Source organism: Phaseolus vulgaris, chromosome 3, assembly GCF_051622355.1.
Source record: "Phaseolus vulgaris cultivar YP4 chromosome 3, ASM5162235v1, whole genome shotgun sequence".
Classification (NCBI taxonomy): Eukaryota; Viridiplantae; Streptophyta; class Magnoliopsida; order Fabales; family Fabaceae; genus Phaseolus; species Phaseolus vulgaris.
This window is the reverse complement of record NC_143500.1, coordinates 38,810,048-38,881,501: the sequence shown is the minus strand read 5'-3', so window position 1 is coordinate 38,881,501 and position 71,454 is coordinate 38,810,048. Positions and strand designations below refer to the sequence as shown.

At 32.4% G+C, this 71,454-nt stretch overlaps 8 protein-coding genes and 1 long non-coding RNA gene across 15 annotated transcripts; 5 read left to right on the top strand and 4 right to left on the bottom strand.

Moving 5' to 3' along the window:
* The first annotated feature begins 146 nt into the window (after positions 1-146).
* Positions 147-1,455, top strand: LOC137807462 (temperature-induced lipocalin-1). 2 transcript variants are annotated; one of them, XM_090300842.1, is made up of 2 exons: positions 147-533; positions 1,103-1,455. In XM_090300842.1, the coding sequence occupies exons 1-2, from the start codon at positions 285-287 to the stop codon at positions 1,283-1,285; spliced, it is 432 nt and encodes a 143-aa protein (XP_090156968.1). In that variant the 5' UTR covers positions 147-284; the 3' UTR covers positions 1,286-1,455. The 2 variants fall into 2 exon arrangements, with proteins under 2 accessions (XP_090156968.1, XP_068464224.2); XM_068608123.2 differs by having other exon boundaries at positions 149-656.
* Positions 1,456-5,715: 4,260 nt separating this feature from the next.
* Positions 5,716-9,511, top strand: LOC137807461 (glycerophosphodiester phosphodiesterase GDPDL7). The gene is made up of 10 exons (XM_068608122.2): positions 5,716-5,857; positions 6,196-6,331; positions 6,411-6,692; positions 6,860-6,972; positions 7,094-7,589; positions 7,680-7,715; positions 7,813-8,094; positions 8,187-8,317; positions 8,461-8,935; positions 9,082-9,511. Exons 2-10 carry the CDS (start codon positions 6,208-6,210, stop codon positions 9,375-9,377), a joined length of 2,235 nt encoding a protein of 744 aa, XP_068464223.1. The 5' UTR covers positions 5,716-5,857; positions 6,196-6,207; the 3' UTR covers positions 9,378-9,511.
* LOC150028835 (uncharacterized) lies at positions 8,157-9,205 on the bottom strand. The gene is made up of 3 exons (XR_016519813.1): positions 9,066-9,205; positions 8,872-8,968; positions 8,157-8,580 (listed from the first exon to the last, which is right to left on the bottom strand). It is a non-coding gene; the product is annotated as an uncharacterized LOC150028835 (long non-coding RNA).
* Positions 9,512-19,557: 10,046 nt separating the features above from the next.
* ABCI1 (non-intrinsic ABC protein 10) lies at positions 19,558-20,646 on the top strand. The gene has a single exon (XM_068608118.2). The coding sequence runs from the start codon at positions 19,693-19,695 to the stop codon at positions 20,377-20,379; it is 687 nt and encodes a 228-aa protein (XP_068464219.1). The 5' UTR covers positions 19,558-19,692; the 3' UTR covers positions 20,380-20,646.
* Positions 20,647-20,864: 218 nt separating this feature from the next.
* Positions 20,865-21,550, bottom strand: LOC137807459 (uncharacterized). Its single transcript, XM_068608119.1, has 2 exons — positions 21,237-21,550; positions 20,865-21,160 (listed from the first exon to the last, which is right to left on the bottom strand). The coding sequence occupies exons 1-2, from the start codon at positions 21,421-21,423 to the stop codon at positions 21,039-21,041; spliced, it is 309 nt and encodes a 102-aa protein (XP_068464220.1). The 5' UTR covers positions 21,424-21,550; the 3' UTR covers positions 20,865-21,038.
* Positions 21,551-25,614: 4,064 nt separating this feature from the next.
* Positions 25,615-35,774, bottom strand: FIP1[V] (FIP1[V]-like protein). Of its 3 annotated transcripts, none has more exons than XR_016519814.1 (11): positions 35,020-35,774; positions 31,739-31,995; positions 31,137-31,263; positions 30,995-31,063; positions 30,746-30,883; positions 30,465-30,566; positions 30,088-30,362; positions 27,446-29,063; positions 26,862-27,000; positions 26,702-26,782; positions 25,615-26,527 (listed from the first exon to the last, which is right to left on the bottom strand). XR_016519814.1 is itself a non-coding variant. In XM_068608117.2 (9 exons), exons 1-9 carry the CDS (start codon positions 35,590-35,592, stop codon positions 25,955-25,957), a joined length of 3,732 nt encoding a protein of 1,243 aa, XP_068464218.2. In that variant the 5' UTR covers positions 35,593-35,774; the 3' UTR covers positions 25,615-25,954. The 3 variants fall into 3 exon arrangements, 1 of the variants encoding a protein (XP_068464218.2); XR_016519815.1 differs by having other exon boundaries at positions 26,702-26,779; XM_068608117.2 differs by lacking the exons at positions 26,702-26,782; positions 26,862-27,000.
* Positions 35,775-42,763: 6,989 nt separating this feature from the next.
* Positions 42,764-46,443, top strand: LOC137807456 (Tetratricopeptide repeat (TPR)-like superfamily protein). 2 transcript variants are annotated; one of them, XM_068608113.2, is made up of 3 exons: positions 42,764-44,974; positions 45,280-45,362; positions 45,633-46,443. In XM_068608113.2, the coding sequence occupies exons 1-2, from the start codon at positions 42,826-42,828 to the stop codon at positions 45,327-45,329; spliced, it is 2,199 nt and encodes a 732-aa protein (XP_068464214.1). In that variant the 5' UTR covers positions 42,764-42,825; the 3' UTR covers positions 45,330-45,362; positions 45,633-46,443. The 2 variants fall into 2 exon arrangements, with proteins under 2 accessions (XP_068464214.1, XP_068464216.1); XM_068608115.2 differs by having other exon boundaries at positions 42,790-44,901.
* A 2,396-nt stretch (positions 46,444-48,839) lies between these two features.
* On the top strand, positions 48,840-51,719 carry LOC137807455 (Pseudouridine synthase family protein). Of its 3 annotated transcripts, none has more exons than XM_068608110.1 (3): positions 48,840-49,017; positions 49,509-50,935; positions 51,036-51,719. In XM_068608110.1, exons 2-3 carry the CDS (start codon positions 49,668-49,670, stop codon positions 51,526-51,528), a joined length of 1,761 nt encoding a protein of 586 aa, XP_068464211.1. In that variant the 5' UTR covers positions 48,840-49,017; positions 49,509-49,667; the 3' UTR covers positions 51,529-51,719. The 3 variants fall into 3 exon arrangements, with proteins under 3 accessions (XP_068464211.1, XP_068464212.1, XP_068464213.1); XM_068608111.1 differs by having other exon boundaries at positions 48,885-49,017; positions 49,681-50,935; XM_068608112.1 differs by having other exon boundaries at positions 48,914-49,017; positions 49,726-50,935.
* A 1,855-nt stretch (positions 51,720-53,574) lies between these two features.
* On the bottom strand, positions 53,575-54,858 carry LOC137807464 (RTF2 RING-finger protein). Its single transcript, XM_068608125.2, has one exon. It carries the CDS (start codon positions 54,751-54,753, stop codon positions 53,674-53,676), a length of 1,080 nt encoding a protein of 359 aa, XP_068464226.1. The 5' UTR covers positions 54,754-54,858; the 3' UTR covers positions 53,575-53,673.
* Between the last annotated feature and the right edge of the window lie 16,596 nt (positions 54,859-71,454).

The window sequence follows — 71,454 nt, the reverse complement described above, 5'->3', positions numbered from 1 at the left end:
GATTTAATACTAATAATAAAAAAAATGCGTTTTAAAAAGTGTAGGTTGATTCAATTCTGTGGGTAGCAATACTGAGATGAATGAATCACATTGACTGTACACGTGTACGGCCAAACCTCATCCACATTAAAGGCCACAACGCTCACAAAATAAGAGTCCAACTTTAAAGCGACGCTATCCTTAAACCTTGTACACCAAAACTGAAACAACCGTCATTGGTGTTTTCCTCTCACGTTGTTGTTGTTGTTCTTGTCGAGCGTAACCCAGTAGCATCATTGTTGACGATGGGCACCAAAGTGATGGAGGTGGTGAAAGGTCTGGACTTGAAGCGGTACATGGGTCGCTGGTACGAAATTGCTTGTTTTCCGTCGAGGTTTCAGCCCAGTGACGGCGTCAACACCAGAGCCACCTACACTCTCGGAGATGACGGCGCTATCAGAGTTCTGAATGAGACTTGGAGTGGTGGAAAAAGAAGCTTCATTGAGGGCACTGCTTATAAGGCTGATCCCAATAGTGATGAGGCCAAATTGAAGGTCAGATTTTGGGTTCCTCCTTTCTTACCCCTTTTTCCTGTTACTGGGGATTACTGGGTTTTGTTCATCGATCCTGATTATCAGTATGCTCTCATTGGCCAACCTAGCAGGAATTATCTTTGGGTAAGCCTATTTCCCTTTTAATTTTGTTGGATCATGACCATGTTCCTTAATATTACTACTAGAAATTGCAGATAAATGTGAAACCTTGACATTGCAACCAAAATTGTAGCCACAGGAAAAATTTTGAAACCTTGTATAAGAGTGTATATATATATAGATATGGACACCAGATGAAACCAATAAGGTGCATGGCACTTTTGTATAAATGTGTCTATTAAACATGTGGTTGGGAGCTTTGATTTCCAGAAATGTGCATATGAGAAAACTTTCAGGGCACTCATGGAATCACTTTGTTTCTTACTCCTGTTAGGGGCTTTAATCTCTATTAAACACCTTGTAAAATTGATTTAACTGTGAAGTGTGGAAATGTAAAATTGATCATTTTTGTAGAGTGATTTTGGATTGTGAAGGTCTTATTAATGATTTGGGGTAATTTTGGTCCCTAGATATTGTCAAGGAAGAATGATATGGATGATGAAATCTACAAGGAGCTTGTTGAGAAAGCTAAAGATGAGGGGTATGATGTGAGCAAACTCCAGAAAACTCCACACACCAATCCTGCACCAGAGGGAGAAGGTCCTGAGGACACGAAAGGCGTTTGGTGGTTGAAGTCCCTTCTGGGGAAATAGTTATTTCTGAAGCTGAAAGAGAGTGTTTCATATTGGTAATAAAAGTAAAGGCAAAATATACGAAGGTGATGCGATATGAACTTTTGTAAAGTTTACGTTTCATGCTCTCATTGTGTTTGTTCTTGGTGAGAATGCAATGTCTGAAATTGAATACTTTACAGCTTTTTCCATTTTGCTTTTTGCTTGTTATTTGCTGAATTATCTGGCTATGGTATCGGGCTTTTTGCGATTAATCCTCTACCTTAAGAGGATTCATTCGTATTGTGAGTTTGATCATAAATTCACATCGTTTTTATGGAGTGGCTTGAAAGAAAAGTAGAATTGTGATCAATTTTCACAAGAGGAAAGTTCACTACAAGAAAATAAAAATAATTAAATTTAAAAAGTAAAAAACAAAAATAATTAGTTACTATATTAATTAAATTAAATACTAATTTAAACAGGAAAAAATTATTCATATATAATTTTTTTTTATTAATACAAATTTATAGAATAATTTTTAAATTTGTATTTAAATTAGTTACCTAAGTTTTAACAACTAATATTTTATATTTTAAATTAATTTTTTTAAAAATTAATAAAGATTAAATTAAAATATAAAATAATTAGTAATTAAAATCTTGACAGCTAAAGATTAGATACCAATTTAAAAATTATTTTATAATTTTTTATTAATAATAGAAACTATTTTAACTACTAATAACTTTTTTTAATTTATAAAATATCTCTAATTTAATCAAATAATAACTAATTATTTTAGTCTTTAAAATTAATTTTTATTTAATGTTTAAATTTTTAAAAATATCTACCAAAAAAAATGTTTTTAGAATAAAAAGTAAATCTAACATTTTTATGATTAGAATTAGGTTATGTATAAGATAATAATTTGTAAAAAATATTCAGATTTTACATGAATTTTAAAACTAATAGTGTACTTGAATGTGTTGTGTGTAACTCTCTTAGATTGGTCCATTTAAGAGGAAGGGTTTTGCATATCTACGACACTTTTTAAGTTAACAAGAGAAACATGCTCAATGAAGAACAAATGAGGAAAAGTTACTTCAATAATATCTCTTTTAATATTTTCAATTTAATAATTTTTAGAAGGATTCATATTTGATTTCGAAGAAATAAAATAGGATAAAAGTATATAATTAAAATTGGCTGAACTAAAGAAACAATTGGGGTAGCCATTTTTGCAGAAAATGCCTAAAATTTCTGTGGACATGAATGCATAAAATTCCTAACAATGGAAAATTGAACAAATAATGAAAACCTCCGTCGATGGTGAAAAAATATTAAAAAAGAGAGAGAAAGTAACAAATATAATAATTGACAAGTGATATAAAGAAAAAAAAGGGGGAGAGAAACAGAAAATAAGTAATTTTTTAATTCTAAAAAATAATGAATAATTCGATTATATCATGTCACAAAAAATGGAGATGGAATGTAAGAATGGGATTTAGAGCACCACACGATTGCAATGACAATAACAGAAAAGACTATAGAAAAACAAAATAGTTTGAAAATTTAAAGAGTCTATTATATTATAATAAAATATTATACCAATGAATGATAACTTAGTTGGTTTTTTTTAAGTTGTTTTTTTTTTAAGAAATAGATAAATTTTTGAAATAATCATTCATATGCTTATGTTTATGCTTAAGACATGAATTCATTATAATGAAGTCATTTATATTTTATGAGTTTAGATTTATAAGAGTGAAACGATTGTAGTATGAGAGAGAAAGTTGTATTTTTACTTACACTAATGTTAGTTAAAATTTATTATCTTTTATTTTAAATGAAGTTTTGTCATTCAATTCAAATCAGAATAATGTCTAGCACAATTTCAGTGTAGCAGAATTTGAATTATGTTTACCCAACTTCTACGTGAAATTATATTAATATTAATACATATGATTTTTATAAAAAAAAATTAACATATTAATATTAATGATTTATATAAAAATATTATTTGTGAAATGCAAAAATTATTATCTACAAAATTATTAAAAAAATCAATTGGTAACTTTATGACAAAATAAAATACATTAAATATATAGAAATTATTATAAAAATTGTATATTAATATTTGTTTGATTATTTTTATTATCACATTCATTCTCATATTAAAATATTTGTTTGACTTATTCATAATTGATTATGGATATAATAACTACTTAGTCTGTTGTATATCGCATCAAATTTTCTCATGAATTTAAGGGAAAAAAGGCAAACCTTTAGGAAATTTAGCAGGGGTAAATTATCCACATTGAAAGTAAAACTTTATAACTAAGAATTCATCTTGTACTTCGGGAATTTAAAATATTGTTTTTTGAAAAAATCATACTGTAGCACACGTCTTTAAATTCGAATGATTTTTATAGTATAATATTTATGATATATGAACTTTTATTTTTTTTTTATTCCTGCTATACGGAGATGAGACCTAGAAAATTATTGAAAAGTTTTGTCTTCTCCTTTTCTTCGGACAGGGTGTTAGAGTTGCGTTGTGATCCTTCTTGACTCGATGCTACTCCTTCGAGTCTTGGTCTCAATCTCAGGTGGATGCTGAATGGAGATACCTGCAGAAGACACTCTGACGCTCAAGTCAGCAAAAAGGTATTCGGCACTCGGGGTTGTACAATGATAATGACGTACCTTTCTTATTGGAATATATATTATTTATATTATTTTAATGGACTTACCTTATTGGGTCGGATTAGTGGAGTAGATCACGCTCAGGAGCGTATTACCTAATTCTTAATGGCGGTTTAGCTTTATTGACCTTAGGTTGAGCGTTAATGAACTAAGTGTATCGGTCAGAGAGACCGAGCCATGGTAGTGACCGGTCGATCCATACCAGTATAGTTATGATATAAAAATTTGAATAGTCTTTTTTTTTTAGTTCTTAAAATTTAATTAATTTAAATGTTCTTATTTTTATTTTTATATTTATAATTATATTAAACTATGAAAAAAATGTACTGATTTTTGTTATATTATTAATAACGATAATATATATATATATATAAATTCTGAGTATATTATGTTCACTGTTTCAAAAATTACTAGATATACTATAGCATGCAATTGATTATTATTTGCAAATCACAAGTTAGCAGCAACATGATACCATTGTTTACTAAAAAAAGAAAACAAGTCAATAAACTGCAGTTGGTGTTTAGTGACTTGGATGTTAGAGTGATCTTTCCAACAACCACTCTTACAAAATTTAGAAAAGATTGAATTTTATTCCTTTTTTTCTTTTTGGTTATGGAGGGTTGCTCTAATGTAAATTCTTAAACAAAAAGAGGGTTTAAATCAAAGCAGGAAAGAGAGGGTTTTGAACCAAAAGTGGAAAAGATACACAAATATTTTATTACTAATTCATAAATTTTAGCTCATTTTATAAGCTTTCCAAAATTGTTCCTAATCATAATTTATGATTTTATGAAAATACAGAACCACTTTTCAATATTGTCAAAGTCATTTTTATGTATTTCCTAAATTAATTATCTTCATTCTCTCATAATTTAATACAAATATTAATTTCTACACAAAATAAAATATATTCATTCTGCTAGCTAGTATTTTTTATTTTTTTTTGCTATGTTTCCTTCTATTCACCCAAAAAGTATAGTTCGTTCAAATAAATTTATGTTTTTTTTCTACATATAAAGTTAGTAATTTCTCCTATATGTTACGTGTCATTTTTTTTTATATTTTTCTATAATGAGGAACTAAATTCTATAAAGATTTACTCTTTTTATATAGTTATATTTATTTATACTTATGAGTGGTGTTTTTTTTAAAAAAATTAACACCTTGAATTATATTTTAATCATACTTTAATTATTAAATATTTATCTTCTAAACTTATTCGTAGGTGTACATGCTGATTTTTTGTGTCACGTGATTTTTTTAAAATTTATCATACGTTATTTTTGTTTTTTAAGACAAAATTGGTGGCAAAGTGACAAGTGAAATTTACTTTAAGGTTTTTGTAATATATATAATATTTATTATATAGTTATTATAAGGTTTTGATTTATTTTTAGTCACAATTTAATTGTTTTATTTTGAAATGAAAGAATATAAATGTTTATCTACTCACAGATACTTTATTGACGTAAGGTTTTATAAATAAAAAAACAAGAAGTTATTCATGATTATATAAGTAGAGTGGAAGAATTGATTAAACGGATGGGTGGAGTTATGAATGCTGTGGAAACGAATGGAATAAAAGTGGATTTAAAACAAAAAGAATTAATTAAAGAAAGTTTGTTTGATGTAACAGATAAAAAAGAGACCAAAAACAGCAAATAATGGTTAGATTCAAAAAATGACGATGTAATTGGTTGTCCTTAGGATGGAAATCCTGAGTAACTATTTATGCGCGAGAATGTGTGGAAATAGATGGAAAAAATATTATTTGTGAGTCAATCTCACTCACCAAATTCGCTTCATTGTTTTTCATTACATTCCCTCGAGGCTTTTCTCAGAAAAACTCGCAGGGAATGCCTGTTTCATCCATTCAATAGATCGAGATTCGAGCATCAGTTTTGGGTATGCATGCATCTTTGTTTGCTTCTCTGTTTCCAGTTTCCTTTCCTTTGTCATGTCAACTCTTTGTTTCTCGAACCGTTATGCTCTTCTCATTGACACAAGAGAATTTTTTATGAGGTCCAATGATATGAAAATAAAGTGGGATTATTCCAGAAGCCATGCACCATCCAAACGGAAAATATTAAGACAATTTTGAAACCATTGCTATATGAGCACAGGGAAACGGAACGTAGGAATTTTAATGCAAAATCAACGTTTAAAGGCTTCATCCATGCTTTTGTAACTCTTGATTCATTCTTTTACTTCACATTGACTCGGTTTAGTTTGAACTATGACAGGAAAATAGCAAAATGCTGAGAAGCTTGTTTCTGATTTCCTTGTTGGTTCATGCAATAGTAGCCCAAAAACCTGCACTTCCAAAACCAAAACCGGCTGCACCGCAAGTCCCTGCCAAGAAATGGTCAACATTGAGTGGTTGGTATCCATAGGACTTTCTGTTTCTCTGACTAATGCCTTCCAAGCCTGATTCATGTCATTGTTGTTGATCTTCCAGGCAATGAGCCTATTGTAATCGCCCGTGGTGGTTATTCGGGACTCTTCCCAGAAGGCACTCCTGACGCCATTTCACTATCACGAGATATAAGCATTCTATTGTGCAATCTTCAGTTGTCAAAAGATGGCGGTGCCTTTTGTATCACGGGATCTACACTTGACAATTCAACAACTATAGAATTCTATGATCATAAGCAAAGTACCTACAATATTGATGGGAAGGACTTGAAAGGACACTTTTCGGTGGATTACACGACTGATCAGATTTCCATGAATATATCAGGTGAGTTAGGAAACCTTGTCCTTCAAACATTATCAGCTGAAACATGAGCAAACGAGTATTTATTATAGATTGAGATGGGAGCAATAGAAAATTACTGTTACCATACATATACAAAAGTATGACCCAGTTTGAGCTTTGAGATTGAAGATTTGCTCTGTGCTCTGCAGTGATTCAGGCCATATTTTCACGACCCAGTGCTTACGATGGTCTTGACCCAGTTCTCAATCTTGATGCTCTTCTAGGAGGGAAAAATCCCCCGAGGTTTTGGTTGAACGTCCAGGTTTTTCTCTCTCTGAATTCAGGACCTTCTGTGAAATTGAAACTCCATAAGCACCACGGGGCATTCCTTAATTCTTTCTGTTACCAATTTAATATAATATTAATTGTGTATTTTGTTGCAGAATGCAGCATTCTACAAAGAGAAGGGAGTACAGGTGGAAGATATTGTTTTGGAATTATTGAAAGTCTACCAAATAGATTTTGTTTCATCTTCAGATATGGGTTTCTTGAAGAGTATCAGTGGGAAATCAAGCAAGGCAACCAAGGTCGTCTTTCAACTTCTTAATGCTAAGGACGTTGAACCTTCAACCAAGAAGCCATATGAAATTGTTGTAAAAGATTTTGCTATGATCAAGTCATTTGCATCAGGCATAATGGTCCCAAAAGATTACATATGGCCCATTAAAGCAGACAAATATCTGGGACTTCCCACAACAGTTGTGTCTGATGCCCATAGATCAGGACTAGAAGTCTATGCTTCTGGTTTTGCTAATGATTTTTTTGCTAGCTATTCTTATAACTATGATCCTACCGCTGAGTACCTTCAATTTTTCGACAAGGGAGATTCTGTTGATGGTGTTGTCACTGATTTCCCATCAACAGCATCAAATGCCATAGGTGAGATGTCAAATCTTCCACCTAAATTCACAATCTATTTCTAACTGGAAAATCACCTCTTCAACTTTATAACAAATATTTGGTTTACAGTTTGCTTTGCACACAACAATACCTTGCCCCAAAAAGGTACACTACTGATCTTAAAATGTTCTCAATCATAACCACAGACAAGACATGGAAAACAGGTGGATGACAAATTCACCTTATTAATTTGATTTTGTAGGACCAACTTTGGTCATAAGCAACAATGGTGCAAGCGGAATTTATCCAGGCAGCAGTGATCTTGCATATAAGCAAGCAATAGATGACGGTGCTGACATTATAGATTGTTCAGTTCAAATGACAAGAGATGGAATTGCCTTCTGCTCAAATAGCTCAGACATAGGCCTAGATACCAACGCAATGACTAGATTTATGTCTCGATCTTCTAAAGTCCCAGAAATTCAACCAAGCAGCGGAATTTTCTCCTTTGACCTTTCCTGGAGTGAGATTCAGACATTAAAACGTAAATACTCCTTTAGAACTTAAACGTTTCAAGTTCAGATTCAACCTTTGAGATTTTAACAATGAAATTACAGTACAAATTTCTTGTTTCAGCTCAAACTGTTAAAAACGGCGATTTCCTAAGAAACCCCGCAAACAAAACCAGCGGTAAATTAGTCACCCTACAAGAATTTTTGGAGATAGCCAAGACAAAGGCAGTTCCTGGCGTTTTGGTAAACATTCAGGTAAGAAATATCACTAATTTTAGAGTTCTCGCAAAAATTTAAACCAGAATTATGGTACATTTTAAGAAGGATGTGTTACTGCAATCGTATTCCTTCTTCTATTTGAAAATTTTCTATTATTGCGAACTCCAATTGCCTCGCAGAATGCGGCGTACCTTGCATCAAAAAAGGGTCTTGACATAGTGAATGCTGTGAGCAGTGCCTTGAAAAATGCCACCTTCGACAAGCAACAAGTCCTGGTTCAATCAGATGACAGCTCGGTCCTATCCAAGTTTAAAGATAACCCGTCTTACAAAAGGGTTATGTTTTTGAATGAAAGGATGGGCAATGTACCAAGAAAAACAGCGGAAGAGATAATAAAGTATGCAGAAGCAGTGAATATTCCAAAATCCTCTGTTATAGAAGTATATTCTTCTTTCTTATATCGATTGACAAATGTTGTTAAAGAGTTGAAAGAGGCAAACATCACAGTATTCGTCCGTAATCTTAAAAATGAATACACATCACTTGCATTCGACTACTGGTCAGACCCTAATGTCGAGATTGCTACTTACATCCAAACTGCTAAGGTTGATGGAATATTCACCGATTTTCCAGCCACTTCGAGTAGATTCATCAGTAAGTCATTCCAATCTCAATGCCTTTCTTCATCTAAACAGACAATAATTTCAGTTGCCACGAGTCAAGATTAAGCATTTCTATTATTGTTATTCATAAATAGGAAAATGCTTGAAAGAAATCCATCTACCCTTTTAAACTTGCAGGGAGTCCCTGTAGCGATATCAACAATAAACTTGCTATCCTACCGGCGAGGCCTGGTGAGCTAATGAAAACTCTTCCATCACAGCCACCAGCACAGGCACCACTCCCTCCTCTTGAGGTTGCAAAGGTTGTTGACCCACCTCTTCCTCCAGTCAACGATGGTTCCAAATCGGAACCTGAGTCTGCTGATGATGCTAAACCCAGTCCTCCACCTTCAGGTGCCAGGCCAATGATTGCTAACTCTGGCCTCTCAATGGTCGCCATTTTGGTGCTTGCAATGCTATTGCATAGTAACTAATGTGATTAACCCAGCAAAATCTAGAGATCACTAACTCAACTCTAACGTGCGTTATATTCTATCTTGTATCATAGAAACAAACACGACATTGGTTCTACGATTCTTATTAATTCATCAGGCGACCCATTTGCCACCGCTTGCGACTGCATTATTAGGAATTGTCATTAATTCAAGAAACATGCGATTAGTGCGCTATCAACGCAAAATCCGTGCCAAATTACAAGAAATTATAAGTGTGCACCGCAATACACTGCGTCCAGTATTTAAAAGGCAAAATTTTAAGAATTAATAGAATTATAATTATTTGAACCATTGCACAGCAGTAATTAATCTTCTTCAAATGCAACCGTGACAACTTTAAATCTAAAGTTTGATAAGCTCGGTAATTATACAATTCACACAAAAGTTTAGAATTGGATTCTACTACAATTAACAATAAATTCATATATTACATCCGTAACAAAATATGTACCAAAACTCCAAACCAGACTGACAAACATTACATAGAAAATTAGAAATATAAACTGTAATGTAGACTATTGAATTGAATATTTGCTATCAATGCGGCCAGGTACTTCCGTAACAAAATGACCTGAAAATTCAGAAAATATACACAAGAGGGTAATAAATCAATAAAAGTGTTACTTAGACAACTCACCTGAACATAATGGAATAGCATAAATACACCTCTAAACGTTAGTCCTAAAGCCCATCCTGCAATTAGGTTGCATAACACAAGTTTCAAAATAAAACATCCCAGCATGAAGAAATTTCAGAAACTAAAATAGAGTAAATACATCGATCAATATCACAAACTAATCGAATAGCAACAAATTTAAACAAATTAGGGTTTCCTGGGTGAGAAGCAAGGGGAAACAAAAGCATGCAGAACCGATCAATGCTTCCGACACGATCCGGAACTACCAGGAAAAGCGTTTTTCCCTTCCACACACCCCATACACCTCTGCCAAATACTAAGACATCGCCGGGAATGGGAAAAATTTTGGGGCGAATTAGGGAGGCTCAGATCTATCACAACGATAGTTCGAAAGTCGAAAAACACCACCACCACCGATGGCTGCAATAAGATCACAAAAGCGATGACATTGCCTCGCCACAGGTGAGCGGTGTTTGACGGCGACCGACGCATCGGGTCCACACTCCCAAGTCATCTTCACAGCCTCTTCTTGTTGAGAGATAGAAAAAATCGAGTGATAGCCACATATAGAAGCAGAAGAAAAGAATGCATGAAGTAGTTGGCGTTGTTAATGGAGAGAGAGAGAGAGAGAGAGAGATCGAAACACAATATTATTATTATTATTAATATTGAAGGTACAGGAAGAATGATAATGGAGGTGCAGGAAGAAACAAAAAGCCACGAGATTAGGGTTTTGAGGAGCATCAAACGAGAGACGTCTCGTTCAGAAAGGGAGTGTGGCAGCAACAGAACCCTAACCTGGTTTAGCATTGCAGTGGCTAACATTTATATAGAGAACTCCAGCAAAGGGTTTTTCCCATTCTTCCAATTCTACCCTGCTAGTGCCAGCAGCTGCAGGCTAAGGATGATAGTATTTTAGTCATTCAACAATCTAGATTTATGTTTCCCTGCGACACCAGATAAAACTATTAATTGTGTTAGGTAAAAGTAGATGTATTTATTCTCAGATTATTTATATATTTTATTTTTATCATTAATATGTATTTGTACTTTTTATTTTTATTATTAATGTGTATTTATATTTTTTATTTTTATTGTTATTATATATGTATTTATATTTATTAAAATAAACTATAAATTTATTCGATAATATTTTAATTTATCATAAATTTATGTGGCTCCATAATTTTTTAATGTTATCATAAACTTTTTTGTGTATATGTATTTTTTAATTTGATCCTTTCCGTATCTAATTTTTTAATTTGATCATAAACTTATGTCACACTACTACAAAATGTTAATGGAATTTCAACTTTTATTTGTCAAGTTTATACATTTTCAACTTTTATTTGTTAAGTTTATACATGGTCTAAATATGCTAATAATTTTTCTTTCATTTATCATTTGACGGTTATTTTTACCTCTCTATTGTTATATTTTATTATTTTAATTTTTTTATAAATGGTGACATGGTGAAATAATGAGAGAGTATTTATATTGTCTCATTCATAATTGATTTTTAAAATATTCTTATATCTAAATTTAGGCATAATTCCTAATGATTATAGTTTAGGATAATTTAGAAAAATATAATTTGCATCTTACAAAATCTATAATATTAAATTAATTTAACTACCATTAACATTCTTAATTAGTGTGAAATTAAGTATAAATGAAATTTTTGTCAAGTACATAAATCATCCATTTTGTTTTAGAGCATATTCAACATCCTGACATTTTTAATGCTCAATGCATACAATTATGTGTCTATTTTTTTTTATCACTAAAGTTTCATCGTGCTTGACATACTGATTTTTTTTTTAGTTCTTATTGTAGTTTGAGAACATATTTGATACAAATTGGAAAAATGAGAGTTTGCAATTTTACAACATTCATTCATGATAATATTTTCAGAACTTTACATAACATCAAGTTGCTTAATGAATAAATAAAATATTTATAAGCACTCAACATATATTACTGCTTTAATATAGAAGTCAAGTAAATTTTCACTACACGATATAATTAAGAGTAGAGACAACTTATAAGTTGTTTGGAAAAAGAAAGTCAAAGCAAGTATATATAAACCTAATTGTTTCATAATCTTAGAATGGGAAAATAGTCATTTTCTCATTGCAAATTACAAAAACAAATAGGTCATAAAATGGCAAACCTTAAATGCATATTGTTCTCAATTTCTCATGTCTCAATTCCTCACAAAATATGCAGGTTAATAATTGATATCATAGGCACCTCAGAAACACCATGTTACATGGACTATAATTATACGAAGAACATGACTATTATTTTAGTCTTGACCAATAAGGTATGATCTCCAATCGTCTAATGATAAATAACATAATACTTAACCGAGATATCACTAAACATTAATCATTCAAAATTTACCAAGCAAAAGTTGTTTCACTGTAATTGATAAAATTCACCCAATATTTTGTTAGCATAAATTATATTGAAAGAAAGTAAACAAAGTCCCAAAAAAAATTTCAATTCAGCGTGTCCAACCTTGGCTAATTCTTTATTTTAAGTTATAAAGATTATATACAGTTACATGGAGACAAACACAAATACTCCATAAATTTGAATTATGAAATCATGTTTGAGGGTCATATGGCAAAGCATAGACTTTTACAATAATAGCTAATAAATAAAATCCTTAATTCAATAGCAAGAGTCCTTCTCCCCAAAGAGAGAGGGTGAGAGAAACAACAATAAATTTCAAAAGTAGAAAGAAACCACCAAAAGTAAAACTCACTATATTAGTCAATGAAACCCCTTTCCTTCTCCATGGCCAGCGACCTCAACACACATTTTGTCGGACACACCTATCATGCCCTCTCTACCACACTCTCCAATGACTTTGTCATCTCCGAGGTTGGTGACAGTAGTGCGTTGCTGAAGCATTTTTGCAACCTCCAGAGACGATGGTTATGTGAACGCAATGTCGCTTCCTATGGACAGGTCCGTTATAGCGAGTGGCAACAAAGATGGAGTGGTGAAATTGTGAGACATGAAAGAAGCGTTAATCTTCATTACGGCTTGAGTTTTTGTCCCTCCCTAAGTATTGACTTGAGTTTTTGTCCCTCCCTAAGTATTGGTTGAGCATCACAAAAAAGTCGTTTTTGTGAAAAAACATTCCTACAAAGAGATAGAAGGATGTTTCTCTTTCTTTGGCCTTCTTTTTATTCTTCAAAAACAATATTTCTCAAAAACGTTAAAATGAGAAGTTGAAGAGAATACATGAAGGTTAATAAAGAAGTGGGGAGCGGTAGTTAACAGAAAATGTTATGTGGCAAGAAAGAAGGAATCTTCAAAATTTAAAATTCAAAATTGCTCTTTCAAATCAAAACCGCCCCTCTACGTATATTGAATGTTTTTAGAAAAAATAAAAAATGACGCAATGTTCATAATATTGAAATAAAATGAAATATTGATATAAAGATAAAATAGAAAAATAATTGAGAGCAGTTAAAGAGAAGAATTCCTTATATATAGGTATAAATTACTGGAAACACTTCTAGTTATTACTTTTTGTATAATATATGTAATTTTTAAAATAAAAAAGTAATTATTAAAATATGAAAAATAAATTTATAAAAAAATAATTGTAAAATAATATTTTTTTTATACTTTTATTATAGGTAATTATTGAATTTAAAAACTATTTAAAATAAAATAAATAAATAAATAGTAATGAATTATATACACTTTTTATAAATTAAAATTCTCTTATGTTATTATTATTATTTCTATGGAAAATATAGATGTTGATGGAATGTGACTTTAATTTTTTTTCCACCTCTAAAAATATATTTATAAGAATAAGAATAAAAATAAAATAAATGTTATAAAATAATAATAATTATATAAGAAAATAGTTTTCAAAATGTTGTACAAGAAAAATTGTGTATGTGAAAAATAGTTAAAAATTGACATCTCTTTTATATATTAATTAGTACAAATTAATATAAAAATAATATCTAGTTATATTTTTAGTTTTTGAGTCATTTTTGTTGTTCTATAAATTTATAAATCTATTTTAGTTATCGAATTTAAAAAGAATAATATTTTTATTTATCAAATTTATTTTAACATCCTAAAGTGTACAAAAATATTACATGAGTAAATAGAACAAAACAACGTCCTCCACTATTTTCCCAACGCTCCTTATATATATATATATATATATATATATATATATATATATATATATATATATATATATTCGTGTACATAGTACTGTCATCACAATTCATACACAGACAACACAACACATGTAAGGGTAAGCTATCGAAAATAAAATTATGAAAGACTTGTACTAAGTAGGTTCTACCCCTGATCCAATATTTATGGCTTTAATTTACAGGCGAATATAAGATAAAGAATCAGGGTAAATTCGCTTGTAAAAAATCGCTTTTTACAACCAAATGTCTATGGCGGGACCCAGTGAGAATGAACTCTCTCATCGGCTCCTCACCACTTGATATCTTAGTCTACGTTACTTAGATCATTAGTGAACTTAGAGGATATCTGTTGAACATAAATGTTAATACTTAATACCAAACCAATCACCGATTCATACATTATCCGGATCTCAAATGTATGATTTCAATCTCGTATAATTTCATTGTCACCTTACTTGTATGATGCATATCATTCACATGCAATACAACACTCATACATTATTTAAGATTTTCAAATCAATCACATATATGTCTCAAATTCATATTCATTCCATCATTCATGTCAATTCATATCATTTAGAAATTTCACAATTCAATTAAATATACTAACTAATATTCATTTTATATTTATAAAAAGAAATCGTATATAATCAACTTGTTATTGAATATATAAGAAGAAAACAAAGAGAAAGAAGTAAATTTAATTAATATATTTTTTTAAATATCATTTAAAAAAACAATCCAACCATGTAACTTCTAAATCATTCAAAAAGATTTATCCATACTAAAAGATTTCAAATCATTTCACTACAATCTCAACCTCCACTATTCAAACTCATAAACAAATTCAATTTAACTAACTTTATATCCTAACATACATACAATTTATAGATTAACTTATTATATAAAAAAAATAGATAATTTCTTTTACCTATGATCTTTTATCTCAACGAAATTAGTATTGAAGTTGGGGAGTCACTCTAAAACTTAGGAACCTAAAACAAACTTACTGGTATGATAGAGAAAATGAAGGGGTTCTCTTACCTTTTTTTAAAAAAATAAAAATTTCAAACTAATTTTATCTTTTTAAAATTTAATATTTAAAGACTAAAAATATTTTTAAATACGAGAAATTAAAATATATTTGTGAACCTTGAAAACTAAAGGAAAATACTTTAGATTGTAATTGATTAAAAATAATTAAATCTAACTAACATATTAAATAAATTAATCCTAATTTTTCTACAGTGAGTTTTTAATTATATAAAGAATTTTAATCCTTAATGAATATTTTTTCATAATGATAAAATATATATTAATTAATATTAATACATTTAATAATTACAAATGGATATATGAGAATAAGATGGTGTAATATTTATCTTTATTCTTTATGTAAATAAGTATACTCTCTTTTTAATATATGATATGTGTGTTTTATTTTTCTTCCATTAAGTGACAACTATATTTGTATTTGTTGTATTAATCTAAATATGTTTTGTAAAAAAATAAAATTATAGTAAAATAAATATGATATTACCAATATTTAAATGTTAAAATGACACATATTTCTCTCTTATGATTTAAATAATAAGAAATACAATACAATTGTATAAATTTTAAATTTAAATTATAATATCAAATAAAGTAAAAATAGTTTAATAATTTAAAATAAAATTATGGTGATAAAAGAAATACATAAATAGTTTTAGAATAACAGTGATGATACTGGATATTTTATTATGAAAATAAAAATTATATATATAAATAGAAAAATCAATTATTCATATCTCATTTTAAAATAATTATTATTTTTTATAATTTTTATTTTATTTTCTTTACCTCCTTTCTTAAGTTTTTGATTTCATCACTTATCAAATTAACAATCGGAGTCTACCATTGGATTCCTAATACTGAATACTACAAAACTACTCAATCAGAAGTTTAGTTAGAATAAGTTATTTTTCCCTCTTTTTTTAAAGTCAGTTTTGAATATTTTAGATTGTTTTTTGGCATATGTTTTGCATGTACTATTTTTAGCTTCAAACTTAGTCCATAGTTCAAAGTTTCATTGATATGTTTAGATTATTGATCAGGATGATTCTTGCAGGTTAAGGTATCATTACATCTTATAGGTTTGGAGCTCATTGTAAGTACACATATTCAAAGTCAATAGTTTTAATTTTCAATAAAACCATAGATATTTGGAGATGAGGATGATGTGGTTAATAGTTTCAAATCTTTTTGCACAATTATTTGTTTTTGAATAAAGTAGTGTGTTGATTGAAATTAAATGTGAAAGAGATGATTTTGTTGATTTTATATAGTGTAAAATATTGTATTATTTGAATTGTATTATGATTTATTTGAAGTGTAAGATTTGTAAGTTTTGATATTGAATATGAATGTTAAAATTGGTTTAAAAAGTATAAATAATTGAATATATACGTTGATATAAAAATTCAATTAGAGTTATTATGAGCAAAGTATTATTATTTTATTGTGACAGAAATTAAGGAATTTAAGTTTGAATGTGAATTTTTGGTGAAAATAATAAGGATTTTTTTTTTATGAACTATTAATTTGCACTTTTTCACTCAAACGATAATCGCTTAAATAAAGGTAATTTTTTAAATTCTCTTGAGTCTATTTTCGCTTATATAATGAGATTTGTGCTGAGGGAAAATCCGTTTTTGTTTGAAATTATTTTTGACTTAATTAAAAGAAAACTTAAATTTAGGTTTTGCTTTTTGAAATATTGGTTTTAAAGATAAATCAAAAGAACAAATGCAAACTTTTAAAAAGCTTTCCATTAAGCTATTCAACAAATAATTAATTTCGTAATGGTCTAATGAACATTTCTAAAAAAAATTAATTCAAACCATATTTATTATGGATTTAGTGAGGCTCAGATATAGTAAAACAATGGGATCCGCCGTCGAAAGACAGCACCGCCATAAATGGCTGCAACGGAATCCAACATCCGATTAAGTTGCCACGCCACCGGCGAGCCATGTTTGACGGCGATCGACCCATCGGATCCACACTCCGAAACCATCTTCACAGCCTCTTCGAGTAGAGAGACAGAGAGAAAGATAGTTAAGATTGTAAGAAGAGTTAAAGGGTGTTGAAAATAAGAAGAATGAATGAGATTTGGGTTCTTTAACACCATCAACGAGTGTTCTCCTTCTGAAATGGAGTGTGGCGGCTGCAAAAAGAAACCCTAATCTGCTTCACCTTCGTCATGGCTAAAACTTTATATATGGAATTCCGTTTTTCTTTTTCCAACTATGTCCTGCTCGCAAAGTCTGTGCGGACTAAAAATAAAGGGCATGTTAGTCATTTAACAATATCGATTCAAGCCTTTTTATTTGGGCTGCTGCACTTCACTCTCACACCCTAGGCTACTTCTTCCTGCACCTCCATACCCTATTGTGCCACCCCGTAAGTTTTTTGAAAAATACTATTTTTTTAATATTTTAAATTACATAATATTCTGGAAGTTTTTTTCTAGATCTAGAATTAGTTTTTGGATTATGTAATCTGAAAGCCTTTTGTGATTAGTTTTCGAATTACATAATCTGGAAGTTTTTTCTATACATAATATTAGTTTCTGAATTGTGTAATCCAAAAGCTTTTTTTTAAATTAGCTTCCGGATTACATAATTTGAAAGTTTTTTCTAAATATGATATTGATTTCTGGATTATGTAATCCAGATACCGGATGACATATTTCACATGCTTATTTCAAATAAATAAAAGAGTTTTGGATTTTATAGAACTAAAGAACACTTTCAAATTCAAAAACATCTTGTGAATTATGTATAAGATGACAAAAAAAATAATAAAACAGTATTTTCATATTTAGTATATGAGGTGTTACGGTATGAAGGTGTAAGAAGAAAGAGTACCCACCCTATCAATTAGATAAAATGCTCAATTTAATTCATTATTTTACTTTGAAAAACACATTCCAAAATATATATAAAACATTCCAAAAAAATTATTTCTAAATTTATATTTTAGAAAACATTTTCAAAAATATATTTTAGAATTCCTTGAAAGTAGGTTCGAGAAACATTTCCAAAAAGAAACAATATGAAAAACATTTTTATCAAATAATAAAACAGTTTTTCTCAAATTTGATGGAGTCCAGGGAGAAATTAGTTAAAGTAAAACAACCTAATAAAATTACAAGAATTTAGTTTGCAAAAATAAATACATATTTTCCTATTTCTCCCATCTTTTGTTTAATTAATTACGCAGTTGCAAAGTGATAATTAAAAGAATTAGAAAGAATGTCTTATTATCACCCATTAATTGAAGAAATTACAGAAAAAAAGAAGAGAAGGAACCCCTTTCAAATTTATGTAACTTTGCTTTTTTAAATTGAAGAATACTTAATTCAATTCCATAAAATTATTAGATCTAAATTAGTTTTGTAAGAGAGTTGTTAACTAGTCTATCAAAATTATAGTTGTGAAACATTTTAATTTTTATTGGTATTATTTAATATTTTTAGCAGTGATATCTTTCGGATACATATTTAAAACTAATTAAAATTATTAAAAAAATAGAAGAGGGATTTATATTTAGGTTTTTTTTAACTTAGTTTCTTTTAACATGACTACAGTGTAACCAGGCTTTTCAAACAAGAGAAAAAAGGCTTTGTTTCTTCTCCGTTCACCTTCTATCTCTCTGCGGCGCCTGGTTCCTCTCACGCCAGGCCAGCAGTCGCCGCCGCGGTGCAGCAGCAGTCGCAGCCTCCAACGACGCCGCCACCACTGGGAAGCTGCCAATGCCGTGAAACCAGTGGTCGCCGCCCAGGTTGGTCCTCCGTTTTCTCTTCTCACATCAAATCATTGACTTATATTTTGTTTTTTTGGGGTTGATCTTTATTGTTTGGCACTCCGAATCTGATCCTTAAATTTAATCTGACTCTGTTTCGGTATTATTTATTACTGATTTTTTGCAATAGGTTGGTGTTGAAATTTTGATTTCATTCTGATTTTGTTTGGTGACCAATCTATGTCAGCTTTGATCGTAGACTATTGCATATTGTTATAGACTCGTACTGTTATTTGCATTGCAACTTGCTGCTTGTATGATTTGCTGTGGATTATAGTGCTTATATCATAATCCAATTTCATGTTTGTCCAACCCTCAAGGTTCATCGATATTTGAAAGTGAAGAAAATGCTTAAACATCAGAAGTAATTCTTATAATATTTTTAATAGGTGTTTCTGCATCATGTGTAGTTAAGATTGAGTTACTCTTCAGCAGAGAAATTGTCCTTTTTCTCTTCTATTTCGTGGCAGGCTTGTGCAGGAAACGCTGTGACTTGTGCTAACTGTATCATCAATATAATTCAAAGGATCATAAAACATTATTTCGGAATTGCTGTTTGAACACATTTGGCAGTTTTATTTTATTTATTTTTCAATTGTTAAACGCCATGAGCAGAAGACCCCCACTCCCTCGTCTCCTCCTTAATAATGTCTCTTGTATGAGAAATGCACAGCAAGTTCTGCGTCATGTGAATGTCTCTCTTCATGATGGAGGGGCGCTTGTGCTAACAGGCGCAAATGGATCGGGGAAGACAACTTTCCTGCGTATGTTAGCTGGGTTTTCACGTCCTTCTGCTGGTCAAATCCTTTGGAATGGGCATGACATTCAACAATCCGCAATATTCCACCAATATAAGCTTCAGCTTAACTGGCTCTCTCTCAAGGACGCCATTAATGATAAGTTCACAGTTCTCAACAATGTACAATGGTTTGAACTTCTTGAGAACAAGGAAGGGAAGGCTATGGCTGCTGTGGAGTTGATGGGACTAGGAAGATTAGCGAAAGAAAAACCAAGGATGCTTTCTATGGGCCAGCGCAAAAGACTACAAATTGCCAGGTTGCTGGCAATTGATCGCCCCATATGGTTGCTAGACGAACCTTCAGTTGCATTAGACGAAGAGGGTGTAAAGTTACTTGAGTATATCATCGCAGAACATAGGAAACACGGAGGAATTGTGATTGTGGCGACTCATCTACCCATTGAGATGGAAGATTCCATGGTTTTGAAACTTCCACCAAGGTTTCCAAGGAGGATGACCCATGTGGATATGCTTGATCGGGCGGATATCAGCTAAGGGGCTGTTTGGATGCTTCTTAGAAGCTCTTCTTCTAGGGGCTTCTGTACTGACATAAGCTCTCTATTGTTTAAAAATGAGGTTTGGATGTATATTTTTTTAGCTTTTGAAAAAAGTCCAAAGCTCATAGTATGGCTTCTGTAGTTTATTTGTTGGTTTTAATAAGAAGCTGAATCTCGGTCACATTAGGTCTTTTGATTAAATGAACTCTGTTTCTAGGTTTGTGTGATGCACTAGAGAATGAAATTGGTCATGGTTTTTTCTTTATCTTGACATGGTCTGATACATGGATGTTTTGCGTTGCTTATCAAGGTCCTTGAATTTTAAAGATGATGACTTCCCACTGATACTGAAATCCCTTCCCTTAAGGCTTCTCCAGCGTTCATATTAAGAACGTCCTCGTTGAGAATCTTGCAGATACACCAACAAGAGAAATCATCATACAAGGTAAATTCAACTATTCACAATCCTATAATGGAAAAAACTGAAAAATAAAATCAGAGCAGAACAACTGATTCAGTAAAAAAAAAGCTTAGCAGTAACAAATATACTAGTTTAGAAACGCAAACTGTATGAGTATAAATAGTAGTAAATTATCAGAGAAAAGGAAAAAAAAAAAGAAAAAAAGGGTACAAAGAGGGAAGATCTATTACTAACTACTATACGGGAGGTACGTCAGAGAAAGAGAAGCCTTTGTATCCCTCGTAAGCGTAATACGCAATACGCGTATAGTAGAAACCCGGAATGAACAAGATTGATCCGAGTATCGCAAAGAAGATACCTATGCATCAACGATTGAATTAAAATTGAATAAAAAAGCAATGAAAGAGTTGTTCATTCTGAGAAAGGAATGTTACCGTGAGCGGTGTCGCCGCCGATGTGATAGTAGGACATGAGAGAGCCGATGAGGATGCCTAGGGTTCCGAAGCCGATAAGAGAAATGGCAAGGGCGATCTCTTTTATCGGTTGCTTGTTGCTCTCCGTGAACGGCATCTCCATCATTATGTCCTCATCGGAAATCGAGAACGCGTGATCCACGTACATTTTTCTTCACCTCTCTCTCTCTCTCTCTGTCTCTGTCTCTGTGTTCTTGGATATTCAGATTTGGCTAAGGTTTTTCCAGGATTGACGATACAAATGTCTGTGTTTGTTGAATTCTACTTTGCTTTCATCTTCATTATCCATGCATGATCATCTTATATGATGTAATATTTCTTATAAAACCAACCTCCAATGTCCAATATCAAATAAACTAAAATATCAAGAAATTTATATAATATTTTTTTATTTAATCTGATTTTGAAAAATAATTTAGAGTTTGAATAACACTTATCAGAAAGAAATTATTTTTTCATAAATTAATTTAGCTATCTTTCCATTTTTTTTCTACTCTTTCTTGTTAAAGTTTATTCACACACTCTATTCCATTTAAATTAAATACCTACATGCGTATAAAATTATTGCCCCAATCACGTTTATATAAATATTTATATATTTTTTTGATTTACTTTTTATATGAATCTTTTTTTTTCTTCATTTGATAAATTAATTAATTTTATTAATTTGAAAATTGTTTTTTAATCTCTTAGATTAAACATTTTTTTCTGTTTTATATTGAAGAATATGCAATTGTTAATGGTGGTTTACTTCAATATTTTAATGGCTTAATATGATCACTGATGATGTAGCAATTGATGTGTAAGTGTTTGACATGACAAAAAAGTATACTTTGTTTGTTGTGGACAAGTTAACTTAGCTTATGAACACAAGGTTGGTAACTAATCGACTCTTCACCAAAAGTGCTGCTTCTTCCTGCACCTCCATATAGCACCCCTTAAGTTTTATAATTTCAAAAATATATTTTTGTTAAAAAGTTAAATGTTTGAAAGTTTGGTTATGAAGGTGTTTCTGTATATTTTGGATATTGTAATCCGCTTACACTCTAGATTTTACAATTCCCCAATCTAGTAAAATGTTTCCAATTAACCAATTTGTTAATGCAAAATTATATTCTAGATTATGTATTTGGAATGTATTTTTTTAAAAAAATATATTATAGGTTACATAATATCAAGAAGCCAATTTATAATTAGGAACCTTTTCTGGATCGTTAGAATCCAGAAGTATTTTTTTAAAAAATTATTATGAATTACCTAATCCATAAATTTTTTTTTGAATTTTGAAAAATATACGTTCCATATTACATAATCCGGAAATCTTTTCTGAATTCAAGAATAGCTTTCGAATTATGTAATTTGAAATATATTTTTTTCACCGGGTGAATTTGAGGGAATTGATTGAATGAATTTGAGAAAAAAAATATGAAAAAAATAAGGTTATTTGTATTAAGATAAATAAAATAAAAATAAATAAAAATTGTGAGTAATTTGATGGATGTGACTGAAATTTTATTTTATTTTTAACTGATAAAAAATCAAATTACAAATTTATTCTTATATTTAAAAATAATTTAAAAAATTAATTAATTAATTAGTATATTTTAATTGTTTGTAATCAAAACATTGTTTTGGATGATGTGTAAGAATTTATTTTGCAAAAATATGAATTATATAAAATTATCGAAACATAAAAAAAATTATTAATTTTTTTTATTTCAATTAAAAATAAAATTTTAATATTCATAATTATAAAAATATTTGCAGAAAATTAGAAATATAATAACTTTTAATAAATTTCAATAGATTAAAATGTAGATTAAAATTTTTGTGTCATTAAAATCAATTAAAAATTAAATATAAATTACTTTTTTTTATTACTTTTATAAATTTACTTGAATATTGTTTTTAGTTTATAATTTTAATATTTAGATTATTAGTATGAATATTTTATTATTATTATATAAATATATTTATATTAGTATTATTTATTTTATTATTGTATAATATTATTATATATCTATATCATAAAATTTATAACTTAATCGATTATATCTTATATATAATTAATTATAAGCAAAATTTATATATATTAATTATGTATAACATTTATAATGTTATAGAATTTATATATGTAACATCCTAATTTTTACCATATATAATGAAATAAAAGTAAAAGAAGCAATATGTAATTAACATATGAATATATTAAAAAAAAATTCCCTTTTCATAGGAATTTTAATATACACACCAAAAGTTTTAAAAATAAAACAAAAACATTCAAATTAAATCTATCTCATCCTCGAGTTGTTTACTGAGGAGCTCTATTATATGCAATCTCTAGTGTAAAACAATATCATCACATATAAAGAAACAAACACAAACAAAAAACCGGATAAGCTAATTATATAATTTTTTTACATAATTTCAATTTCGAATTAATAAACCTAATTCATCAAGTCTCATACAATTTCTCAAACCATCAAGTGTATGTTAAAATTCATAATTCAACTTTCACATGTCAGACTTGTATTGACTCACAATACATAGACACTTACTCTATTTCCTCTATTTCTGGAAGACTCGTGTGTTGACTTAGACTCAGAGATCTGCACCTGTCATACTATATCATTGTGAGATCCACACAGTTATGTGCATAAATAATATCAATATCATATCTTTCATAATATGACATGGTTAACTCGTATAACAGATCAAGTTAGTTATCTTTCAAACAATTCACCCATTCATATGAACCTACTTCGACTCTCACCACCTAAATAACTTCATCTATATGATTCCATTATCTCAGGAGAGTCAAGATATCTCCTTCTAGACGAATCATTAATCAATGCACATCCTAAACAATCTTAACACAATATTTTCTTTCTTAAAAATACTATGTCTTAATTAAAATTCACATTTTGAATCTCACAATACCCAACGTTAAACAATCAAATCATACCAAAGTTTAAAATTTCCAAAACACATAACAATTCTTTTACTAATCATATAATGAGTTCGTCCGCCGTCAACATTGGTTCAGAACTCTTGGTCCTCGACAAGTTTGACCACATATACATACCCCACCTATCATAAGTAAAATGTCCTACAAGTGATCATTACTGAATAGTAATTAATATTTAGTCATGTATTCCATTCAACTAAAATAAAATTATAACTTTATATGTTAATAGTTTAAATAAATATACACATGTAAGAGTATTATCCCCACCTTATTATGAAAGGTACCCCAAATACAAAAGGAGAAAGAAACCTCCTAAATTACCCAGTTTAGCTTTCAAGAGGCACGTTATTTTTCAAATTTATGTAAGTTATCTTAAACCAAAAAAAAAAAAAAGACCTTCGGTTGTGAATTTCTTCAATTAAGCATTGTATAGCAGTTATTTTCTTTAAAGAACAAAAGAAAAGAACATGAACAATAAAGCTATTTTTACTTTACATATACCTAGACCACATATCCAACCTTATTTAATAAAAACATGAGGAAACCACAACATGAAATTAAAGTTTCATCAAATGTTAAACCCAATAACTAATTTATCTCAAAAACACAAAAATTCGAATTACAATTAACATAGCAAATCTCCAATTAATCAAACTCAAGTTACTTCAAAAATTGTCACAAACTTTTTTCCAATACATTGAGTAGATAACTATAATACTTTTATTTTTAATATAAATATGTTTAATATTTTTATTTTATAATATAACTAATTATTTTATATGAATATAAAGGAAAAATTGAGAAAAAATTTGATATTTTAATATGTATTACATGAATTTCTTCTAGTCGTTTTATTTTTCTCCCGAACTTTCAAATTTTGTACATGAATCAAAATAAACCTGTTGGGTATTTACTTTTGTATTAAATGAATAAATAGTATTCACTCAAATGATCTAAACTTAGCATTGAAGAACAACTAAGTAAAGAGTACCGATGCTTTTCATGTAAATTAATAAAACATAAATGATACTTTATTAAAAAAACATTTTTCATAAAAAATAAACACAAATATTGACAGATTTGTAATTGGAATAATTTGCGTTGATACCTCCTTTTATTACTATCGAAATTCATGAACTACATCTTATTAACATATAACTAATATTAACTTACAGTCTACAACAACTACAATCAATCACTCATAGAGAGGTTGCGTCTTCATCATGATGCCTTTGGTTTCGGTCACAAGAGGAACAGTGCCAGCATAAGGCTCTGAGTGCATCACCAGCCATACCAATAATTTCTGAGTGTCATATTGCAACAAGACTTGGTCATGTTAATAATCCAGATCAAATTCCGATATGGATCACATTTAGACAGAAAAACGTGCCTGTATTGTGAAAGTTCAAGTTCTACATTTTACCTGTATATACAGTGTATAATAATGTATTTGGTGCGTGGCTACAAAAATGGTATAACTACATATAATCTCAAACACTAAAAATGTTACATTCAACACAAATTCAAAATCACAAAGTACTACTAAACCTAAATTGGGTAATCCGTTAAGAATTATGGTAAAGGAGTTTTGAATGTCTTCATGGAGGAAGGGGAGATTTCAAGAATTTACAAAATCATGCCAGGCAGAAAATTTGGCGGGGACAAACTAAACGAGAATTGTAGTAAAATAATAAGCTTCCAGATTTCTCATCTAGTTACCTATCCACCTCCTTTTCCGGGGTGGTCGCTCTTGTTTGACCTCTGAATCCACTGGATTTTCATATTCGGCAGAAGGCTGAGGTTCATCCTCTAACTTTTTGACAACTACGACCTCTTTCTCACTTGCCATTGGAACCCTGAACCGCTCACTACGCTTCTTCAACTTGTCAACAGTATCAGGGTTCTGATCCTCTAATTCTTTGGCTTTAGCATCCTTAATCTCCACATCTACAAAATCCTTCCCCTCAACTGATAATTGTGGTTGGTGATTGGTATAAATTAACTTAGTAGATTCGTCAACATGTTTCCCGGATTCAGAAGACCTATCATTATTATCCTTATCAAGGTCCTTGAACTTTAAGGAAGATGATGACTTGCTGCTGATACTGAAATCTCTTTCCTTTTGGCTTGTCCAGCGTTCATATTTAGAACGTCCTCGTCCCCGTCCTCTTTGAGAATCTTGCTGTTCATCATCTGAGTTGGCTTCCCCATTCTTTTTTCTGGACAACCGATGTCCTGGAATTTCATCCTCAGCATGTTCTTCATCGCCAGAGCCTTTCATGCCCTTCATAAATAGAAACAGAAGACAATATATAAGTTAGTACCCAGTAATTGTTTACATGCGCTTGAGCTCAATATCAGAAGAGCGATTAAAAAATTATTCCACAATCACTTTTTGGTTCGGAAGAGACAGAAAGAGCAAGGAAAAATGCATTTAAAATCGATGTCCAAAGCTTACTAAGAAATATTAAACCACACTTGTGAAATAAGCATCCAAATTTCACTTTTCCAAGAGTGATATTTCTCAGCCCGAATCCTGCTGAACAAATTAACCTATCTGTCAAATACAATGACATGGCAAGGGAATTCGAAAACCTGGCTAAGGTTCAAGTGCTGACCATGGCGGAAAAAGAGAAAAAAGTGAGATGATGAGCTTTTCAGGTCTAATCAGATTATGCGGAGACGCTAGAGTAATAGAAAGATTTCTTCCAATCATTAACCACGTGAGTGCCATTTCCACAGGGATCAAGCTTAATACTGACAGTGACAGATAATATCAGTCAAAGAAACAATAGCAATCTCTTGTACAAAAACATTAAGGACTAACTACAACCAGTAAAGAAAAAGAAACTTGTTACTTAAAATAATAGATTGGTTCTTAACTGTCTAGATACTTAAGCATGACTCCTATTATGCACTAAATCATAAAGCCTAACTGGAAAAGGACAAAATTTTGCTATAAAAGATCTTATCTTCTGCTTTATCCCTTTCTCCCTAGGCATTAAGTTGGGGAAACAGGAACCGTGTGAATGAAATTAGATACCCGATGCCAAGCCTGTTTTCTATGGTTAGGCACTAATTTACCCATTATATTTACCATTATTATAGAACCATACTCCTACGAGTCGCACATAGAGATGGATAAATTTCGGATAAATTTCAGATAAATCTCACATTTTAAATATATAAGCGTCAAGTATACCTTGAAATTGTTCTGGCCACTTTGAGCTTCTGGACTTTTGTTGGACGTGCCTAAACTACCAGCAATGGGTTCTTTGCTTTTCCTAGAGCCCTCATCCCGCTTTCTCTCGTGAACTCTTTGGGTCTCTAAAGAATTAGTGGCACAATAACCTCGACTACTTGATTTTTCCTCCTTGGATCGCCTTTCCTCACTGTTGTATTGATTTCCACGGAAATAAGCATCATCATGCCCCTTACGATGTGGGCTTTCACCCTTAATTTGATCCGCTGTTTTCAATTGGTCACTGTGTCGCATTGCTTCTCTATGTTGGTATTCTTTCTCCGAAACTTTATGTTCATCCTTAGCCCTAACAAGGCCAGTCGATATCTTATCTTCAGCTCCTCGTCCACTTCTTACAGAATCCCGTCCTCCTCTTTCACGCTTGAGTGGATGTTCCTCGCGAGACTGTTTAACCTGATGCCACTCCTCTCTATCTCTCTTCCTATTACCCCTCTCCCTCAGTAGCCAGGCCTCATTTTTTTGTCTGGCAGCATATTGAACATCTAGGTCGTCTCTATTTCTTTGATGATCATCTCTCTTCCGTGGATCCAATACTGAATCCTTTTCTGGCTTGTGCCGACTGACATTTTCTCTATACCCACGTGCAACTTCTTTGGCTACATGCTCCCTCCTAAGATATTCCTCATTCTTCCTCCTCTTGTTACGGAAATCCTCCAAAGCTTCATGCTTATCTTTCAAACTGTCATCTCTTTCTTTGTGTCTTGAGACTCTTGACCTGATATCCTTGTCATATGGAACCCTGTAGCTACCATTATCCAACTGTTTTCTAGAACGAAAGGTATCATCATTGTCGCTTCTCTCATTTTCACGAACCCTACCCCTGTCCCTCTTTCTTGGCTCATCATGTTTAATCCTTTTTCCATAGAGATCGTCATTTCTGCGTTCCCAATCCATGTCAGAGCTAACCCTATCTCTTTGACTATCAAATCCATCAATCCTTAGGTGTGATGGATGTGACGAACTAGGGAGTCTTTCCTTGTGAGGGTATGAATTCTCTCTACTTTTAATCACTGTACCATTTGTCTCTGTTTTTTTACCCCCATCATGCTCTCTTCTATGGAATACCAGCTCATTATCGTCAGATTGCATTTTAATGCTACCCAGATGAACAGACTGTGGATCCTGAACTACTTCAAAACCATCCCATTGCTTATGATAATCTCTGCTGCTTTCTGATTTTGCTTTGCTGTTATCGCTACTTCTTACAGATTTTGAGTCCTCCCAATCACTTCCATCCCCAAGCAAAGGTTGCTCAACTTGAGATGTTATTTTCTCTCTCTCTGCTACCCCATCCTTAATGGTATCTCTGTCGTCCACTGCATTTAAATCAATATCTCCCTTTTCCAACCTGGAAGTTCCATCCGCTGTCCCAGTTTCCTCAAGCTGATTGTTCTGAATGCTAGATTCCTTCACATCCACAACGGCAGGAAATGACAAGTGTGCACTATGTCTACCTTCCATGCTTTCAACTGACTCTTCTTTTTTGTTGTCAACAATTGTCACTTCTTGACTACCAGTAAAACGAGGAGACTGATCACATGCACTTCCTTGCATTTTCCTGCAAATAGAAAACAGAGATGGTGTTAATGAATTGCATAATAGAATAACTGAGCCCATTAGTTGCATACTCATCAAAAACCATCAGGACATGCAAAGAATAACAAAATAAGTTGTTGTCCTTAAAAATGAAAAATTTAACTAACACGCCAACACACCTCTACACTTGAAAAACCATCCCTTCATGTAAGGTTTCTAAGCCTCTAAGATGTTGGACAGTTTTTTTCCTTTTCATTTATATAAAAATTTGACAAATATATTTTTTTACCAAATTATGTTCTACATTGAGCGGTTGCATAAGATTGATCTTAGATTCAACCTTCTTTTTCTCTAAGAGGAGTTGGATATATTTCATTATGTCTGCATTCAATATTTTGATAGGATATGGAATGTTTATGTAAGAAGGATAAGAAGCCGACATGGACCAATTTGGCCTGAACTAATAGTGTTTGTGAAGTAATTGTGTCTTTAGGCAATTCTTTATGGATCCGAATTATCATTTTTTGATCCTATTTCTCTCGTTATGCATTTATTTAGGCAGTTATAAAATATTGTGACAGTTAATGTGTGATAATTTGTGTATGAGCTTTGTAGGTGGTTTCATTGAGTAGTTTTACTAATTGCTGAATGGCAGAGCCTTGTTAGGGTGGAACCGTGTTGTCTATGTCTTGTACTATAATTCTGGCCTAAGATTTCAGTAACAAATACATAATTTATCATGCTTATTCAACTTTAACATTTTCAAAATATGTTGATTTCTCCAATAAAAAAAGTACAATTCAAATTTAACTGTTTAGGAAAATGCCCAGTTGTATACATTACTTTTGTTAATTACACCAAACCTTGCATGAATTAACTAGTTAATTGTGATATCTCATGCCGCCCATATATACACACAAACTTCGCTCGCATAAAGGAATCAAAGTGGAATGAAGTTAAAAACGGTTTTAAATTTAACTGGGATTAGCGGAATTATGTATATCTATACAATGTAAAGAACATAATAGGACCCAGGAGTTCGGTACCTAGAGTCAGAGTAGTCCATTGTCTTTCCCTGGGGGAAGGGCAAATTTTCATCTTCTACGGGTATGCTAGTAGGACTGGCTTTCATATTGGGCATTCTTCTTCCAATCAGCTCTCTCTTTTGACCATTAAAATACTTGGACTCTAACCTTGGAATTTCATATCCAGATAGATGGTCGTCACTAAAATCCTTTCTCTGGGGCTCACCACCCTCTTGTTGATCTTGAACATCAACTTTTGCATTGGAATCATCGTCTGCCGGATCCTGTAAAACAATCTGTTCATAAAAATATGGTGAGTAACAAGTACACTGCAGATGTAGGATGCAACAATAAAAGACAAATCTAATTCCAACAAATTGTTAATGACAATCTCAAACCTCAATGATAGCATCTGAATCACGGATTCGAGGAGGTCGAGTGTCAATGGAAGGAAGACGATCACCGGAACCACTTTCCACCTGTATTGCTCTTCCAGTTGGCTGATAAAATGAATAATATCAAGAACTCCTAGCAAGAAAATAAGAAAAGCAGAAAATCCTACAAATATTTTATACTGTAATGACCAGATACAAGCAGGCCAATACGCCCAAAAAAAAAGAAAAAAGAGTATCTGGCCAAAATATAATAGAGGATTTCAATTAATGGTAGAAATACATACAATTGGTGGTCGCATAGGTCCAGAACCTTTTATGATATCATTTTGTCCAACATCTGACTTTACATAGTTAGCATTATTAACAGGAACATGTCTACCAGAAGCAGCAGCTAATTCAGGGGGCAAATCTGGATCATAGTCCTGGAATGAAATCAAGTAGATGATTTAATTTATTTTAAATAAGCACTGGATCTAAACAACTCCCGACAAATGTGATAAGGAACTGTTTCTAGCTAACACTAACATCATTACCTGCTCTGTTCGACCCCTCTCATAAACATGGATCTTGCTTTGCATCGTAGACTCCAGGCGTAGTTGTTCCTAGAAAGTCACAATTATTTTCTCAGTCTAACACTAAATTTCTACTGGAAAAGAATATAAGCAAAAAAATTACCAGTTGTTTGCAATAATCTTTCCAGGTATCGTCATTCAAACCGAAGTTAAAAAAATCTGATACATCAACACCAGGGTATTTCCATGGTTTCTCCTCAAAACTATCAATTTGAACATCAAATATTGTCCTGATAATGAGTGGCAGATTAAATAAGCAATCACTGGGAGATAAATCAGAATAGTAATAAAATGGAGGACGCAGGGGGGGGGGGGGGGGATCAAAGGAGGTGTAAACGATTAACAAGATTTGCCCCACAAATATGTCATTCTAATAAAAGTGAATAATGATGACCTTGGTTAACATATTGATCTAACAACATGAAATATAAAGCTCGTTTACTAACCATGTCTACACTTTATACTTCAAATTAAAATTACAAAAAAACTATAAATGTTCATAGAGATCAAAAGGAAAACAAAAAATTATTAGCCTCCTTCCACTCAGAAACCACATGTTTTGGTTTCCAAAGAGTTCTCTCCTAAATGCAATGCAACTCAGATGCTTAACAAAAAGGATTTCTAGTTAGCAATTGACATCAATCTCTTCATTTGGTGTCTTTAACACAGCTAGAGAGACAAATAAAATTGTCAATTAAATTTTACTTTTGAGAAGGAAGCACGAATTCCAATCCACCACCAAAACCCCGTCCTGCTGCACCGTGTCCCCGCATAGGTACTCCAGAACCTGCTTGAAAACCTTTCTGCATGGCAGCAGCACCTTTTATTCCAGCTGGTCTCCAATCCCCTCTGCCATGACCAGCCACAGGATTCATGTTAGCTAGTGGACGAATCTGACTAAGAGGACCTCCTGGAGTAGAACTAGTTGCTGCAGGTATGGATACTGCACCAGTCCTGACATACTACATTACAATTAAAAGTGAAAAATGCAAACCATTAGATACTTAATTATTTTCCATTTCATAATCCATAGTTCACATCTTTATACTTAAACCAAGGAAACAACTTTACGGGTCTAGAGTAAATGAAATATTTAACTCTCTGATGAATGGTATAAAAGATAGACTCATCTCTTCCATAAAAGATTGGTTTTAAGATAAAAAATAATCAATGAACCAGCAGAGAGGAAGTACAACACCTAGCCAAATTTAGAAAACATAATTACTGACAGAATCTATGGAGGCCCAAGTACTTTCGGTTCAAGATGCATAGAAACAAACAATTGTTCACAAGGCAGTAGAATGTGATAGGAGGGCCCCCAACTCACATTTGAAGTTTCATAATGCAATTTTGCTTCCAACCCACAATGAAAATTTTTAACTTCTGCACTGGGATATGAACTTTATACTAAATTCTCTCACAAGCTTACTTTTCGGATAAAAATTACAACACATGAACACACTCATATAACCAAAATCAAGTTCATCTAAAACACGTTGGTAAATGCTCACCCAAATATAATTAATAACCAATATAGTTTGAGCGCATAAACCTTTCAGTGAATTTTTTTGGTTCTAATGTATTTAAAGGTTTCTAGGAAGAAACAAACCCATGGATCAGGTAAAGTAATTTCATGATCACGAATAAAAATCCCAATACATGTGTAGCTCATCACAGAAGAAGACGTCAAGAAACCAAAATGAAACATCAAGTATGTCCATTGATTTAATCCGTTGTCTACTGCATAGCCACTTGATCAGTTGTGCTAACAACAGATGAGGAATGCCAGCAACACACTTTTTCAACATACTGTCTATCGTTAGGTGAATTTTTATATGGGTCACTAAATAAGGGGGTTCCAAAATATATGTAGACTAATTGGAGTGAGATCCACATAAAATTCGTCCAGCAATAGTAAATGTGGGCATAAGAGTGTGTCAAAGAATATGATTCTGGAATTCTCAAACAGAATCCAGTTAATAACCTGTGTCTGCAGCATCTCAAACTGGATTTAATATACATGTCATGAATGATTCTTAAAGGCAACAGCAAATTATAACCAATTTCTGCAGCAAAAATTACCTCATAATTCCTTATAATACACAATTTTTAAAAGGTGACGCAGGCTGAGCAGCATCAACATCCCACATAATTGAAGGTAAATTTTCCATGTTCTTTTACTTATCCTTTTACGCTATGTTTGTGGTTATCGGTGACTCCTCATTGTCCCAAAAATATTAAATTGTTAGGTGAAGGCTCACATATGGTTTTTATATCCCCGTGTCCCTTCACACAAGAGTCATTCGGGCTTTATGCCTGAAACTATCCTAGTAAAACCTTCCTTGTGCTGAAATTATTTAGAAGGATGGGGCCAGCAAAGGTCAAACTTAATTTGCTCATAAAAACTATAACACTGTGGTCCTATTTAAATAAATTTCTCTACAAAATCTTATAGAAAAGAAAATGAAAAGGTAAAATGAATTTAGTTATTTCTTTTCTATAATCTAAAATCAACTTATGCATTTCAGTTGTTAGAGAAGTTAGACAAGACAGTGTCTATTTAAAAGCACAGAAGTTTACTTGAATTTTAAAAGAAACTTAATACATTTTTCCTTCTCATTTTCTTCTTTTAGAAGTGTTTATATAAAAAAAATCCAAACAAAGCCAATGTCTAACATCCGAGAAACTTAATATACTAGGTGAAGGCTTGTGAATGATTTTTATATTTATGAGTGAGTTATTAGTTAGATCTCAGACTCAGAAGAATCATTGCAGTATGGGTGAGTTATTAGTTAGATCTCAGACTCAGAAGAATCATTGCAGTATGGCTTCCCGTTTTAGTTCATGATTCACAGCCGTGCAGTGTCTGGAATCCAGGTGCTCAATTTCCATATCTTTCTGAATTCATTAAACAAAACGAGTCAACGTGGTTTGGACATGTACAAAAAAGGCAACTATAACCATTGGTAAGAGTAGATTGCATGATTTTTAGTTTTGTGAAGAAATATAGAAAGAGATCGAGCAAGACATTGAAAGAAGTCATGAAAAGGAATTTTATGGTAAATAACATCTCAGAATTGGGTTTCCAATTGAACTTAATGGGGTAATACTTTTGGTGGTGGTGTATTCGTCTCAAGTCAAGCAACAAAGATACAAAGATCAAACAATCTCTATTCCCCAGAAAATCAAATAAACATCCTCCAAAGGAATAATTCAGTGAAACTGTTTTGTAGTCTGCACCACCTTATGAAGGAGCATTTATTTGATAAGTTGATTAAAGTTAAGTATGGAAACCGTAAAAATAATTAATGTCAACATTGATTAATATTTAGAGCAATCCATCCATCTTCCTTGAATAGAAAGCTTGATAACAAGCGAGAAGGAAATTAACAGTTATACTTCAAGATTCACCAAAAGCAAATGAACGGGATTACAAAAATCCTGAAAACACCATCATTGTATTTCATTTTCAAGATAAGAGAGACTTATTACAGACTTCTTTCTTATTTTATTTTTTCCTATAAATCAATACCACAATTATTTTCTCTTTTCATTCACAATTCACAAGAAGCAAGGCTGCCAAGTTACCAAGTCATTCAGATAACATATGTCATGCTCGATATATATCCTGTAATCTGCATGTGTCAACTAACATCCATGATCATTTGGTCCTTGAATCCAAGGCTCAGCTAATGTACCCAAGAGGAAAGGATAACAAAACAAAAACTTCAACTAGATTTTTTCATTGGTGTAACTGTGTAACTCACAGTACATAGTAACATTAATAATAACAGAAAAAAATATTACAAAATCTTTTGCATTGGCTTCTTTCTATTTTCTTTCACTGCCTTTTAAGCTTTTCCTTCTTTTTTTTCAGCTATTCACAACAATGAAGCACAAAAGAAACACAACACTAGCTTAATTCGATCATCAAACTTTATTTACTAATATTCTTAAACGTACAATACAATTACAACGCCACTGACCTTAAACTGAGAATGAAAAGGATGATGATAACCCTGATTGCTGTACCCAATTTTCGGCGCAACTGCTTTAACCGACTCTCCCACATCCTTCTTCTCGCCATCAACCGGTTGCGTCGAATTCTCGCCCCAATCGCGCTCCTCCACGTCGCCGGCTGCCGCCGCAACATTGAGGCCACCGTCGTCGCCGGCATCCGGACGGTCGCCGGCATCCAGACGGCCGCCGTCGTCCAACACAATCTGCAAGTCATCCTCGCTGTCATCGCTGTCGTCCCAATCATCAGCCTCGCCGATTTTCCTGGGAGCTTCCACGGCGACGCCTGTTAGCCCCGGAATGAGCGGCTCTTCGTCGATTTCCTCATCCTCGATGTCGAATTTGACGTCCTTGTCGATCAAATCAACGGAAGGTTCCTCGACGGGGTTGGAATTGGCGATTGCGGGTTCCACATGGCGGGGTGGTTGTTGAGGTAATTGTTGGCGATGAATGGGTTGAGCTTTGGGGGGAGAAGGAGAGGAAGGAGCGAAGGGCTGAGGAAGATCTGTGTATAAACCACCGAAGTCATCATCGTCTTCCATGGCGATGGTGTTGGAGAAAGAGTATTGAGGTTAGAAAAAGGGTTTTGTTTTGCTTAGTTGCAAGGTTTGGGAAATGGCAAAGTGCCAAAGCCCAATCTTCATCACCTTCTAAACGTGCCCTTTTATCGTTGCACTTTCATCAAAAAATGCCAACACACAATTTCTCTCCATCACTCCATCTCATTTTTTTAGTTTATACAAATTATAAAATTATATGTCTTTTACTTTTATATTTTATACTACTTTTTATTTGTGCATTTTGGAATAACGGGAAATACATTTTTCTTAAAGACGTGAGAATTTTAAATTTAATTTCAAAAGGAATTTCTTTTTTTAAAATATTTGTACCTTTTATGTTTAATAGTAATTTTATCTATGAAAAAAAATGATATTGCATTTTCTTAAAATATTTTTATTTTATTTTATGATGATAAATTTATTTTAGTCTATATGACCATTTTATAAACACTTCAAACTTAACAAAAACCAAAATCTAAGATTTTCATTCAATTAATTTTATGAAGTATTATTGCTTGTGTTTAAGATAGTTATTTTCATGCGAAACTCAGCAAAATTGAAATATTTTTTATTTACCAAATATTTGTTTTGATAAAAAAATTCTCTATATTTTCTATTTTGTTAACCAAATAGAGAATTAGAGGCTATAGAGAGTATATATTTATGTTTTTATGAATAATTTATCTTCCATTTTTCGGGTATGTGGTGAAAAAGAAAAAGTAACATACATTTTCTAATTTTAATGAAAGAGAAAGACCTCTCAGAAGTTATTTTATTATTTACTATCAAATAGAAAAATAGGATGATGACAAATTAATCCAAATATATGAAAAATACATGAATTTGTCTCTATATTAATAAAAAATTATATTTATTGGATATGGATATGAATAGATGTAATATTTAATTTTTTAAAATTAGATTGAGAGACAAAACTATGCAGGTGTTTGTCTCATGTTGATCCTCATATCTGTTTATATTTTAAATTATTAAAATATTATTTAGTTTATTAGGTTTTCTAAAATATATTTTTTGACTATTCTATTTAATATTTTGTTTTGATTCATCTAAATAATCATTCTTTCATTATACAAATTTTAATTATCTTTCAATTATTAAGTTTAATTAAATTTTCAATGAATTTTTCCTTTCATCAAAATCTCAAATTTCCATTTCTTTTTTCTTTGTATGGTTTTAAGTAATGTATTGTATTTTAGAAAATATGTAAACCTCAATTTTGAAATAATGTACAGATAAACATTTGATTATTTATGTTTTCTTTAATATCTTTATTTGTTTTTTTTTTCACTTCTCTCAACCTTTACAAAAGTAATTGATGTTGAATTGTCATGAAATCTTAATTACATTTAATTGTTTACTCTTTTTAACTATTTATTGAATTATTATTTGATATTTTATTTTAAGATATGTGTAATTTCTTTATTGAAATTTTATATTACAATAAATTATGTTTATCTCTTTAACCTTGAATCTTAATGTTTCTTTTATTGTGATTGTTAATAAAAATAAAATATTTAAAACAATATATAAGCTGGTATAGATACAAATTCGAGAATACCTAGAAAAAACACAAATTTATGACAAATATAAATTAATATTTTATAAACAAAAATAAATATAATTAAACATGCATTATCTCTGTAGTTCTCATTTCTACTTTGAAATGCTAAAAGTTATGTTAAGTTGAGGTTTTTGTTTTTTGTTTTATTGAAATGCAATGAAAAAAAAAGGCACACATATGGTAAAGGGAGGATATACTATTTTGTAATTTTTGTTGTAATCTTTTAATTGGATAGTTGTACCTTTAATAAATAAATAAAATATAATTTTATTTATTTTAAAATAAACAATTAAATAACTTACTTTTATTTCAAAATAAATAAATAGTTTTTTTAAATAACGGTTATATAATTTTTTAATACTATTTTATAAAATTATATGTATATATTTTTAAATTGAATTATTTTTTTGTTTTTAATTAATTATTCATAAAAATAATAAAATTATATTTTTTTAATATAATAAAAATATATATGCGCAAGTGCATCTATTTTTGCATATAAAGAGGGTATATATATATATATATATATATATATATATATATATATATATATATATATATATATATATATATATATATATATATATATATATATATATATATATATAAAGAGGTATTCCTTTTAACCTAAAACAACTATAATGAGTTGCTTTTAAACTGTTTATTTTAATTTAATTTGAATTTTTCATTTTATTGAATATTAACTATTAAGATTGAGTACTTATAATATTATACTGCGAGTTTTGTTTTCCAATTTTTGTATGTCTTTCTGTTTGCTGCAATTTTCATAATCTCGTCCAGTAAATAGTTTATAACTGGGTAGAAAATTAAGTAAGAGTTGTAAAATAATAATAATGACTTTTTTATTTTATAAATTAACTTAAATGAAAAAATTTAGTCAAAAGATAAAAATATATTAAATTGACTGATTGAGTGACAAGTTAGATAAGATTTGAGTTAAACAAAATAGTCAGATGTCTAGTACAGAGATATAAAAATATCATAACAGTGAAATTTATTTAATAATAAATAAGTTATGAATTTTTTTTTAAATTGTTTAATTGACAAAATAATTAGACATTATGATTCTAAAATATGGAAACAATAGTATCTTTGATTCCTAATATCTCTTATTCCCAATATAAATTGTTTAAGTATATTTTTGTTATATTTAGATTTGTTGTGATATAAGCTAGTCCAGTGACTAGTTGATAATTGTTAAACTTGTATGTTACATGTCAATTAGTTAGCTAGTTTGTGTAATATATGAATAGATATTTTTGTAATCACAAAATCATTTACATTAATCTCAAATACTTTCATCAATTTTCAAGATGACAGAAGAAATAACTAGATCCCAAATATAATATGAAATAAACTTACCATGTTTTTTTTTACTAGAATTTGTGTAACTTTATAGTTTAATTATTAAAATAAATAAAATTTTAAAATTTATCAAAATAAATAAGTTGCGTTCTCTTAATAAAATTTTAATTAATAGAGAAATCATGTGATTTATTTATAATAAAATCATGTCAACTTCATATCAATTAACTATTTTGATAAAAATTTTAAATTTTATCTATTTAAATACAACTTGTGAAATTACTCTATTTTGATAATAAAAAAAATTATCATTATTATCCTTAATCTTTTCACACCATATTTTATTCAAATTTCAATCAAAACACCAATTATCAACCAATAACACATCACTATTTATAATAAAGTCGTATAATCTTGACATGATTTATTTATAATAAAATTGTGTCAACTTGATATCACTTAACTATTTTGATAATTTTATCTATTTAAATACAATCTATAAAATTACCTATTTTGGTAAAAAAAATCAATTCTATCATTATCATCCTTAATCTTTTCCACACCATATTTTATCCAAATTTCAATCAAAACACCAATTACCAACCAATAACACATCACTAATGTGATTACTTTTTTGCAAACTATAACTTTACCTTTGAGATTCAACCAATAATCATCCAAGAGTGTAACTCTCTAAGATTTAACCCAAAATCCTCCAATAACCTCTTCCCACTAAGCACCCATAGGTTTACCTCTAAAATTCAACAAAGAATTCTTCAATTCTTTCTTAACCCAACTCAACCAGTCATTTTACTCGTCCTCTAAACCATAAAACAACACCAAAAGCACATTGTCCTTCTTATTCTTCTTCACACCTTCATTAGAGTTTATTGAAAGCTTGAGTAGAAAAATCCATTAACCCCAGAACCCCACAATGATTTCCATTGGATTCAAAGTTATTTTACTGTCATACTAATTTTTAGCAGTAAACCTTTTTGCATAGATTTGTTGTTTAGTTTCGTTATTTTGAACTTGTATTGGTAAATATTGTTAGAGTGTGTGGCCAAAACACTAGAGGGTGAATTATTTTCATAAGATTTTCTCAAAGATTGAAATTAGAGTGAAAAGTTTAGTTTCATAGTTCTTTACATAAATTCAACAGGTTGTTTTCTCGAAACAACAAGTGTTTATACCAGTAGAAAAAAAAAACAATGTTAAAAATAATGTATAAGAGAAGGGATATAGAGATTCACACAAAGAGGTTTATACTTATTGACTCTTAACCAAAAGTTACATCCAGTCCTCAGCTAACCATTGAGAATTCACTATGTAATCAAACCTAGATTACAAACATACACCACTCATTGGCAACACCAACATCACAGTTTTCAGAAACCATTTCTGAAACTGCCTTACACAAAATTACACAGAATTACACGGTTCAAAAGAAGGAAATCGAGTACACCTGGGCTTCAAAGTATACAAAAACCTAGTCTTATTCCACAAACAAGTGATGATCCAAAATTCTTGATTCTCTTGAAAACGTTTTTTATAAGCTCTCTATCTTAAGTTCTTGAAAAGATCATAAAACAATCTTTATATAAACTCAATAAAGTGGTTAAAACTGATAGATCATAATTCAAAAGCAATTGGAATAATTTAAAAGCAGTTTGGAACTCTTAACCAAATTTTGTTAGAAAAACAACAAATTGTTTTACAAAACAATTGATTGAAATAATTTTTCTGTTAAGGATTTCACATAAAACAACTAATTGTTTTATCGAAATAACTGGTTGTTTCAATTTGACAACAAAGAAAAAATAAAGCAAACCTTTTTCAAAACCACTAAGTGTCAAACAACCAATTGTTTCAACAATTCAACTGGTTGAAAAAACTTGTTATAGTCTTAAGACCTTTGAGTATAAGCTTTTTCAACATATTGATTTGAAAAACAATTGACTAAAATTTCACAACTTTTTAAAAAACACTTCTTTTAAAAGAGATAAAGAATCAAGTGAGTTTGGATCAATACGAGGTGTGAATTATCAAGTCAGAAACTACTAAACCACGCACACATATATCAACAATTTCTTAAAGTCTTCTACACAGATTTGGAGACATCAAAACATCTTGTTTAACAAATATGAATATTAAGTTTTGTTTTTTTATCAGCAATGAATAAATATAATTAAATGAGACACTTCAAGGATGTCTCAACCCTTATACATTAAAAGTCCCAACCTATCCAGAGGAGCTTCCATTTGATAGTACAAGGCTCAACTGCTCCAAACAACTTTTAACCAATGGTTGGCCAATCCATACATTCATGCTTAGCCCCCTATACTAAGGAACCAACCTATCTAGCAGTTGCAACCCCTTTAGTAGTCTACCTAATCCAAAACCAAAAACTTAAGCCACCTTTTGCTAAAAATTCGGGTCCCCCTTGTTCCTTGAGATTTATACACTGCTTAGGAACGATTGGACAAACCTTCTGCTTCTTAATTCTTCAGATCACTCGAGGACACCACAATTTTTCTACACTATAAACCATAGGTTGATGACTACAAAGACTTTGCATTGTGGCTTCAACTACCTAAAGATTGCATTTGGTTTCACACTCTGATGAATGCTTAGTTTCCATTCCTTCTTTTCACTGAGAACTTCTTCATTCCTCCATATTATCTAAACTTTGCCTTTGTTTGTGTCTTTGATGTTCTTTTGTGTTTTCTGCTACCTTCCTTTCATTTCCAACCTTTACCAGCTTCATCAATACTCTATCTCTTCTCTTTCAATTCCTTTTCCAACATTCTCCTTCTATAATTTCCTTCTCTACCTAATTTCTATTTTTCTCCTTGTGCCATTTCTTGCCAACAGAAATAAAACCAGATTTGTGTACTGCGAAACCTTCCCTTTAGCCCCAACTGCACCTTCATTCCTTCTAATACTTTGGTTTTTCAAACTAGATCCCAAACTGCACATTCCCAAACTTCTGCATAATTAGGTGTAGGAGCAAGAACAACACCTTAAATCTCACTCTATCCCCACTCTAATCCTTAAGCCTTCTTTTCTTTACTACTTACTTCTTCACCTATATACAAAGAAAACCCATCAGTAACACCTATTTAGGACACACAGGTTACAAGTGTTGACTTTAACTATCACACACCCACATAACAACAACTTGATCTTTGAAGGACTTGCAAAATTCATACTAAGCAGACAATTTAAAGGATACATCACCCAATCAGAATAAGCAAAGGTGAAGTTTATAACTTTTCTCTTCATCCAAGACCATACCTGTAGCTGTGCTAGTAAAGATTTTGTCCGGGTCCACCCTCCATCCTTTAAAAAGAACCACATTTCTTTGATACCACATACTCCATACAATTGTTGCCCACATACCTCTCCACACATTATTCCTCTGTGTATCAAACTGTAGCAGAGAAAACTAAACCAAGTGTTGCTTAAGGTTGTTATGATTCACCATTTGTGTTCCCACCCAATTGGATACCTTCGACCAAACCAAATGTGCTATCGCATATTCCAAAAAGAGATGATGTATTGTTTCATCTGCTTGGCGAGGGACAAAAAAATGTGGGAGTAAATACCCCTATTTTCAAAAGATTCATCTTTGTCGAAACTTTTCCTTAAGACTCTCCAAGCTAATATTAAAGCATTAAGCATGACTTTAATTTCCCACAAAACTTCCATAGCTACCTCAATAATTAAGTTGTTCTTATATTTAACAATTTGTTTCATCTAAGTTCAGAAATACACTCATATTCTAACACTTTGATTAGGAATAATAAGTATTCTGACGGTTGATTATTTGTTTCATTCATGTTTATAAATTCACTAATCTTACCTATTTAGAATGACGAAAGAAGATTGTAGAAAGAAAAAATAAATGAGAAAAGACTATTGCAAAAAAGGAAAAATACAAAAATAAATAAATAAAATGCATCTATACTATTGTATGAGAAAAATTTATAATTATTTTTTACCTCATTTTTAACTACATAATTCTATCATTTTTAAAATATATTTTTCACAGGCACATATATTTTTATAAATCAATGATAAAGCAAAAGAAGTTAAAATGATTTGTAAGACTATTTAATAAAAAAGTTATGTGATATATTAATATATATGTTATTTTATATTATTTTTATTATTATCTAAACATAATATTTTATTAACTGGAGAAAGGTGGCTTAATTAATAAAACTTTATAAATTAGTATTTATAAAGGAAAGCAGATGAGTGAAGTTGAAGAGAGAAGTGTGATTTGTTAGGAGAGTGGATGCATGCCTCTTCCATTTCCTCCCCAACAGGTGCAAGTGTTGCGCACTCTCCTTCACTGCACTGTCAACAAAGAACTTTCGAGAGGTCGTGTTTTGCACGCTCGCATTCTAAGAGACGGTTCTTTCTCCTTCACTCACCTCGCCAACGCCGTCATCAACCTCTACGCCAAGTGCGGTCACTTAGCAGAAGCCAATCTGGTATTCGACAACATCGTCCACAAAGACGTTGTTTCATGGAACTGTCTCATCAATGCATTCTCCCAACAACAAGCCCACTCCTCCTCTTCTCACGTCATGCGCCTCTTTCACCGCATGATGGCCTGCACCACCGTCCCCAACGCTCACACCTTCGCGGGCGTCTTCACCGCCGCCTCCAACCTCGCCGACGTCAGCGCCGGCCGCCTGGCACACGCCCTCGCCGTAAAAACGGCCTGCTCCGAGGACGTTTTCGCCGCGAGTTCGCTTCTCAACTTGTACTGCAAAACGGGTCTCGTTGCGGAGGCGCGTGAGCTGTTTGACGAAATGCCTGTGAGGAATGCGGTTTCTTGGGCTACCATGATTTCTGGGTATGCTTCTAAGGAGTTTGTTTATGAGGCTTTTGAGCTCTTTGAACTCTTGCGTCGTGAAAAAGAGGGTGACAATGAAAATGAGTTTGTGTTCACTAGTGTTCTTAGTGCTTTGACTTGTCACGTGTTTGTGGATACTGGAAGGCAGGTTCATTCTCTTGCGGTGAAAAACGGGTTGGTTTGCTTTGTCTCTGTGGGGAATGCTCTTGTGACGATGTATGCGAAGTGTGGGAGCTTGGAGGATGCGCTCAAGACTTTTGAGCTGTCGGGGAATAAGAATTCGATCACTTGGTCGGCTATGGTTACTGGTTTTGCTCAGAGTGGGGATGCTGATAAGGCTTTGAAACTGTTTTATAATATGCATCACTCTGGAGTTTTGCCTAGTGAGTATACTCTTGTTGGGGTGATTAATGCTTGTAGTGATGTTTGTGCTACTGTGGAAGGGAGACAAATGCATGGCTATTCCTTGAAGCTGGGGTATGAACTGCAGTTGTATGTTTTGTCGGCTTTGGTGGACATGTATGCGAAATGTGGTAGTATAGGGGATGCTCGGAAGGGTTTTGAGTATATTCAACAACCTGATGTTGTTCTTTGGACTTCAATCATAACGGGTTATGTACAAAATGGGGATTATGAAGGTGCTTTGAATCTGTACGGTAAGATGCAGATGGGGCGAGTTATCCCCAACGATTTAACTATGGCGAGTGTTCTAAAGGCTTGTTCTAACTTGGCGGCTTTAGATCAGGGAAAGCAAATGCATGCCGGGATTATTAAGTATGGTTTTAGCCTGGAAATTCCGATTGGAAGTGCTCTTTCTGCCATGTACGCAAAGTGTGGAAGTTTGGATGACGGATGCCGCATCTTTTGGAGGATGCCTTCCAGAGATGTAATTTCATGGAATGCAATGATATCTGGACTTTCTCAAAATGGTCGCGGCATTGAAGCCTTGAAGTTGTTTGAAGAGATGTGCTCGGAGGGAACAAAGCCTGATAGTGTCACATTTGTGAATCTTCTCTCTGCTTGTAGTCATATGGGTTTGGTGGACAGAGGGTGGGTTTATTTTAAGATGATGTTTGATGAGTTTAACATTGCTCCTACGGTAGAGCACTATGCTTGCATGGTTGATATCTTGAGCCGTGCTGGACAACTCAATGAAGCAAAAGAATTCATTGAATCAGCAACGGTTGATCATTGTCTGTGTCTGTGGCGCATATTATTAGGGGCCTGTAAGAACCATCGTAACTATGATCTTGGTGCTTATGCTGGAGAGAAACTAATGGAGTTAGGCTCGCCAGAATCGTCAGCTTATGTGTTGTTATCGAGTATATATACGGCTTTAGGAAAATGGGAAGATGTGGAGCGTGTCCGGGGGATGATGAAGACCCGAGGGGTGACTAAAGAACCTGGTTGTAGCTGGATTGAGTTGAAAAGTTTGACCCATGTATTTGTTGTTGGAGACAATATGCACCCACAAATTGATGAAATAAGGTTGGCGTTAAAACTGTTGACCAAGGTAATGAAAGATGAAGGATATCAACCTCTTCTTGATCCATTGCTTCCTGAAATTATAAGTAATGGTTTGAAAGGTATTATTTGATAAAAGTTCCCATTCTTTACCAAACAATTTTACAATTAATCGATGCAGTGATTTTTCTTTTGTTGTTTGGATTGGACCTTGGGGTATAATTTATTTCTACTGATAAAAAAAGCTTCTTAGTAAAGTAACTGTATTGAAAATTTGAGATAAACACGATCTGCATCTGAACAAGCATAATCTTGTCTTTAAATTTATTTGGTCCTCCTGCTTGCCTTTTCTTCTTGATATATTGGTTTTATTCCAATTCTTAATTTTTTTATTTTCACTTTATTTTCATTTCCCTTATTCATGTAGATCAAGAAGTCAGCGATGAGATACAACTCAGGGTTTGTGGTGGCTTGTAGCAAGATTGAGGAGATCATGAACTCATGCATGATGTAAGAATATTGTTCATTATATTCAGAAACCTATCTTTTATGGTCCCCCTTTTATATCAATTCGTTGATTGAGATATTTGAAGATTGCTTCTACGTATATTTTTGAAGTAATTTGTCCTCTTTCTGTTTTGCATCTACAAAGAAGTTTCTTTATTTTAAAAGATTGTAGGTTACCATTGATTACTCCAGCCCTTGAAGTCATCATTTGGTAACTATTCTTTTTTTCCCTTCATCAAAATCTCAAATTAATGGTGATATATTGCATTTCAGGATGGCATTTAACCACTAAGTTGCAATCAGTGCATTGCTGTTGTTGTCTTGTGCTTTTTTTTGGTTGGTTAGCCGAGAGGATTGTCAAATCATCAAGAAGGATGGTAATTTACAAGCCAATGATTAAAAAATCTAGCCCACATCCAAAAGTTTCAAGCTGCGACTGTTTATGGGGCACATACATGAATGACGATCAGGAACCAGAAGAAAGAGGTCAGTAGCCATTTAATCCTCTTAGGTCAATCGGTGGACCCTAAGAGTGAAGCGGACAGTGAGTTAACAAATTATACTTGCTTGTGTTCCTGCTATATAATGCGTTGGGTCATTTGTACTTCAGGCAATTTTATGAGCTAGCAATATCTTAGATTGCAAGGCGTTCTTTTGGTTTGTTTAAATAGACCAAGCTCATATTATCATATATGCCAAAAAGAAAACCTAAGGTCATAAAGTTTTTTTGTTCCTTGACTTTCATATTGCTTGCTTTAAGTGAAAGTTTCCACACACCGAAGATGTTCATTAAAACCACACAGATGGAAAATTTGTTTTGCTAAATCCTGCTTCACTGTTGGAATCCATGGATCATTATCATCTTCAATTTGCACTTGCTGTCTGTGCATATAGTTTTATACACAGGACAATCCTCAACGGCTGAGCTCAATAATTCGAGGATAGGATTTTTCAGCAATGGCAACAACCTGCGTCCTTCTCATTAATTGCAGTAATATTTACTGATTAGTGTAATTACACGATCTACAAATAAGTTATTTATTTTGATTCTTGAAGCAAGGTTGTCGGCTTCTGATATGATTTTCTAAATTATTGGTTCGTTTACGTTTATTTATTTGTTGAAAGAAATAAGTCAAATAACATAATCCGATGGTCATTTCTTGCTAAAGCTGTCCATACATGACAATAAGGCACACCTGCATCTAACACAAACAACATGATTGTAAATCGATTATGGCCTCTTCGAATTTAGTTGTGGATCATGTTTTCAGTAAAATGAAAAATAGTACTGGCATAACATTGTCGCTGAATGCATGTACCATGGCTCGTCGGTGTGGTCAAAACCCACCCTGAATGCATGTACCATCACAAACTACACAACATTTTCCATCTCTAATCCAATTTTAGAAGGCATAGTCGAAATATGATTTATAACTATACGCGTATAAAATAATAATTCTAATCCCAATTATAAAAAAAAGGCTGATTCTCCCTGGATCATATCATTTAACCCAACATGATTATGTAAAAAACTTTTTTACCCATAATGAAATAAAACGTAATTAAGCACCGCATTGCACTGCATATTCACCTATAAAAGTTATAAATATGAGTTACATAACTTTTAAGTTAGCAATATCACTTAGTTTTCGTAAGACATACCTAGACAAATGATTTCTATGCATGTGTCCAATTGCAATTATTCGATGGTGAGTCAAATTACTTGGTGCTTGGGTTCTTAAAGAGAAAATAGTGGATGATTGTATCATGGAGAACAAACAATTTGGAAAAGCATTGACACGATCTTCAAAGGCCTTAACAATATCACAATCCCCAAGCTTGCACTACTTGATCCCATGCCTCTCTTGGATGCACCAATATTTTACATTTTGCTTTCACATTTTTATCAATGTGAAATCGACAAAACAAATTATAAGCTTCAAGAAACACAATTATGATTACATTCATTAAGGCAATATCTCTATCACATACCACTAGTTGATGTATTCCCAACAATCTCAAGTAACAACATCCTATACTTGTTCATTTTGTAAGTACTATACACCAATATGACAATGTTAAAGAAGTTAATTAACTTTACTAAATTTGGGCGTGTCCAAAATATATCTAATAATAACCTACACCAATGCACAACATTTGACACATTTTCACACCTACACCAATGCACATATATGTCTCGCTCCAGTAACAACATGAATTGTTGCATTTTTGTTTTGTGACCTTGTTGTGATCTTCAATGAACTCTAATTGCATTATAAATTGTTTTATCCTCGTCACATTCTTCTCATTTCTCTTTTTCATGGTTAGTAAAATATTTATTGGCTTCACTAAAATCTTAGTCATATCCTCAACCATAACCTTTTCCTCAACACTTAACCTTCCAGCATATGCATGACCTACTAATGTCTATGCCAAATCATGATTGTGAGAACCATATATTAATTCAACCATCTACCCTTGACCACCTTTGACGGGTTTGCCTCCCAATCTGAATGGACACTCACATTAGTTCCACTTCGACTGATATCTACGTCTTATTTATACTATATGTGTTTACCTCCTCTATCGCAATCTAATAATATGTACGTCATCCTTTTTCATTGCCATGTCCATGTATCTGACATTAATATAATAATAACAAATCCATAACTATAGTCAACACTTATCGTCCACTCTAACAACTCATCTCGATTACAAAATACCTACAATAACATATGCCAAGTTTATAAATCATTCATAAACTACAATTCACACGCCTAACATTTACCTTACCTCATTTGTAGTAAACACCTCACTACAATAATGTGTCCTATGTTCATTATCTAACGCGTTATAGGTTATTGACAGTCCACTGTATCCATTGCCACTGCTGCAAAAAAAAAAAAAAAAACCACGTATCAACAACCTTTGCTTTCCGGATATTGATATCCATAAGCTTAAGCACACAATTTTGGATATGAGAATCTAAAACTAAAAAAACACTTATGGATATGGAAATTCAAAACTCATAACTCACTTTGAGATATGGTCATCCAGAAGCTTAAATGGAGAATGTAAATGACCTTCTGAATTTCCAAATCTGGAGGGCGTGACAATGAATTCTGGATTCCTACATCCATAAGCATACATGCAGGCTTCCAAATATCGAGATTTGGTGACAACTCAACACAAAAAAAAAAACACAAAACGAAAATGGTGGTTGGTTCCTTATCTCATAAGAGATATGCACTGCAACAACTAAGAGTGAGAACTTCGCTCCACCACCACAACAACCCACTACACCACCATCTCTATTCAAAACACACACCACATTACCACAACGCTCCTTTGAAGCTTTTTTTCAAAACAAGAAAGACAAAGACAATATTAAATTTTATGTCGGGTACATATCTTAAATTATTAAATGATATGGTGCAGGGAGAAACAACATAAAAAACTGTAAGCCCATCATTCAAATTTGGGTTAAGGCCCGTATGCGAAAACGGTAATGGGGCCCAAATGGAAGAAAACAGTTGGACGCGTGCCTGGTCTGTGTCTGAAACCTGAAACGAGGGTTTAACGTTAGTTGCATCTTTTTTGCACACACGTTCTCACTTTGCAGTTCAACCCAGCAACCATTCTCCCGCTCATTCCTCTGGTAATGCCTCTTCTGCGCTCCTTTGCTTCATTCTCCTATTCTCTTTCTTCTCTGGAAAATATGATATGATATTTAGGTGCCATTTCTTCGCTTTCTTCCAAGTGGATGGGTATTGTGGAGTTCAATCAAATCTCGTGCTTTTTGGGCACATGTTCCCAATGATCCTTGGGTTTTTCCCATCTATTTTTATCTGAATATTTTCGCTCTTTAATGCGGTTTCAATTATAAAAATCAACTGTTAACAGCAAGCAATAATACACGTTGTCGCTTGTGTATTAGTAATTCTCTGTTCTTCCAACTTGCTAGTTGCAAAACATGAAAAAGCCCTAAAAGATTAGAGATAACTGTGATTAGTCGAGTTCGTTAAAACTTCATGAAATTGAAATTGCATCCGAAGCTATGTGTAGAAACTATAAATGTACTGAAAGAGCCTCTATAGTATGGCTGAGGGTTTATTCATTTCTGAATTAATAAATCAAATTGTTGTTTAGGTTTGTGGCGTCATGCTGGTGTCAGTGGTTTGATAGTAGTTGTCCCCTGGCCTGGCCATTGACTCTCGAGTCTTGAGCCAGTCCCTTTTTCCGGTTGTTGAACATTCCAGATTTTAAAACATTGACTTCTACCAGTCATATTCTTGTCACTTCTAAAATATGGAAAACTCAGATACAGCGCTGACAACTTCATCCCTGCCTCCACCACCTCCATTAGCTGCGGAGGAGCCAGAGCCCAAGAAGTTGAAGATGTCCACCACTTCTGATGATGAAGAATGCACAACTGCCCCAGGCGCTAAGAAAAGATACAAACGCCGTAAGATTGCCATTTTCTTTGCTTACTGTGGTGTTGGCTATCAGGGTATGCAGAAAAATCCTGGTGCAAAGACCATTGAAGGTGACCTGGAAGAGGCCTTATATGTGTCTGGAGCTGTTCCTGAACATGATCGTGGAATTCCTAAACGATATGACTGGGCTCGCTCAGCCAGAACTGATAAAGGTGTTAGTGCTGTTGGTCAGGTTGTCTCCGGTCGTTTCTATATCGATCCACCTGGCCTTGTTGACCGCCTTAATTCAAACCTTCACTCTCAGATAAGGATCTTTGGTTACAAGCGTGTGACAGGTTCTTTTAATGCCAAGAAGTTCTGTGACCGGAGGAGGTATGTCTATCTCATTCCTGTCTTTGCTCTTGATCCATGTTGTCACCGTGATAGAGAGACTGTCATGGCTAGTTTGGGATCTACAAACGAGCTTGTTAAATGTTTGGAGTGTTCTGAGAGAGGCCGAAAGGTGGTAGGATTAGTTGGTAACCGTAAGCACAATCTAGAACTTGAAGCTATGGATGTTGAGGCTGGTATTTCGTCAAACACAGATGTTGTGCTTGATTCTGTAGTTACAGGGGATGTGGAAGCTTCTTTGAGCAAAGGTGATGATAATCATTTAAATGGGGAGTCTGGGATTGATAACAAGGGTAAAGTTTTAGTTGATGGCACAAACCTTAAAACTGGTATTGAGAAAGGGATTCCTGTTCAGGATGAGGTTATGCCTTTGAATGGCGAATCTGTGAATAATTCAGATATTATTGAGGAAGAAAAAATGAATGGAGAGGATAAGTCTACCAGTGGAAGCATGTTCTGTTATGGTGAGAAGGAGAGGGAGAGATTTAATAAGATTTTAAATTGTTTTGTTGGGACTCACAATTTCCATAACTTCACCACCCGAACAAAAGCGGAGGACCCTGCTGCTCGTCGATACATTATTTCATTCAATGCTAACACTGCTTTTGCAGTTGAGGGCATTGAGTTTGTAAAGTGTGAGGTTGTGGGGCAGAGCTTCATGCTTCATCAGATACGGAAGATGATGGGGCTGGCTGTGGCAATAATGAGAAATTGTGCACCTGAATCACTTATCAATAAAGCTTTGCAGCAGTGAGTACAACTTCTATTGTTTGTGTTATCTATAAGTTTCCATTTGAAATGTGTGATTCTCGTTAGATGCACTTTTTTACTTTTGTTTTCCTAAACGCAGGGATGTTAACATTAATGTGCCTACTGCTCCTGAGGTTGGATTATATTTGGACGAATGCTTCTTTTCTTCATATAACCAGAAGTGGAAAGATAGCCATGAAGAGTTGTCAATGAAAGCATACGAGAAAGAAGCTGAGGAGTTCAAAATGAAGTACATATATTCTCATATTTCTTTCACGGAGCAGAAGGAAGGAACTGTTGCTCTTTGGTTGCATTCTTTGAACCATAGAAATTATCCAGATCTGCGTGTTGTCAACGAGGAAGCCATCACTGATAACAAGAGTGCTGATCCTGAACAAGCCATTTCTGATCGCAAGAGTGCTGATCCTGAAGAAATCACTGATAACAAGAGTGCTGATCCTGAAGAAGCCATCGCTGATAACAGGAGTGCTGATCGTGAAGATGCCATCTCTGATAACAAGAATGTTGATTCTGAACAAGCCATCACTGATAACAAGGGTTCTGCTGATCCTGAAGTAGTAGTGACTGAGTGAACTGTGTTCCCAATCGTTTAATGAACCTCTTCTTTCTAGATTTGGGCCTGACTTTTCACTGCTTCCGATTCATTGTTATTTGTCTATCTCCCCTGCTTCGCAACATATACAATATACAAACTATGTGATGTGGTTCTGAGTCCATCACTCGGTAAAAAGAAATGAAAGAATATATCTGTTAGATTTTGTTATTTTTTTAAGTCTACAGTATGATATTTACTTATTATTAAGCCATAGCTGAACAATGATCATCTACTTATTTACGTATCATTTTTCGAGAATGTACGAAAGTGATGTGTTGTTTTTATCTCATTCCTCTGTATGTTCTTCGTATGCATTTCAAATTTCCTATCAAACACTACGTAAAGTTTGCAAACAAGCAGAATTGTAAAAAATTGTTTAGCTTTCAGATTTACGTTCTTTGAATGCAACAAAAACTTAGGTTAAATAAGTACATTTATTACGAGTGGATTTCGTTGTTGACAAGAAAACTGATTTTCATTTTATAGATAACCTCGATGCCATAGCTCAATAGAAACTGCTTTCATTAACATGACATCCAAAATGCTTTGCTGATATATGAAGTAAGGGGACCGTGGTCTAAATACCGGATCATTCATTCAAAAGGACGAAAAAGGAAATAACAGTACAATATAAGTTCAGTTTAAATTGCATTCCTCATATACAAAGAAAAGACAGTACAGATAAACAAAAGTAATCAATTGGAATGTCTCAGGTTCAACCCTTCAAACCCCAACTTAGATTATGTCTCACTTAAAATATTGACTACGTGAGCACCAGGATTACAAGTTTTCATCTAAATTCTGCCTCCCAAGTAAGAGGCCGAATAAACAGATTTAATTAAAAAAAACTCTTCCAAAGCAAGCTTAACGACAGTGATATGTTTGGAATGAAATCGGTAAAACCATCACATGGAAAGTCAATTTTTTTTAGAGCTTGCACTAAATTTCATTCCAATCAACAAAACAAACATTTTTTTAGAGCATGAACTATACAGATGACACAAGTAGTTCCTACCAAAACCTAAAGGTAAAGTTCTCTTTAAGTTCAGACTTTTAAGTGAAAATGGATGCATGCTCATCCTTTATACCATTTGTTGGGGGTAAAAGCAGGCCCTGAAATGCTTTGTAGCACCACTACCACATCACTGTCAACATACATATCAACAATATTACTGTCAACCCACTAATCGACAATATCATATTAAATCTTAAAAAAATAAAATAACCATTGGTCTGGTTGCAGAACAAACAGCCACAAACAAAATCACAAAAAATTTCTTGATTCTACACGAGTTTGCACGAGCCTTGACAGAAACAACTAATTTTACAAGGGTTTCAGCTTGGTACAGGCACCTAGGATCGCAAACTCGTGCGATTCTACAGAATTAAAAACTATAGTTTAACAACCTTCCACATAACCACTCCATCACACAGGTTCATCCTGTACAAAACTTCATTAACAGAAAATCCACCATTTGTTTTGAAGTCAAATTGCTTTACAGAAGCATTGTAATTCAAATAAAGGATCCAAATATGCCATTCGGTGATAGGTTAACAAGGAATAAGCTCACAGAAGACATGTAAGGTTTAAATGGTAGATTAATTAGCAAAAATTTCAATAGCTTTACAAACGAGAATTTATGGCGTATTATTGGAATAAGCTATCTATAATCGCTTCCAAAGGTACTCTCACATTCCTTATCTACAGAAGAAGAAAGGGTAATACTAGTGCAATACTCTACTGACTACGGAGACATCACTGACCTACCCATACCGTCATTCATGAGAAACAAAAGTAATTATCCTGAATGTCACATGTTCAATCCCTCCCCCAACATAGATGACAACTCTCACTTAAACATTATCTATAGCATAATGCACAAGCGGTATATAATCAGAAATATAGGAAAATAACGAGTACAAATTCTAAAATCTATCTCTTTCCAAATAATACATGTTGTGAACAAAACTCCTTCCGAAGCATGATTAATGATAATAATCTGATGGGAATGAAACCAGTAAATCCATCACAGGAAAAACCAATTTCTTGTATAACAAACTAAAATTCAGTACATTCCTCAACAATAAAACAGTAGCGACACCAGCCTACTAGATTCCTCGATCAGTTTCTACCAAGTGGAAGGGACCTACAACTATATGTTTCTTTAAATTCAGACTTCTTAGACGAAGTGAAAATGGAAGCATACACATCCTTGGTAGCATTCGCTGGTGCCAAATCCGTTGCCTTGAAACGCTTCGCAGCAGCAACACCACCATTCAAACCAACATTACCATTAGCAAACTTCCCATTTCCTTCTACCTTAGCTGAGACCCTCTCCACAGCCTTACCATCAACACCATGCTTAGTGCCACTCAACCTAGCTCCTTCCAAACTCACGCCATCATCACTATTCTTAACCTTCCGATTCTTCTTCTCCCTTATCTTAGCCCTCTCCTCCTCCATCCTCTCCCTCAGAACCGCCACCTCCTCATCAGTCCCATTGAGCACAATCTTATCAGCGTCAACATACTCCTTGTGACAAACCAAACACGACGTGGACTTAACCTCCCTCAGAGCTCTGGCACTCAAAACATGCCCACAACTTCTCAGCGCGAAAAACCTATATTTTCCGTTGAATTCAAGCCCCGCAACGGGGCACTGAAACTTTGACCCATCATCAGAGCCAGGAATAGAACAAAGCTGAATATTGATCATGTCTTTCAATCCCTTGATGTACCCAAATTCTTTAGGAAGCTTCTTCCCCAACAAAGCTTCCACCAGCGCTTCCTTGTTGAATATATTCCCCAATTTGTCGATCACGCAGGGCTCCCTCAGGGGCTCGTTTGAGAGAGAGCAATTGTGCCACTTCGAGAGCCGCTGTTCGTGGGGGTCCACCTTATCTGGCTTCTTTTCGGCATACATGTTGAGGTAGCAATCGCGAGACTCCGCGCCGGTGGCTCCGCCATCTCCGCCGCCGCCGAGGAGGCGAGACCGTAGGGAGAGCGTGGAGAGAGGCGCAATTCTCGTGAGAAGGGTTTCGTCGGGGAGGGGCTTGCCATTGAGGGTAAAGTAGTAGGATTGGTATGATTGGGGGAAAAGGCAGTGCTTGACATCGGAAAGGGTTCTGTGATTGGTCGTGGATTGAACGGAAATTCCGAGGTCCGGTGACTGCACCAGGATTTGGAGCGATTTTGGATGCATTTGGAACGATTTTCTAGGGTTTGTGATGTGGAATCGGAGATTGAAAAAGCGATCGATTGGGTTTTTTCGATATACAGCTTTGGTTGAGAATAGGAGTTAACGTGGACACTGCTTCTTATTTATATATTTTTAACGTTTTATTCTCTCAAATCTATTATTATATAATATAACGTGGACAAATATGCTGAAGATTACATATTACTTGTTATATTATTACAAACTTTATAAATTAGTTATAAATTAGTTTTCCCCTTATAATTTAGTTTCATTAAGATTGAGTTAAAGTTAAATTCTTAATAGATTTAACCTACTAAATTATTATTCTAATCTATCAAACATTAATTTAAATTATATTATTATCCTAAATTATTTTTTTCTAATTTAATTTTTTTAAATTATAATAAAGTATATGTAAACACTACAAGAAAATCATGAAATAGAAACCAATTTTAAAAATAAAAAGTAATTAGTTGTTGTAGTGACTAGATTAGAGACTATTTTAAAAACTAAAACTTTTGGTTTTTAAATTAGTTTCTATGATTGTTAAATGGTTTTCAAATTGATATCTAATTAGCTATCAAAGTTTTTACTACCAAAATTTAGAATCTAAATAATTGGTAGTTAAAAACTTAGTTGCTAATTATATACAAATTTAGAAACTATTTAATAATAATAGAAACTAATTTAGAAATCATTTTTTTAGTCTCTAAAATGATCTGTAATTTAGTCAGTATATCAACTAATTATTCTTTATCTCTAAAATTGATTTATATTTCATGATTTTCGTGTAGTGAAACTTTAAAGATTAAGAGGTTAAAGATGTAAGGATCTAGAAAATAACCTTAGAGTAGAAGTGATATATTTTAAATGATACCTGAATATTTTATTATTAAAATGAAAAAGGGCATATAAATAGAAAAATCAGTTATTCAGGTTTCATTTTAAAAGAACCACCAACTCTCTATAAGTTTTATGTTGTGGTTTCCTCATCTTTTTATTAAATACATGTTGGAATTAGTTATTGCTTGTGCAAATTGGTGTGCAAATTGGAAGAAGTTGAGAGCTGTTAGATATAGTGGTAGTTGAGAGATAAATTTTATTTCATTCTCCTTTTATTGTTTCAGATACACTTTGGAACCCTTTTGATTCAAGACATTTATATGATTAGTAAATGAATTGTTGTGTGTTTTGCAAATTCTAAATTGTGGAATGATTTGATTGTTTGATGTTGGAGATTGTGATGTTTAGAATATGAATTTTTAATCAAAACATAGTATTTTCAGGAAAGAAAATACCGTGTTAAGATTGTTTAGGATGTGCATTGACTAGGGATTCGTCTAGAAGGAGATATCCTGACTCTCCTGAGATAATGAAATCATATAGATGAAGTTATTCAGGTGGTGAGAGTCGAAGGAGGTTCATATGAATGGGTAAGTTGTTTGAAAGATAACTAACTTGACCTGTTATATGAGTTAACCCTATCATACTAGGAGAGATATGATATTGGGATTCTTTATGCGCATAACTGGGTGGATTTCACAGTGAGATAGTATGACATGTGCAAATCTCTGAGTCTAAGTCAACGCACGAGTCTTCCGGAAGTAGAGTTAAGTGTCTATGTTATATGAGTCAGCGGAAGTCTGATATGTGAAAGATGAATATAGAATTTGTATGACACTTGATGATTTGAGAAATTGTATGACATTTGATGATTTGAGAATTTGTATGAGACTTATGATTTATGTTTTATTTATTTCAAAGTGAAATTTTATAGAATTTTGTTTTATATGACTAGCTGCTTACCCTGTTATTTGGTTGTGTTGTTTCTCTAACTGTGATGATCGTGTATTTACACGGGAGCAGATGAGATTGCAGGTAATAGAGCTCCTCAGTGAGCAGCAGAATGATTAAATAGATTTAAATTGAATGCTTTGCTTTGTTTTGTTTTTAAACTTTTTGGATGTATATATTAAATCCCTATGAAGAGGGATATATTTTGAGATACAAATATGAGAAAACAATATATGTTTATATGTTAATTAGATATTGTACGCTAATTAGATATTGTACGCATTTTTATTTTTTTTTAAAAAAAAGAAGGTAAAAGTTAGGGATGTTACGTTAAAGTTAGGGATGTTACATTATGGTATCAGAGCTGTTCGAACCTTAGGAGACCTAAGGGTTATGGGGTTGTTTATGTGTGCTTTAGTTTGTTAGTTTAAAATTCTAAAGATTTAGCATAAATCTTTTTTGTGTGTTTTATAGAATGGCTCCTAGACCTCCTACCCCTCTCCAACCTTCTTCTGAGATGAACCAGATTGCCAGGGCTATTGAGATGATGACAAATGCTATCCAACAACAGAATGTGGCAATGACTCAGAATCACCAGACAACAATGCATCATTGGGAGAATGCTAGATCTGCTGCAACAGCTTCCCATGTCAGTTTTTCCCAGGAACAGATGGGACTCACAGAGTTTATGAGGCATTCCCACTGAACTTGGGTGGGTTATGCCACTCCTGATCAAGCAGACCAATGGATAAGGGAGCTAGAGAAGATCTTTAGGGCAACCTCCTGCCCTGAGGATAAGAAATTGGTTTTTGCTACATATTTGTTGTCTGGAGAAATAGAGTTCTGGTGGATGGGAGCTCAACAAATGATGGAAGCCAGAGCTGAAGTTTTGGACTGGGGGTGTTTTAGAGTGAAGTTTCTGGAGAAATATTTTCCAGATAGTGCAAGGTTTGCAAAGGAAGCTGAATTTCTCAAGTTGGAACAAGGAGAGATGTCAGTGAATGCTTATGCTGCTAGATTAAAGTATCTAGCCAGATTCTACACCCAAGCTACCTCTGAGGCTTGGAGGTGTAGAAAGTTTGAAGAAGGTTTAAAACATGAGTTGAAGAAGACTATATCACCTATGTGCATCAGGGAGTTTCCTGCCTTAGTGGAGAAGGCGAAGATGGTGGAGACCTTGGAAAAGGGTGATTCCAGGGTAATGAGATCACACCCAAGAGGATCTTCTAGTGGGAAGGTCAAGGTACAACATCAACCACACAAGCCTTATGCTAGATCTCCACAGCATAGGACAGGTGCAGCTCCACCCCAGTTTCAGCAGCAACAATCATGGAAACCTAGATGTTTCCATTGTGGTGGACCACATACCACTAATATGTGCACCAAGGGAACTCCAGAGAAAAGATGTTTTACATGCCAAAAGATGGGACCTTTTTCTAGAGATTATCCTAACAAGAATAGGATGACTCTATCAGGCGATTTTCAGCAATTTAGGAGTGAAGGCAGTAGACCTCAGGCAACAGGGAGAGTTTTGCTATGTCAGGAGCTGAAGCATCTCAGTCAGGTAACTTGGTACAAGGTCTATGTTATATAGCTGGTAGATGTGTTAAAGTTTTGTTTGATTCAGGAGCGACACATTCTTTTGAATCAAGTTTGTGTGTAGATGAGTTGGGTCTTTTAGTGAAAGAGTTGTTGTTTGAACTGATGGTCTCTACACCTACATCAGGAAAAGTATTGACCCCTACAGTTTGCTCTGAATGTCCACTAATAGTAGAGGGACGCAGGTTCAAAATAAATTTGATCTGTCTACCTACCTCTTCAGGATCTGGATGTTATCCTAGGAATGGATTGGCTATCTGCCAATCACATTCTCATAGATTGTGGTCAACAGAAAATCATGTTTTCAGATTTCAAAGAGTCAGATGTGATATCTGCTCAACATGTGTGGTCAGAATTGAAAGAAGGATCAAGATGCTTTGTAATCTTAACTCAGATGAAAGTGAAGAATGAAGAAGAAATGAGCAGTATACATGTGGTGAAGGATTTCATGGATGTATTTCCAGAAGAAATACCTGGATTACCTCCCAAGAGAGAAGTGAAATTTTCTATTGATCTGGTACCTGGAGCTGGACCAGTGTCAATGGGACCCTATAGAATGGCTCCAGCTGAGTTGATTGAACTAAAGAAGTAAGTTGAAGATTTGTTGGAGAAACGATTCATCAGGCCTAGTGTATCTCCATGGGGGGCTTCGGTGCTTCTAGTTAAGAAGAAAGATGGAGGGTCTCGATTGTGTGTAGATTACAGACAATTGAATAAGTTGACCATCAAGAACAAGTATCCTCTGTCCAGAATTGATGATTTGATGGATCAGTTACATGGAGCTTCAGTGTTCTCAAAGATTGATCTGAGATCTGGATATCACCAGATTTTGGTAAAGGCTGAAGATGTTCAGAAGACAGCCTTTAGGTCTCGTTATGGACACTATGAATATGTGGTGATGCCGTTTGGAGTAACAAATGCTCCAGCTCTGTTCATGGATTACATGAATAGAATTTTTCGTCCTTTCTTGGATAAGTTTGTTGTAGTCTTTATAGACGACATACTTATTTATTCAAGAACCAAGAAAGAACATGAAGAACATCTGAAGATAGTGTTGAAGATTCTGAGGGAGAAGCAATTATATGCTAAGTTCTCTAAGTGTGAGTTTTGGCTGAAGGAAGTCAACTTCTTAGGGCACGTAATATCAGCTCAGGGGATCTCAGTAGATCCAGCCCAGGTAGAGGCAGTGCTTCAGTGGGAACATCCTAAGACAGTCACTGAGATAAGAAGTTTTGTGGGTCTAACTGGCTACTATCGGAGGTTCATTGAAGATTTTTCCAGGGTAGTAGCTCCTTTGACTCAGTTAACCCGCAAAGATCAACCTTTTGCTTGGACTGACAGATGTGAGCAGAGTTTCATAGAGTTGAGGAAAAGGTTAACTAGTGCTCCGGTGTTAGTGATTCCTGATACAGGAAAACCTTTTGAAGTTTACTGTGATGCTTCCTATCAGGGTTTGGGTTGTGTCTTGATGCAAGAAAAAAGAGCAATTGCATATGCTTCAAGGCAACTTAAAGTTCATGAGAGAAACTATCCTACTCATGACTTAGAGTTGGCAGCCGTAGTGTTTGCTTTGAAGATTTGGAGGCATTATTTGTATGGAGCTCAATTTCAGGTGTTCAGTGACCATAAAAGTTTAAAATATTTGTTTGATCAAAAAGAGTTGAATATGAGACAAAGAAGATGGATGGAATTTCTGAAGGATTATGATTTTCAACTGATGTATCATCCAGGGAAGGCTAATGTAGTTGCAGATGCTTTGAGTAGAAAGTCAATACAAGTGTCAGCTATGACGATTGAAGAGCAGAAGTTGATTGAGCAGTTTAGGGATTTAAATTTGGGAGTGGAATTCCATGTTAATCATATTAGTTGTAGTAAGTTAACTATAACTAATGATTTCCTTTGAATAATAAAGGAAAAGCAGTTAGAGGATCCTAGTCTAAAGCGTACTGTGGATTTACTAGGTACAAATCAAGCTAAAGACTTTGTGATGGGAGAAGATTGGATTTTGAGATTTAATGGCAGAATTTGCATTCCTGCAAATGAAGAGCTGAAGAGAATGATTCTAGAAGAGGGTCATAAGAGTCATCTTAGTCTACATCCTGGTATGAATAAGATGTACCAAGATTTGAAGGAGTCCTTTTGGTGGTCAGGCATGAAGAAAGAAATAGTTCGGTATGTTGTTGCTTGCTTAACATGTCAGAAGGCGAAGGTAGAGCATCATAGACCTGGTGGTTTGTTGTAGTAGTTAGATATTCCTGAGTGGAAATGGGATAGCATTGCTATGGATTTTATTACTCATTTACCAAGATCAGTAAGGGGTCATGATGCAATATGGGTAATAGTTGATTCGACTGACAAAAAGTGCTCACTTTCTCCCAGCTAATTTGAGGATATCTATGGCCAAGTTGGCACAATTGTACATCAAAGAGATTGTAAGATTGCATCGGGTGCCTTCTAGTATTGTTTCGGATAGAGATCCCAGATTTACTTCACGGTTTTGGCAGAGACTACAAGATTCTTTGGGAACTAGATTGAGAATGAGCTCTGCATATCATCCTCAAACAGATGGGCAGTCTGAGAGAACGATCCAATCCTTAGAAGATCTGTTAAGGACATGTATCTTGGATCATTTGGGAAGTTGGGATGAGATGTTGCCTTTGGTGGATTTACTTACAATAATAGTTATCATGCCAGTATTGGGATGGCACCATATGCAGCTTTGTATGGGAGGAAATGCAGAACTCCTTTATGTTGGTATCAGGACGGTGAAACAGTTTTGGTCGGGCCAAAGTTAATTCAACAGACCACTGAGAAGGTGAAGCAGATACAAGACAAAATGAAAGCTTCTCAAAGTAGGCAGAAATCATATGCAGATCAAAGGAGAAAGCCTTTGGATTTTGCAGCTGGAGATCATGTGTTCATGAGAGTGACACCAACCAAGGGTGTAGGACGAGCTATCAAATCAAGGAAGTTATCTCCTAAGTTTATTGGACCATATCAGATCCTAAAGAAGATAGGTCCAGTGGCTTATGAGATTGTTCTACCTCCTCAATTAGCAAACCTGCATAATGTCTTTCACATATCACAGCTAAGGAAGTACATCCCAGACCCTAGTCATGTGTTGGAAGTGGATAATGTGCAAATCAAGGATAACTTGTCTTTTGAAGTAATCAGAGTAAACAGCTCAGAGGCAAGACCATCAATATGGTGAAGGTAGTGTGGGATGATAAATCGGGTGATTCAACTTGGGAATTAGAAGAAACCATTAGAGAAACCTATCCATATCTCTTTTCTGGTAAGTCAATTTTCGGGAAAGAAAATTTTTTCTTGTTGGGGAGAATTGGGGAGAATATAAGGATCTAGAAAATAACCTTAGAGTAGAAGTGGTATATTTTAAATGATACCTGAATATTTTATTATTAAAATGAAAAAGGGCATATAAATAGAAAAATCAGTTATTCAGGTTTCATTTTAAAATAACCACTATCTCTCTAGAAGTTTCATTTTCCTTTCTCTCTCTTCTCTCTAAGATTCTGATCTCTTCGCTCATCAGTTTGACGATCAGAATATACCGTTAGACTCCTGGCAGCGAAGACTACAAGTCTACCCGATCAGAATCTCTTAAAGATTTTGCGATCGGAGTCTGCCGTTGGACTCTTGGTAGTGAACCCTATAAGTTTGCCGGATCAAAATCTCAAATAGAGTTAATTACCTTTAGGCTTTTGGTAGATTTGGAGCTCCTAGTGAGCATCAGCTAAAGTTCAGGTAAGTGAAGCTATATTTTTAAATTGCAATAGAACCCTAGGCTAGAAGATCTGGGTGTGGGGTTTACGTGGTCACCCGTTTCAAAATTTTCTTGCAGGATCTCTTGTTTGGTATAGATTGGAAACTGTTTGAGATTGAAATGTAAAATTTAGATATAGTAGATGGTGTAGAATGCATATAAGTTTGGAATTGAATGAATTACTGAATGTACTTGAAAAAGGTTTGTGATGATTTTTTTTTCTTGACAATTTCAGAGCATATATTTTGAATACTTCCTGATGATTCAGTTTATGAACTAAAATTGTTTGTGACAATTTTTAAAGTAAATTATGAGTTGATTATTTTGAGAGCTATGTTGATTGTAATCCGAATTCTGGTGTTTTTGAGATAAATTAGTTGTTGGGTTTAACAATTGGTGATCAAACTTTAATTGTCATTTTCATGTTGTGGCTTCCTCATCCTTTTTATTAAATACATGTTGGAATTAGTTATTGCTTGTGCAAATTGGAAGAAGTTGAGAGCTATTGGATATAGTGGTAGTTGAGAGATAAATTTTATTTCATTCTCCTTTTATTGTTTCTCTTTTGGATAGTAAAACTTGACGTTATTCCGATACACTTTGAAACCCTTTTGATTCAAGACATTTATATGATTAGTAAATGAATTGTTGTGTGTTTTGCAAATTCTAAATTGTGGAATGATTTGATTGTTAGATGTTGGAGATTGTGATGTTTAGAATATGAATTTTTAATCAAAACATAGTATTTTCAGAAAAGAAAATACCGTGTTAAGATTGTTTAGGATGTGCATTGACTAGGGATTCGTCTAAAAGGAGATATTCTGACTCTCCCGAGATAATGAAATCATATAGATGAAGTTATTCAGGTGGTGAGAGTCGAAGGAGGTTCATATGAATGGGTAAGTTGTTTGAAAGATAACTAACTTGACCTGTTATATGAATTAACCCTGTCATACTAGGAGAGATATGATATTGAGATTCTTTATACGCATAACTGTGTGGATTTCACATTGAGATAGTATGACAGGTGCAAATCTCTGAGTCTAAGTCAACGCACGAGTCTTCCCCGGAAGTAGAGTTAAGTGTCTATGTTATATGAGTCAGTGGAAGTCTGATATGTGAAAGATGAATATAGAATTTGTATGACACTTGATAATTTGAGAAATTGTATGACATTTGATGATTTGAGAATTTGTATGAGACTTATGATTTATGTTTTATTTAGTTCAAAGTGAAATTTTATAGAATTTTGTTTTATATGACTAGCTTACCCTTTTATTTTTGGTTGTGTTGTTTCTCTAACTGTGATGATCGTGTATTTACACGGGAGCAGATGAGATTGCAGGTAATAGAGCTCCTCCTCAGTGAGCAGCAGAAGGATTAAATAGATTTAAATTGAATGCTTTGTTTTGTTTTGTTTTTAAACTTTTTGGATGTATATATTAAATCCCTATGAAGAGGGATATATTTTGAGATACAAATATGAGAAAACAATATAGGTTTATATGTTAATTAGATATTGTACGCTAATTAGATATTGTACGCATTTTTTTTTTTAAAAAAAAAGAAGGTAAAAGTTAGGGATGTTACGTTAAAGTTAGGGATGTTACAAAAGATGTTTCATTAAAATTAAATTACTAGTAGAAGATGATAAATCTTATATAAGTCTTAAACACAGTTAAAATAATGTGATGATAAGGATATTTTATTAGTTTTGCATAATTATATTTTATGATAAGGATTATTTTTTTTAATATTTAAAATTCATAGATTACATACTATTATGAATCTTTCCACTCATTCTATTTGGATACATTTTTATTGTTATTTCGATTAGGGAGAGGACATTTGAGAAAATAAATTTATATTAATTTGGTATTAGGTTGTTTGAATTCAGGGATGTAGATTGAATTTGTTTTCATTGAAGTTTGTAAATGATATAATAATTATTAAATATTTTTTAATTTTTATTAAAAAATTTAAAATGTAAGTTTATATATGGTGAAAATAACTATTTATCATAAATTACATTATATTAACAAATCTTATAATATGTTATGGTTCAAAGTTTAGATTACCTTAAAAATATTTAAGATTTTTCCTCTTTTATCCACAAGGAGAGAAAATATTTATACAATTATCTTCTGAATTTTAATTAATATTGTTTAATATTTAAAGTTTATATCTTTTTTAAGTGATTTGAAATATAATATAACTTTATTTGACTAAGATTTTAAATAATTTTATTAAATTTTATATTATTTTACACTGATTATATTCATGTGTAAGCAAAATAAATATTTATCCACAAATTTTTACTCATAAATTTATTGTTATTATTTCAAACTAGAAAAAATATGAACGGTATGGATCCAAATTTTTTATTTTATTATTTATATATAATATAATTATATTTAATATTAAAAATGAATAAAAAATGTTATATGTATCTATTTTATATTTAATAAGATTTATTAAAATTAAATCCATCAATTAAATATACAAATGAAAAATAATGTTTTAATAACTTTAATGTCACTATTAATGTTATAATCGAACAAATACAAATATATGATTGCATTATCTTCTAATAGTAATCTTTTTTTCCTTTACATAAAAGAGTCGATGGAAATAAATAAATAGATAAACACTCTTTGTTTCATCTTCATTCTTGAGTTTCCTCTTCTGGGTGTTCTTTATCCTCTGGATTAATGACTTCTACACCTTCGTATTTAAGAAGTCTAAGAACAAAACAAAAACATGTAAATAAGCTTAATAAAACATTTATCTCGTTTTAGTTTTAAAGGCTTAAAAAAATTATTTTTTAAGACAAAAAAAAGAAGTAGTGAATGGTTAATGTTTATAAAACAATCATTTTAGTGCTCTTGATAAGAGGAAGAAAAAAAGCACATTTGAGTCTTTTGATAAAAGAAAAAGGATTTTCGGAGAAAAATAGTGATAAAATAAGCAACTTCACCGTGTGGGTATCTGAAACACATAAAACAAAACATGGTTAAGTTTATACTTGTTGTACCTTATGAAAAAGAAATTGAGAAACTTACTCATTTGAGAGTGGAGGAAACAAAATGAGTGAGGGGAATTGGAGAAGAGAGCGCGTTGGACGAATTATCACTTGTCTTAATTCAACCAATGGACCAAACTTCATGTGTTTGATGACGACAACGGTAAACCAATACAAAAACTATATACAAAATCCGATATACACCCAATTCAAACAAATATTTAAATTACTTGAAAAAGTATAAACATAAGAATATTCAAATAACTTTCTTTTATCCAAGTTTGTTAAATTATTTATTTATTTATTATATATACATATATTTATATTTCTTGAATTATAAAAGATGATATCTAAAATATCTTTTATAACAAGATATAAAATAAGAGTTAAAACAATGACTTTTAAATAATTAGTTAGTTATGGGTCTAAATGCCACTCGAAAAAAAATTAAATAATAAAAATATAAATGAATTGAAAAGAAAAAAACAAGTATATTATAAAAAGTAAATTAAATAATAAAAATGCAAATGAATATAAGGACCAATACATAATTATTGAAAGTAAGTTAAATAACACAAATATAAATTAAAATATAAGACTAATACATAAATGAAAATAAATTAAATATCATAAGTATAAATTAGACTAAATACATATTTTCCTATATTTGCACATTTTTTAATATAGTCCCATGATTTTGAGATATATCAATTTGTTTTAATTTATTTAAAATAGTCAATGTGTGGTCCATTCTATTTAATTCATGTTAATGTCGTGATAAGGTAGAAGAATAAGTATTGTGGGTGACTTATTATGGGACAACAACAACTTACAGGAACACAAAAAAAAAAAAAATGCAACAAACATGCAACATGCCCAAATACTTGGGACATAAAATAATGTTGGTGATATGCCACAACCACAAAGGTTACTTAAATAGTTGAATGATCTCTTCATAAGAGTAATGATTAATAAATCAACAAAACGACCTATTGAATATGCATCAAGAGTTGGGTAATAATGTCCTTGGTTACAATCACTAAATGTCACCACAATCTATAACTCCCTCATTGTTGCTTTACTCACAAATCAACTTTCTTTCATGTTATTCATCTTCTTCAAGCTCATTCGAAATCCACCATCATTGAGACTAAGTGCCTCTTCGTCTGTGCTAGCCTCTCCTCCATCTCTACTCCCTTTTGCCTTCTCCTTTTCTCCCTCCCTAGTATTTTTCTCGCCAATGTACCCTCATCGCCACCTTCTGCCCCCATGACCTTTGGCCCCTCTCTACACCAACACCTTTATCCTCGATGACTACCACCGCCATTTTGATCCTTATATTTTCGATTTATCCTTTTCTATCGATACCATCTCCATCATCTATGCAACGTTGGATACTTATTCTTCCATATCACCACTCTATCAACATTGTTAATATGAATTTAACACAATGATGAATCTTAATAAGGGTGGAGAGAGCCTCGACCCCCTAACCTCGTTGTCGGATCCACTGTTTTCGAGTTTCTTTCTCTGAGAAAGGGGTTAGTGTTGTCGGTGATTAATGGTAGTGAAATTGTTACACATCCTTTGTTCACGTACAAGGTAAGGATGATGGTGCCTTCATGATCTTTGGTAGATTGACTTCTCCCTCTACGCTAACACCTTCATCTTCGACGACTACCACTCTTTTTTTTAGTCCTTATATTCTTGATTTGGTTTTTTCGATCGAGAACATCATCATCATCTTCTCTTATTCTGAATGGTGTCAGTAACCATTGGAATGTGTGAAATATGTTAAGAAATAGTGTTTCAGATTAGAGAATTTGTATAGCTAACATCTTGCTTTAGGAATGATGTAGCAGTGTGTTTTGCGAGTTTGAGGAGAAGTTCTTATGTTAACTAAAGTGTACTTTTGGAGGAGTAGCAACTTTTTGTTGGCGGAGTGCAAGAGGAAAGAGTTAATTTATAAACGGATATTTCTTGCTTTTAATTGTCTGGCTTATTTGGGACCATTGTTATGTTTGGTTAGAGTTGGTGTCGGTAGATCATCATGATCCTTTTTCACACTTCCAAAATTTCAAACTCGTTAATGTATTTGTTTATGTCAATGTTGTTTGGGGAAGTGTCTAGATTGTAGTTGTTGGTGAGATTTAGAGACATAGGAATAAATACATTTTTAAAGGTGGAGTGATTGATCATCCTGAAATTTTTTCCTTGAATCAATTAAAGATATGGTATTGGATTACTTATACATTTGCTTCTGCATGATTTTTTTATTTTAATTGATTCTTTGATCATCTAGTTTGTATGTATTTGATCAAGAGACTTTGAAACTCTAGGCCTTTTGTTTTTTAGAAGGTTGGGATGAGGTTTTAGGTTGTTTCTGAGGTGTCTTTATTTCAGTTTGTTGACTTGTTTTTTAGTTTTTTAAGTAGGATATTTGTGGTAAACTTTTAGGAAAACGTGTTGTACGTTTCTGTTCAGTTTTGTACAACGATTGAACCACTGGTTCATATTTTTTATTTTTGATAAAAAAAAGTATCTTCATTGTCTCTGCCACGTTGGATACTCCTTTTTGCATATCATTACTCTCTCAATGTTGTTAAGTTATGAACTTAACGCAATGGAGAATCTTAATAGGGGAGGGGAGCTCGACACCCCAACCTCATTCTCGGATCCACTGCTTCTTTCTCCAAGAAAGGGGTTTGTGAGCTAGCTCACACTACCTTCTGATGTGTGAAGAATTAACTCTAGTAACTTTACATAAAGACCTAACATTAAAAATTATGTTTAATTTGAGTATATTTACTCATTTTAAATTCATTACACAAAAGAGATCAAATTAACTATTTTAAATAAAATTAAAATTTAGTTATTACACCGTGAGCATATATTGAAAAATATTTAAATATTAAAATTAAATAACCTATTTAGTATATAAATTAACCAAAATACCAATACACAACTCAAAAAATAAATTAAATAACATAAATATTAATGAATGAAAGTATCCATATATATATGGAAGTAAATTAAATGATATAAATATAAAGAACCAATACAGAATTAGAAGTAAATTAAATTAAAAATATAAATATAAAAATTAAATTAATTAAATAATTAATATGCAAAATAAGTATAAAAGAACCAATGTATTACTAGAAATAAATTAAATAAAAAATATAAAAATAAATGAAGTAAAACAGGAAATGGCTAAAAAAAAAATATCAATAAATACACATAAGTTTATTAATATGAATATGAAAAAGTTTAACGTCCTACATTACTGTAATTCTTCTAAAAATAATTTTTTAGAAGATTAAAGTTTTTGACAATTTCTAGCTTCAATTCTTTTACTCACAGTCTACCTCTCCTTCATTGTTTCCTCCTCTTTTCTTTTTTCACTCATTTAAAACTTTATTTAAATAAAACACAAATAATTTAATTTTAAAATATGAAATTATTTACAAAAGTTAAAGCTTAAAAAACCCTAACCTCTATATTTAAAATAATAATAAAATAAATAATATAATTATATAAAATAAAGATGACGCACAAAAAAATCAACATTTATCTTTTATTTATAGAAATTGAATATGGAAATAGAGAGGTTTTTAAAGACATTCACACACATTGTACAATATTAGACCAATTGAACCAAATATTTATTTTTTAGAAAAAGACATATTAGCTAACTTAAAGGCTTATCTTGAAAAACAATTAAAGCTTAAAAGTCATCATTCTTGTGCTATTTAATAATTTATGATTCTCCAATTCCAAAATAGTCAATCATAGAAATGGATATTCTTTGAGCACATCCTCTATAACAGTGAAATATTACAACTTATTTTAGACTGTGAATCATATTCAATCATTCTGTGGTGCATAAGAGTGAATTGTTAGTATTTGAGATGAATCTTTTTATGTAACTTTATGAAAACTTTCAACTATCTCTACACATACACTTAAAAAAAATTCATTAAATAATAATTAAATTTAAAAATAAAAAATAATTAATCACTATATTAACTAAATTAGATACTATTTTAGAGACTAAAAAATTATTAGTATCTAAAATAGTTTATATTATTAATAAAAATTTACAAAATGGTTTCAAAATTAGTATCTAAATTAGCTACCAAGATTTTAGATTTTAAATTGATCTCAATTAGTCTTTTAAAAAATAATTTAAAATCTAAAAGATTAGTAGATAAAACCTTGATAGTTAATAGTTAGATATCAATTTAAAAACTCCTATATAAATTTTTATTAGTAATATAAACTACTTTAGATATCATTAATTTTTTTAGTCTATAAAACGCTCTCTAATTTAATCTAATAATAACTAATTATTTTAGTTTTTAAAATTAATTATAATTTGATGATTTGTTTAGTACTGTTTTGAATGTATACAAAATTTCACCACCTAAAAAGTTGTTGAACCAGCAAATTTATTTTGAAATAAAGCAATGTGAAGGTGGTCCATAGCCTTTTTTGGAATAATTGTAAGCTCATCTCAAATGGGTAGAATATGAAAATGGCCCTCAGCCATAAATCTGCAGAAATGGAGTTAGATATGGTTTCAGCCATTGATAAAAGTAGTGGCTCTTGCTTCATCTCAAAAGAGATAGAGTTCATCTTATATCAACTATCTACCACCCGATATACCCTCAACAACCCTTTCTTTTCTTGTCTGCTTTTGTGTGGTCTTCAATTAAATCACACCTTTGCCAATTTGTCAAAATTTCATGCACACTTTGCTTCTATTCAACCCTAATTTGTTGAGATATTACCACAAACTGTTTTTTACACTGTGTTCCATTTCTACTTAAAAAAAAAAACTAACTACATATTGGTTTTTCAAAACATAAATATATAATTAACTGCATTTGTTGTAAAGTTCTACTGATTATACATTTTTATATATAGTTTCAAATTATATATATTTGTTAAGATAAAATATTTATAAAGTATTTTTATTTTTTTATATAATATTTTTAGTTTGTTATTACCAGGAAGATAAACTACACTTTTTTTTTAATCTAAATGTTTGATTTACCTTTTCTAGTTTATATTACAAAAATAATTATACTAATTTATTTTTCAAAGAAGACATTTTAATAGCATTTATTTTTAATAGTATCTTTTTATCATTTGTTAATTTATGAGATGAAGAATTACCCTTACAAGGCCTCATCATTTTCTTTGTAAGATAACTTCAATCAATTGCGTCAACGAGGAAATCAGTAATTATAAAAAAATGGTAAAAGGAATTAGACCTCTCAAGTATTTAGATTTTAATCATTTGTTCTTTGAATGAAATTACAGAGAATATTTGAAATATTTGGTGAAAAAATAATATTATATAAATAAATTGTAGTATCTAACGACATAAACAAAAATGATAAAAAGTTAAACTCTCAAATCTTTTAACATCTACGTTGGTGGTTTTAGAAAAAATAAGAGTTCAATATGTTTTATGTTTTTTTTTCTATCAGCGAAATTAATTTAAACCTTAGACTTCCAGACTATTTTTAAATAAGAAAATTATTAGAATATTTTTTCATACCTAATAAATTAATTTTATTATAATATTATAACATCCACGTCATCAATAAATCAACATAAAATTATGGGTGGGGTTGTCTGATAAGACCAACAAACACTTGTTGGGACAGGCTCGAGATGCCTCTGATACAAAGTGGACTTTAAGACTAACTTAACCCCATAAAACCGGTTCATGAGGTGAGGTTTGCATCCACTTATATACAATAAAATATCATAATCTCTAGTCGATATGAGTTTTTTAACATAAATATGTTTAGTCGACATGAGCTCTCCAACGTAAACTACATTAAAAATATGTTTAACTCAAAAAAAAAAAATCACATAAAAATTCATGGAAAAAAAAATATTTAATCCAAAAAAATATATAACACTTAGTGTTCTCAGCCTTCGTAAACCAATTTTGATGAGTACCAACTGTAATTTCCTGTCAGTAAGAAAGTTCCAAATTGTTGTCCCCCGATTTCGGTTATGTTTAAGTAATTTCTTAGGAATGTTTCCTTTCTCTTAGATTAATATGCCCTGGTTTCTCTCCTACATTTTAGCTCACTCTAATGACTGTCTATTGTATAACAACCTTTACTGTAACAACTCTGAACGAATGAATCACCATCATTCGATAATTTTCTGATTTTCTCTTTTAACATGATGTCTTCCTGGACATCATGCATCAGCTTCAAAAGTGGGAACGGTTTAGTTCTGAATAAGGTGCCAACAAAGAAGAGAGATAAATTTGTGTTTGGGTTATTATCATTTGTTCCTGCACAACATGTCAACTGCATGCGATGTACATTGGACAATCAACGTTCTGCAGTTTCTAAAGGATGTATGTTGGACAATCAATGTTCTGCAGTTTATAAAGGTGTCTTTTGGGTTTGTTTTATTCATTATTCACTGTTACAAAACTCAGTTTTTCCCTATTATTTTCCATTGTGAATGC

What these genes read in the sequence shown, in the direction of transcription:
- ABCI1 (XM_068608118.2), top strand. Translation starts at nt 19,693, where the DNA reads ATGAGCAGAAGACCCCCACTCCCTCGTCTCCTCCTTAATAATGTCTCT.
- LOC137807455 (XM_068608110.1), top strand. Translation starts at nt 49,668, where the DNA reads ATGGAAAACTCAGATACAGCGCTGACAACTTCATCCCTGCCTCCACCA. An exon ending in ATCAATAAAGCTTTGCAGCA is followed by an intron (nt 50,936 to 51,035) that starts GTGAGTACAACT and finishes TCCTAAACGCAG; the next exon opens with GGATGTTAACATTAATGTGC.
- LOC137807461 (XM_068608122.2), top strand. Translation starts at nt 6,208, where the DNA reads ATGCTGAGAAGCTTGTTTCTGATTTCCTTGTTGGTTCATGCAATAGTA. An exon ending in GGTTTTGGTTGAACGTCCAG is followed by an intron (nt 6,973 to 7,093) that starts GTTTTTCTCTCT and finishes ATTTTGTTGCAG; the next exon opens with AATGCAGCATTCTACAAAGA. An exon ending in AACAGCATCAAATGCCATAG is followed by an intron (nt 7,590 to 7,679) that starts GTGAGATGTCAA and finishes TTTGGTTTACAG; the next exon opens with TTTGCTTTGCACACAACAAT.
- LOC137807462 (XM_068608123.2), top strand. Translation starts at nt 285, where the DNA reads ATGGGCACCAAAGTGATGGAGGTGGTGAAAGGTCTGGACTTGAAGCGG. An exon ending in CTAGCAGGAATTATCTTTGG is followed by an intron (nt 657 to 1,102) that starts GTAAGCCTATTT and finishes TTTGGTCCCTAG; the next exon opens with ATATTGTCAAGGAAGAATGA.
- LOC137807459 (XM_068608119.1), bottom strand. Translation starts at nt 21,423, where the DNA reads ATGTACGTGGATCACGCGTTCTCGATTTCCGATGAGGACATAATGATG. An exon ending in CGGCGGCGACACCGCTCACG is followed by an intron (nt 21,161 to 21,236) that starts GTAACATTCCTT and finishes GTTGATGCATAG; the next exon opens with GTATCTTCTTTGCGATACTC.
- LOC137807456 (XM_068608113.2), top strand. Translation starts at nt 42,826, where the DNA reads ATGCCTCTTCCATTTCCTCCCCAACAGGTGCAAGTGTTGCGCACTCTC. An exon ending in TATAAGTAATGGTTTGAAAG is followed by an intron (nt 44,975 to 45,279) that starts GTATTATTTGAT and finishes TTATTCATGTAG; the next exon opens with ATCAAGAAGTCAGCGATGAG.
- LOC137807464 (XM_068608125.2), bottom strand. Translation starts at nt 54,753, where the DNA reads ATGCATCCAAAATCGCTCCAAATCCTGGTGCAGTCACCGGACCTCGGA.